Here is a 72,089-nt window from a genome sequence, read left to right on the forward strand (position 1 = left end):
GATGCTTTAGGATTTTAGACTCTACAAAAAAAGTCCTTTTCTAAGCCCCAACATTCTCTTCTCTTCTTCTCTTTGTTTCTATCTCATGTGTTGAGAATTTCCCACTCTAGTCTAGGTGATTCTAAGGATACTGTGGAAGGCTATGAATAAATTTGAAGAACGATTCAGTTTTTTGGTGATACTCTGCGACAGAAAGGATACAAGGGTTAGAGATACTGAAGGAATGACTTATTCATTCTGTTGCATATAATGTAAGTGTTCTTACCATTATCTTTGTTTAAATTAAATTATAGAAACATGTTCTAGGTTTTCTTATATTAATTTGTTTAATATATGATTTACATGAAAATAAATAAGATCTTGTATAAGTAATTTCCCAACATATATTATTGGTAGTACCGGCAAAGATGCTCAACATTCCAGGCATGGGGCACTAACTCCCCACTTAGTTGGGCTAACTTGTATGTTCCTGGACATACGAACATGTTCTAAGTTTTCTTATATTAATTTGTTTAATATATGATTTACATGAAAATAAATAAGATCCTGTATAAGTAATTTCCCAACATATATTATTGGTAGTACCGGCAAAGATGCTCGACATTCCAAGCATGGGGCACTAACTCCTCACTTAGTTGGGCTAACTTGTATGTTCCTGGACATACGAAGCTCTCGACTTGATAAGGACCTTCCCAGTTTGGGCCTAATACCCCAACACCATGATCTCGGGTTGCTAAGAAGACCATTCGCAACACCAAGTCTCCCACACCAAACTTCCTATCTTTTTACTTTGGAATTGAAGTATCTAGCCACCTTTTGCTGGTAGGATGCTACAATAGCTGCGAAGCTTCTCGGAGCTCCTCCATAATGTCTAGAGACTCTCGTAGTAATTCATGATTGGTGGTTGGGTCATATGTATCTCATCGCTGTGTGGAGATAACTACTTCAATTGGTAGCATGGCCTCATAGCCATAGGCCATGGAGAAAGGAGAATGGCCGGTAGAAGTCCTGGCAGTGGTGCGATAACTCCACAATGCCCTAGGCATTTCTTCAGGTCAGGCGACCTTCGCTTGTTCTAACCTCTTCTTTAAAGTGGCCGTAAAGCGTCTTGTTGACCGCTTCCACTTGTCCATTTGCCTGTGGATGGACCACGAAGGAGAGGCTCCTCATTACCCCGTGCTTTTAATAGAAGTCGGTGACCATTCACTGTTGAACTGAAGGTCGTTATCGGACACTATCTTTCTCGGGAGTCCGTAACTGCAAATTATGTTTTTAATGACAAAGTCCAGTGCCTTCTTGGAAGTTATGGTAGAGAGAGGCTCAACCTCGACCCATTTCGTAAAGTAATCGACCACAACGATAACATACTTCACTCCTCCCTTTCCAGTGGGCAAGGACCAGATAAGGTCAATCCCCTAGATAGGAAAGGGCCAAGGATTTGTCATCTGGGTAAGCTAATTTGGAGGAGCTCGGGGTATGTTGGCATAACGTTGGCACTTATCACACCTCTTAACATAGTCCACAAAATCCTTAGTCATGGTAGGCCAAAAGTAGCCTTGTCGAAGAATCATCTTGGCGAGGTTTTGCCACCCAGTGTGGTCCCCGCAGAAGCCCCTGTGCACCTCTCGGAGAATAAGGCTTGCTTCCTGATGGGACACATAGTGCAGTAGGGGTAAAGAATATCCTCACCTGTACAACTTGTTGTTCATGATTATATATTGTGGAGCTTGATACAACTACTTCCGAGCTGTTCTCTTATCTGTTGGCATATCTCTAGAAACAAGATATTTGACTATTGGTTCCATTCAACCATCTTGTTGCTGCACGAACTCTACCTCTTCAGGCGCCCAGATGCTTGGGGCTGACAAGTAATCGACTAGGACCACGTTGATCAATTCAGTATCTTTAGTGGTAGCAAGCTTGGCTAGAGCATCTCCGTTGGAATTTTGCTCTCTAGGGACTTGTCGGATGGTAAACTTAAAGTTGTGCAACATTTCTTGAGTTTTCATCAGATATGTGGCCATTTTCATTCCTCGGGCTTGATACTCCCTGAGCACTTGGTTTACCACAAGTTGGGAGTCGCTAAAGATCCTGAGGCCTTCTGCCTTGAGTTCCAAGGCTACTCGAAGCCCGACAGTAAGTGCTTCATATTTTTCTTCATTGTTTGAGGACAACCTAATTGCTCTCGGATAGCCTAGACTTTCACGTCCTCGGGTGCCGCCTCTTCTACCACCATGACGGGGTGTTTGAGTGACGCAATGTAGCACTAGCAAGCTTCTTTCTGGTCTCTGCGCATGGTGCCTATTCCTACCTTAGTGGGAAACTTTATGCACAAATGGCGTATTGATGTGATGGCTTCGATCTCCACCAAGGCCGGACACCCTAGGATCACGTTGTAGGCGGAAGAGCAGTCTACCACCACAAAAGTGCAGTATTTGAAAGCCCGATGAGGGACTTCCCCGAGGGTCACATGCAACTTAATCTATCCCATCGGAATGAGTCATTCCACTGAGAACCCATATAATGTGGAGGTACATGGGGACAAGTCTCCAATTGTCAACCCAATCTTCTCAAAGGCTGAATTGAACAGGATATTCACTGAACTTCTGTTGTCCACCAAGTTTCGAGCAACCATCTTGTCAGAAATATGGTTCTCTATGACTAAGGGATTGTGGTGGGGGAAGTGCACTCTCCGAGCGTTGTCCTCCATGAAGGAGATGACTTGGTCCATTATTCGCGGCATCTGCGCGGGCAATTGGGACAGTGCTAATACTTTGTCATCATGGTTTAGTGTCCACGCGTAACGATTTTGTGATCCTCTATATGTGACCCCTAGGTGGGGTCCTCCAGAGATGGTCCCCACGCATCCATTAAAATGGGGCGGTCCCTGGGCAACTTGCTGTTGTTGGACACTTGGTACCAGGACTACAGCCTAAGCGGGTATCGCTCGTTGTGGAGGTATCGATGTAGGAGCTTGCGTTGTACGAGCTCTGGCCCTTGCGTATTGGTGGATGTGTCCTAACTTGATGAGATTTTCTATCTCATCCTTAAGCTGTTGACACTCATTAGTGTGTTGCGCCACGTCATTGTGGTAAAGACTAAATTTTGTTGAGTATCTTTGTAACGACCTAAATTTGCTAATAAGGCTTAGAGCCTTGATTAGTGTGCCAGGAGGGCAATAATTGCTTTACTGCATTAATTTATGTGAATTTAATGAATATGTGGTTAGTATGCATGTTTACGTGAAATAAATATGCATGGGGACCCCGTTTGTGTGATAGGGGTAAATTGGTAATTTTAGCCCGCTAAGGGCATATATGTGATAATTGTATTATGTGATTTGTACCACGTGAGTGTGACGTTTTTATTGTGATGCACGTGCCGAGACGGTCCTAGAGAGCAAGTTAACTTAAAAGTCACAACGAGATTTCATACCCGGCTCGGGAGGAGCCTAGGGGTACTTTGGGAATTTTGTGGTTAAGTAGAGAATTAGCGGTTATTGGTTATTGGTGATTTAGTAACCTGGGTAACCATTAGTTACTGCTGAGAGTAACAAGTTTATGTGAAAGAAATGGTAGAATTGCAATATAGGAGAAAGGACAAGAGTGCCCTTGAGGTTTAGTTAGCAAAGGGTTTTGATGAAGGGGTAAAATGGTCATTTGGATGGGAATTAGATATGTTGCAGCTGAGTAATAAGGGGTACACGGTTTGGGGCTTGGTCATATTTTGGTTTTGTTAAAGAATAGAGAGAAGAAAAGCTAGAGGAAAAGCTAGGGCAAGAAGAAGAAGAAGATGAGTGGAGGAGATGAAATTGGAGACTTAGGAGATGAAGGAAGCTTAGGGTTGGATTCTTCATTCAAGGTAAGGGTTCTATGTAATTTAAGGCTTGTTTCTGTTATGGTTTGAGGAATTTAAGCATGGTTTAAGTTTGAGTTTTGGGTTTTTTATTTTCTAAAGTTGAAATCAAAGATGTGGATTTTTTGGGATTTGATTGTGTGTTTGGGTTTCTTTGATGATGTTTCTGAGTTGTTAGATGGTCTATGTGGGGTTTTGATTTGGTTTTGGGGCTTGGGTACCTGCTTGGGATGATTGGTATAAGGAATGTTGTAAAAGAGGGTTTTGGCTGACAGAAAATCTATTGAAGCAATCGAAGGAATTTGACCTTGGAGTAGTCAGAGTGTTATGCAGTGGGGATTGTTAGCATCGTCGGGTTAGAACGAAAAGTACGATATTGGATACAAGATAGGACGATGTCTCCAAGAGTTGATCTATAACCTGGTTATTACCAGTTGGAAACCAAGGATAGAGACATTTCGTGAATTGTCTAGTTTGCACCGGGTAGGGTGTGAGGAGTTGGTAACAAAGATTCTGGAATGGTTCAAGCTACAGCAGCACAGGTAAGTTCTTTAGGTAGAGAATGCATGTATAGTATGGACAAGTCCCCTTCAAGCTCACGAGCAGTGCATGTGGATTACTCCCAGACGGAAATGGTGAGCAAATGACTATGCTGAAGACGTTGGTACCCAGGAGGCAGGGTCACAGGTAAGGTTCTACGGAATGTCAGTTTGGGTGTCGTTAGGAGTACCCAGGGTAGAGCTACAAGAAGAAAGGATAGGTATGAGGAGAATTGATCTGAAGTCACGAAGAAGCTAATGAAGAATATCTGAAGAATGGAAAGCATAATAGGACTGGTAAGCGCGTCATCTATTGCATAAGTATCTCCGGAGACAACTACATCAGAGATGAGGAGAACAGTAAAACTTGAGGATTAGACGGAATGAGTGGTGTCAAATCAGAAAGAAATTCAGAAGACAAGGTAAGAATTGATTGGTAGTTGGCGATGCTGTAATATGTGTGTGTTATGATTAAGTATAGAGTGATGGCATAAAGGACCTGATCTATGGTAAGGATATGGAAATGGGGGAGTGTATTACGATTTGGGCACGCCCAGGAATATATTGACGCGAGGATGGAGCGAACCTTGCGGGAGACGAAAGAATGAACATGGTTGATATACTTGGAGCGTTAAGTTGACAGTAATGGATATCATAAGATGCTTGAGTATTGGGTATTAGTAAGAAAGATAACGTTGAGACCCAAATGTGGTGAAAAGTAACAAACGGATGATCAGTGTTTGAAATCCTCGATTGAGCGAGGGGAAATTTAATTGGAGGCAGAACTCCTAACTGTGAGGCGTGTGTCAGTCAGGGAATAATGCCATAGATTGTAATGGGGTGGACAAAGCAACGACTGAGTTCGGCATAACGTTAGTGGGTAATGATTAGCTGGTGAGTGTCACTGAACTATGGAATCTGAGGTGTTGGCTTGGTTGAAGCAGGGAGGAACCCTGCCAAGGTGGTACAAGTTAAGATACCAGGATTGGATGAAAGATCCAATTAGATTTGCTTTATGAATGAGAATTCTTAATGGATATCATTCCACCTCCTTGGGTACGTCGTACCGGGAGGGTAGAGCGGGTGGCAGAATCTAGTGTTTTCCTTTGGACCCTGAGGGGTTAGGTGATGAGGCAGTGTATCATGGGTATAGCCCACTTTAGACCCTAAGTAAGGTATCCAGACATGAAAAGTTTTAACTCAGTTGATGGAGTTAATGTGGTTGGGTCTAGTGAACTGGTTTCAGGGTAGAACGTCGATGATACTGAATTGAGACCCTATAGTATTTTAAATTTTGGAATGGATTTAGAGAACGAAAAGAATAGAGTGGGAACCTGGAATTATCAGTTGATTGCAAGTGGAATAGCAGTCTAAAAGTTTATCAGATATCTTAAAGGATTGAGCGCTGAGTAGGCGAATACTTGAGGTATTAAGGGAAGTGTAATCCCTGGTGAGTTAGTCGTGGTAGCAGCTGCTGGTGTCTTGTTAATGTAACACGACATAGGACATGGTAAGAGGTGAAGGTTAGTGAATACTACGATTTGGCATTGGTTCAGAGAGAAAGCCAGACAGGTTGTTGGAATTCTTAAGGCAGGAGTGTCTGCCTATTTGAAAGAATAAAAGAACTTGTAAATTGTTAAATTTTGGGAAAATAAAGTTCCGGAAGGAAAGATTTGTAACTCTACGTAATAGCAGACAAGGATTTGTATGGTGTTCAGAGAAAGAAGGGAGAGTTCTGACTCTTGATTCAACATAAAATCCTGAAGTTGTACCAAGGGTTAGGCCAGCGGGGCCTACCAATTGATCCCACCTAGTAGAGGTGATGACTTTTGAGTATCTCTGGAATCAGGAATGAGACAATGAATTGGTCATTGTAATCTAGGCAGACCCTGAGGCTTCAGCAGGGTTGCGGTGTAAACGAGGGGCTATCGAGAGTATGGCTATTAGACAAGATCTAGTGGGTCAAGATTGTTACTCCTGAAAGAGTGTTGTTGGGAACTAAAGTAAGGCGGTGGACCTTGGAATTTATGGTCAGAGTTGCGGGTTACTGACTGATGTGTTTGAGTAAATTTCGAGGACGAAATTCTAATGAGGAGGGGATAGTTGTAACGACCTAAATTTGCTAATAAGGCTTGGAGCCTTGATTAGTGTGCCAGGAGGGCAATAATTGCTTAACTGCATTAATTTATGTGAATTTAATGAATATGTGGTTAGTATGCATGTTTAGGTGAAATAAATATGCATGGGGACCCCGTTTGTGTGATAGGGGTAAATTGGTAATTTTAGCCCGCTGAGGGCATATATGTGATAATTGTATTATGTGATTTGTACCACGTGAGTGTGGCGTTTTTATTGTGATGCACGTGCCGAGACGGTCCTAGAGAGCAAGTTAACTTAAAAGTCACAACGGGATTTCATACCCGGCTCGGGAGGAGCCTAGAGGTACTTTGGGAATTTTGTGGTTAAGTAGAGAATTAGCGGTTATTGGTTATTGGTGATTTAGTAACCTGGGTAACCATTAGTTACTGCTGAGAGTAACAAGTTTAGGTGAAAGAAATGGTAGAATTGCAATATAGGAGAAAGGACTAGAGTGCCCTTGAGGTTTAGTTAGCAAAGGGTTTTGATGAAGGGGTAAAATGGTCATTTGGATGGGAATTAGATATGTTGCAGCTGGGTAATAAGGGGTACACGGTTTGGAGCTTGGTCATATTTTGGTTTTGTTAAAGAATAGAGAGAAGAAAAGCTAGAGGAAAAGCTAGGGCAAGAAGAAGAAGAAGATGAGTGGAGGAGCTGAAATTGGAAACTTAGGAGATGAAGGAAGCTTAGGGTTGGATTCTTCATTCAAGGTAAGGGTTCTATGTAATTTAAGGCTTGTTTCTGTTATGGTTTGAGGAATTTAAGCATGGTTTAAGTTTGAGTTTTGGGTTTTTTATTTTCTAAAGTTGAAATCAAAGATGTGGATTTTTGGGGATTTGATTGTGTGTTTGGGTTTCTTTGATGATGTTTCTGAGTTGTTAGATGGTCTATGTGGGGTTTTGATTTGGTTTTGGGGCTTGGGGTACCTGCTTGGGATGATTTGGAGTGGTGTTAGCTCGGGGAAAATGCAGGGAGAAACCCAGAAATCTGGGTTTCGCGTAGGAGCGTCGCGGCCCTGTTCTTGGGCGTCGCGGCGCGAGGCTATTTCTGGGCAGAGGGAGGCTTGTGACTTGCTGGGCGTCGCGGCCCTCTTGGGTAGCGCCGCGGCGCTAGGCCATTTTTAGGACTTGAAATTTTGCATTTTTGAGCTTTTGCTCCGGGGGTTCGGGGGATGTTTCCAATGATTTGTTTTAGGAATTTGGGAGTCCCGAGAGTGTGGAATTGGTTCCGGGAAGTGATTTTGAATTGATTAGTATTAAAGGATGTTTTATGCGTGTTGTGATTAGGTCTTAGTGAAGCTCGGGTTAGAGGACCGTGCTCGCGGCTTTAGTGCATCAGGAAGCTCGGAATACAGGTAAGAAAATTGTAGCACTCGAGATTAGGGCATGGGCCCATAGTGTTATTACAGGGCATCGCCCTAGATTGTATTATGTGCTAATGTAGAACCTTAAATGAATTATTATATGTGTGATTATAGTGCAATGAATGGCTAAGGCCGAGAGCGGCAAGGCCGAGAACGGCAATGGAGCCGAGAACGGCGAAAGGCCGAGAACGGCAGCGAGGCCGGAAGTAACACTTAGCACATGGGATGCTTATAGTCAGGGTAGGACCCAGTGGATACATGTGATATCCTTACGGTGAGGACCGAGACCCCAGGCTTTGGTAAGACTTCTGGGGCGGCATGGCCGTGTTTGCTTAGTCTAATGGTTGACCTGTTTATTTGTGGACTATCTGATATGATTAACTGTATAATTTGCATATGTTATGAACTGCATGAGTTTTCTTGCTGGACTTCGGCTCACGGGTGCTCTGTGTTGCAGGTAAGGGCATAGATTGGGTCAACCAGCCATGAGTACGAAGAGCGTGAAGCGACGCGTGCATGTTTGGCTTGCCCGACTGCTTTGGTTGGGGGTTTATTCGAGAAATGGCTGTAATAATCTATGATTTTTATAACTAATCACCTGTAAACTTATTTCAAGATGTAAATAGTTTTCAAACCTTATTTTGGGATCCTAAATGTTTAATACTAGAAGTTTTTATTGAAACAACGCATTTTTAAGGATTACAGCCTTATCTTTTAATTAGTCACACTTTCGTTTTAAAAACCTCGGTTAGCGAGTCTTTGCACACTGTTTTGTCTTAAAACTCACTTGGTAACTGCTCTAAGGAAGTAGGGCGTTACAATCTTCTCTCCCAGTCCCTACGAATTGGTTGGGGCCTTCGAAAATGAACCTGCTGCTCCGTGGCCAGAAATATATTCTCCTGATTATCAACTAAGTTTGTGTACTCGGAATATTGAGGAGTATACTTGTCCTTGGAAACTGTCCCAGTTCTCCTGGGCTTCTTTCCTTTTGATTTTCCTCCTCTTTTGCTACCACTCTGGGTGTCACTTGGTGTGGAGGATTGGGCTGGAGCAGCTATCCCAGTACCAAATGCAGGCTGGAATGCAATGTACCCGGTGGGAACTGGTCCATATCCCATCGGTGCAATGCCTAAACTAGGGGTGGACATGGCACTAATGGCAGCGAGTTGAGCGAATTGTTGGGGCCCTGCAAGGCCAACCGGTGGAGGAACGTAAGGCGAATAAGAGTTGGAGACCATCAGAGCTGGGATAGGGACCGGTCCTCTGAATGCCCCAATCTAGGCATCCTCCAAGTTGATATACGCATGAGCCTGACGAATGAAATCGTCTAGCCTATGTCATCCCCTCCATTGGAGGTCATCCCACATAGGAGAACCAACTCAGATATCGACTTGTAGGACCATTAGCTGTTGGCTATCGTTGACCAATTTGGTTCTCGTTGCTTCCTCCTTGAAACATTTGATGTATGCCTTAAGGGTTTCGAGCGACCCTGGTTTTATATTGGTCAACTCGTTGACTTCGAAGCTTACCTCCTGAGAAGATATGAACTATCTTCAGAAAGATGAAGAAAGCTGGTGTCAGGAATGGATTGACCCAGGCTTATATTTCTTGAACCACTCGTCGGCTGGTCCCATTAGAGTTAATGGGAAGACGTGGCACTTGGCATCCTCAGAGACACGATGGACCAACATCAAGCGGTTGAACTTTTAGAGATGGTCAGTGGGATCTGTGTTTCCATCATAGGACGTGATGGCTGGCATTTTAAATCCTCATGGTAGTGAGGCTTCCACGATGTGGGGAACGGATGGCTCCCCATCCTCGTCTTACGCATTCAAGTCATGGCCTTGTCTTCGGGCCATCCTAAGCTTAATCCTTTTTAGGCTTTGGTTGGCGCTTTGCGCTCCTTCGTACAAGCATTAAGACATTCTCAGAGGTATAGCTGAAGCCTTTCTTCGGGATAACCCGTGTGTACGACCTTACCCCTGAAAGCGTTAAGATCATCTCACAAGTCAGGTTGCATCTAGTGGCGATTGCCATCCTCAGGATATCCCACATCAATCTCTCCCTCTGAATCATCATAGACATTACTAACCGAGACATTCAACCCACGTCTTCGATTGGCGGAGATGTTTATGTATGCCCCCTCAAGCATGATTTCTTGGAGGGTATTATGGTGCGGGTGGAACTTTTGCCGGCCATGATCAGCGGCAGCATGCCTAGGCAGCCATCCTCGAGTTCCTCAGGCACTGGTAGCAGGGTGAGGCCTCGACACAGAGCGCCTGAGATTCTTGCCATGTCTTTTTGGGGCATGTATGGGCTTGGATGCAAAGCGGTCCCTATTTTTCCCTTGAGAGGCAAGGGAGGCACGCCAACTGGCTGCCAAAGTGGCCCTCATGGCATTAACCATCTCTTGTAGGGCATTTATGTTCCCATATTGGGTAGCAAGCTTCTACTGTTGGGAAGCAATCTGGTCTTTAAGAGTAGCCACCTCTAGTGTCTCATATGTGTACATGGACTGGGTGTAGTCAATGTCATCATAGTATTCACCATCCTCACCGTCGTACTTGTTGCCATACTCAGCATTATACTCGGCGTTTTCAGGGTATTCTTCTTGAGCTACCTGCAGGTTTGCAGGTGGAGGTGGCCGACTGTTTTCTCCTATTTCATCAACATTGTGAGGAGTGGTGTCATCGTTGGTATTTCTTCTTGTAGTTACCATTGTTGAACTTTTCAATGCTTCCTTCTAACTCTCAACGAAAGCACCAAAATGTTGGCTGCCTTTTGCGCTATCAACTTTAGATAAAGAGAACTTGAAAGAAAAATGAAAATGACACAGAGTTTTATGTGGTTCAGGTTATAAAACAATCCTAATCCACGAGTCTATTATATTGAGATGCTTGAAGCTTGATCTCAAGCTTCAATGGAGGTTTTTGGCAATGTATATGCTGCTTAAATTACACAATCGTCGAACCCTTTACAATGGGCTATCCCCGCCATATTTATAGTGGCTGGGAACAATTAAGGGGGATTTTAATAATTATTATCCCGCATAATGATAGGATCTTAGTCCCAATTATTACAATTCTTGTGATAATAAACAGGAAGGCCTGTACAGATCGCATGGGGCCCACCATTTTTTTGGAGGACACGCCACCGACAATGTCAGAGAGTGGTTGCACATCTTCCTGTGTGAGGTGACACATTAGGACATGTTATTTTTCTCGAGTACCGAAATGACACCACTACCCGCGGGGCATGTCACGTGTCAGGAAGTTGTTGGTGGCCCCAAGATGTTGTGCTTATTAGCTGGCATCATTCTCCGGGGGTGGAGAACCATCATACTATAACTCTTCGGCTAAGCGGCCAAAGAATACCTAGTTGGATCTAAGGAAGCCTTCTTCGGGGCTGGGGCATGCTAAATAACCTCCCGAGTACCATGAACACTCAACGAGTGCCACATATCGAATTGACGAAAACATGGACAACAGTGTAATTTCCTCTTTTTTTTAATGTAGGGAAAAAGACACTTTCGAAATCACATTAAATTAAGGGAAATTTACCCAAAATACCATTTTTTCCCAATTTGTTTCTTAATTACGGTGGATCAAATTTTTTTTTCTTTTTTATGTTTTTCATTTTATTTTTACATTTTTATGGTACACAAATTAAACATTTATGAGATCCATTATGCATATAAAAATGGATCTATATTATTTATTAATTATAGAAAAACTTATATCATTATCATTGTTATTATTAAATTTATGCTTACCAGGTTTTTATTACTTGTGATTCAAGGTATGTTTGTAGTATATATGAATTATATATAGCTAGTACATATCATCTTTGCTATATAGCTAGTCTACCTGGTTAGTTTCTAGTCACATAGATTTATATTTATATGTATACTTTAATTGTTATAACAATGGTCATCCATCCATGTACCATGCCATGCTTTGAAATATTGTTATATTTAGAAGTTTAGCCAATCTTTCCTCTGTTTTTATCGAAAGAAATAGAAAAGTTGAAGCAAAGATCTTTTTTTCCCCTTATTTGATATATAAATTTTTAATAATTATCAATATTATATGGACACGTGATGCATGTTTGTTATTTTCTACAAGAAAATAAAAGGAAGCCTTATGATGATGATGTTTATTAATCTTAGAATTATGAGCACATTAAATTATTTTGAATGACTCATTTTGTGGAGGAGCTCACTAATGGAAAAAGCTAGGCAGAAGAAGTAGAGATTGGGAAGTCTGCTCCATTGTCTAATGTCTAGAGATCAGTTCTTCTCGGAGTTATGTAACATAATATAGTTTTTTTTTTAAAAATTTCAAGTGTTAATACATGTACAACACACACAGAATTATATATATAAATATATATATCAAGATGATTGGATTTGACATATAAAAACTTCATTTCAATTACTCATGCATGAGCATGGAGTTACAGTCTTTCGCCAACTCCATAAAATTTAAGCATGAACACTTCTCTAATATACTTGGCATCACACCATCTTGAGAATGTGAGGAAGCCATGACCGAGAGATAAACTCTTGTACGTGTTTGATCTATGTAATATTAGTAGACATTGGTCCACACAACACAAGAAAACACACAAAGTAAACTCAAAATGGAATAGTATATTGTTGCATGTTAAAGAGCACAACTATGAAAATTTATAATTTAAACAATTGTTAGTTCTAAGTAGTAGATTTATGTATAGTTATTTTCATGTTGTTTAAGTTTATATATAGTTGTTGTGTTGATGTCTAATTATTGTTTAGTTGTTTTCAGATATATTTTGATTTTAAAAAAAACATGTTAGCATGCAATGAGTTGACTTCTAGTTGTCCAATTGTTGTTTTTTAATGCGTTAGAATGTAGTGGATTAATGTTTAGTTATTTTCCAATTGTTGTTTTTTAGTTTATTTTGGATATATGTTTAGTTGTTTTGTGAAATATTTTGAGTTTGTTTTTTACACAATTAAAAATGAAGGGAAAAATTGTTTTGAAGTTGCTTTTTTATTGTTTTTTAGTTTATTTTGAGTTAATGCAATGAATTGATGTCTAATTATTTTTTCAACACTGTATTGTTGTGAGGTTGTTTTCGTGTTGCATTTAAGTTGCTTTTTTGATATTGTATTGCAGCGTGTTGCTTTTGTAAAATATAAGAACGAATTTTTTGATGTTGTTTTTTGTTTTGTAGCTGCAATGGGTTGCACTATGTTATTGTAAGGTTATTATCGTGTTGCTTTCTTGCTGTTGTTTTAACATTATGTTTTGTGGGTTGATATTTACTGCAAATTGTATTTTTGTAATTTTGAAATATTAAAATCGTATCTTTGAAATCTTGAGTTAGTAAAAATGTAAAAAAAAAAATTTGAAGCATCGTAAAAATGTAAAAAAAATCATAAAAAGTCAGTATTTATGAAAAAACCCCTTAAATTAATCAATTATTGGCTGAGTTCCTTTTGCTTAAATCATTCTTCCACTGATTTGTGAAAAAAATTGACTTGAGCTTTAAAGCCACAAACTCTGATATTTTGTTTTGGTTTTCAACGAATAAAAAGGCCATAAGTTTTTCACCTTACTAATTTCGAATGGAATAAGAGAAAATATATTTGTTTTAGTTTTCTTTTGAGTTTATTTGTTAAGTGAACAAAATATTAAAATAAATAATAAAAAAAGTAACAAGAATCAAAACACAAAGAATGTGAAACAATAATATTAATAAAATAATATATCACAATCCTAAAATGTAGCACAACATTCAGTACTTGTTCCTAATTAAAACACAAAGAAGGTAATATAATATACATATTTTACAAGCCAAACATAATAATAAAACGATAAACTCTCTCATTCTTATTCTGCCAAATACATCTATACAATAATGAAGATAGAAATGAAAGTAGTGTTGTTTAGTTTTGTTCTATTATTTCTTCCAATTTCTTCATCTGAATTTGTAAGAGTAACGGTTAGAAGAGAATCATCCATAGCCAAAACAGACGACAATTTTATATGTGCAACACTAGACTGGTGGCCCACTGAAAAATGTGACTACAATCAGTGTCCATGGGGCAGCGCTGGCATTCTCAATCTGGCACTTTCTTTTTTTCACATAGTATTTCATACTTAATAATATAATTATAACTCAATTAAGATTTAAGTAGGATTTATATATATATATATATATATATTTTGCAGGATTTAAAGAACAAGATATTAATTAATGCTATTAAAGGTAAAGTTTAAATATTCTCCCAGTCCTCAGTACGGTAGTGACATATAGAGTTCTCTGCTAACTTGAACTCAAAATACAGCATTCAGTCCTTTGAGGATAAGAGTGGGAGGTTCATTACAAGATTTGGTAGTGTACGAGGTTGGAAATGAAGTCAAAGAATGCCCCCAGTTTAGGCTCCAAAAGAATGGTCTGTTTGGATTCAGCAATGGTTGCCTTCCCCAGAAGAGATGGGATGAACTCAACTACTTGTTTAGCCAAACTAGGTATAAAGACATACTATATCTCTTTTTACTTATGAACTCAATTTACCTAAATAGAAACACCTTTTTTTTGTGTTGTTGTTGTCGTAGAGCTTTGGTGACGTTTAGTTTGAATGCCCTCTATGGAAGAATCGCATCTCGAGAAGACAAACTATGGATAGGTGAATGGAACCCTCAAAATGCTCAACAACTCATGGAGTACACCATGGAAAAAGGGTACAAAATTGACTCGTATGAACTAGGTAAATATATTTTGTCAAGTTATGTCGTTTTAATTTGGATAATCAATTCATTAGGAGGTGGATCAACATTGATCTATTATATATTTGATCATAAAATTGTTATTAATTAGGAAACGAGTTATGTGGGTCTGGTGTAGCTGCGAGAGTAGATAGTGTTCAATATGGGAGAGACATAATTGTGCTAAAAAATATGTTGAAAGAATTGTACCCAAATGCCTCTACAAGGCCAAAAGTATTAGGTCCTGCTGGTTTCTATGATGAAAAATGGTTTAGTACCTTCCTTGAGACCACTGGACCAGGAATAGTAGATGGAGTAACTCACCACATCTACAATCTTGGTGCAGGTAATAATGTAGCACATAATGAAGTTTGATTTTTGTTTGTATTGGAAATTACATTTTAAATATGTATCAAGTACCTGCAATTTGAGAATAAATTTTCTTTTTTGGTTCAAACAAAACCATAATTTTCAGGGGTTGATCCGAGTCTTATCAACCGGATTCAGGACCCAATTTACCTGGACAAGGTTATGCACACATATACAAATGTCTCAAGGATTGTCCAAAAGTATTCTCCTAAAGCCGAAGCATGGGTTGGGGAAGCTGGTGGAGCTTATAACAATGGAGGCCAAAATGTTCAAGATAGATTTGTTGATGGCTTCTGGTTAGAAAACCCCTCTCATTCTTTTGATTTGGATAGTGAATGATTTAGAACTTTGAAATCACACTACTAAGATACTTAAATATCCATTTTAAAAAATGGCAATTGATATTTTTTTTTGGAGAGGAGAGAAACAGGTATTTAGATCAACTAGGCATGGCATCAACCTTAGATCACAAGGTTTATTGCAGACAAGCCTTGATTGGAGGGTTCTATGGTCTTCTAAATACAACAACCTTCGTTCCCAATCCAGACTATTATGGGTTAGAATCTAGATCTTTGAGTGTAAAAACCTTCTATTTAGGTTTCAAATTTATTCCATTTGATGCATTTTTTTAAGCAGTGCACTTTTATGGCACCGACTAATGGGAAAGGAAGTACTTGCCACCAGTCATGATGGATCTCCACATTTACGGGCTTATGCCCATTGCTCAAAGAATCATGTAAACTTTATTTTGTCATTCACCGAATCCAATGTATGATCGTCCTGTGGGCCATTTTTTGTTTATGCTGAAACCAACTCAAACTTTTTTTTTTTTTTTTTGCAGCATGGAATTACTCTTGTTTTGATTAACTTGTCAAATTCTACCTTCTTCGATGTGATAATCGCTGTCTATCCAATCCCAAAGTTATTTGAAAGAAGATTACAAAGAGAAGAGTACCATCTGACAGCAAAAAATGGTTATATTCAGAGTGAAGAGGTTCTTCTGAACGGAATTCCATTACAGCTGACAAATTCATCTGATATTCCTTTAATGGAGCCAATCCTTGCTGATTCTTACTCTCCAGTCTGTGTTGCACCTGATTCGTTTGTCTTTGTAGTTTTCAAGGGCACAAGGGCCTCAGCTTGTGCTTAGAAGATTCTTTAGCTAGGGATCTTTTATTTTGTCCAAGATTTCACCACTTACTATTGATCTTATAGTTGTTAGAAATACGTAAATTGTTTCAATGTAAATATATGAACTATTAAAGCTTTGGACAAAATAGTACAAATAAACAAAGATCTCTATGAACTATCTTACAAGTGAGCAATAGACTTTTATTTATAGAGTTTTGAGACACTTTTTGAATTTCAAATTCCACCAACCCCATGACTATTACCAATGATTAATTGAATGTTTATAGAATTAAAAATAAGATTTGGGTGTTATTTGAGTTGTTAGAGTCGTTCAAGAAAATTGCAAAAACTGAAAAATGGCAGCCAACTCTCCTTGCCGCGACAAGGGCATTTCTGACCGCGACCGTTACCCTTTGTCAGTTTGGCCGCGGCCACAAACCTTTTTCGACACACAATTTTTGTGCATTTTTTCCAACAGTTTCAAACAACTCCCAATTGATTTTGTAACCCCAAACAAATTATTGAGTTTAAAACCAAGTCTCCAACAACCATTTCACTTATGACTTTGAGAGATTCAAATCAAAGTTGTGTAACAACAAATCTACACAATAATGGGCAATATTTGGGAGTTACAAATTTGTTGCTGAAATTGTAACTCTCAAATATGTTACACATGCTCCATAAAATTTAAGCTTTAACACTTCTAATACACTTGACATCACATCATCTTGAGAATGTGAGGAAGCCATGACCGAGAGCTAAACTCTTGTATGTGTTTGATCTGTGTAATACTAGTAGACACTGGTCCACACAACACAAGAAAACACACAAAGTAAACTCAAAATGGAATAGTATATTGTTGTATGTTAAAGAGCACAATTATGAAAGTTTATAATCTAAACAATTGTTAGTTCTAAGTAGTAGATTTATGTATAGTTATTTTCATATTGTTTTTTAGTTGTTTAAGTTTATATATAGTTGTTGTGTTGATGTCTAATTATTGTTTAGTTGTTTTAGATATATTTTGATTTTTTAAAAAAACATGTTAGTGTGCAATGAGTTGACTTCTAGTTGTCCAATTGTTGTTTTTTAATGTGTTAGTATGTAGTGGATTAATGTTTAGTTGTTTTCCAATTGTTGGTTTTAGTTTATTTTGGATATATGTTTAGTTCTTTTGAGAAATATTTTGAGTTTATATTTGACACAATTAAAAATGCAGCGAAAAATTGTTTTGATGTTGCTTTTTTGTTGTTTTTTAGTTTATTTTGATTTAATGCAATGAATTGATGTCTAATTATTTTTTCAACACTGTATTGTTATGAGGTTATTATCGTGTTACATTTGAGCAATTTTTTTGATATTGTATTGCAACGTGTTGCTTTTGTAAAATGTAAGAATGAATTTTTTTGATGTTTTTTTTGTGTTATTTTTTGGTTTTTTTTTGTAGCTGTAATGGGTTGCACTATGTTGTTGTGAGGTTATTGTCGTGTTTCTCTCTTGTTGTTTTTTTTAACGTTATGTTTTGTGGGTTGATGTTTAGTGTAAATCGTATTTTTGTAATTTTGAAATATAAAAATCGTACCTTTGAAAACTTGAGTTAGTAAAAATGTAAAAAAAAAAAATTGAAGCACCGTAAAAATGTAAAGCAATCATAAAAAGTCAGTATTTATGAAAAACCCCCTTAAATTAATCAATTATTGGCTGAGTTCCTTTTGCTTAAATCATTCTTCCACTGAGTTGTGAAAAAATTGACTTGAGCTTTAGAGCCACAAACTCTGATATTTTGTTTTGGTTTTCAACGAATAAAAAGGCCATAAGTTTTTCACCTTACTAATTTCGAATGGAATAAGAGAAAATATATTTGTTTTAGTTTTTTTTTTATTTTATTTGTTAAGAGAAAAAAATATTAAAATAAATAATAAAAAAAGTAACAAGAATCAAAACACAAAGAATGTGAAACAATAATATTAATAAGACAATATATTACAATCCTAAAATGTAGCACAACATTCAGTACTTGTTCCTAATTAAAACACAAAGAAGGTAATATAGTATACATATTTTACAAGCCAAACATAATAATAAAACGATAAACTCTCTCATTCTTATTCTGCCAAATACATCTATACAACAATGAAGATAGAAATGAAAGTAGCGTTGTTTAGTTTTGTTCTATTATTTCTTCCAATTTCTTCATCTGAATTTGTAAGAGTAATGATTAGAGGAGAATCATCCATAGCCAAAACAGACAACAATTTTATATGTGCAACTCTAGACTGGTGGCCCACTAAAAAATGTGACTACAATCAGTGTCCATGGGGCAGCACTGGCATTCTCAATCTGGCACATTCTTTTTTTCTCATAGTTTTTCATACTTAATAATTATATTATATTATATTATAATAAAGGCTGAGACTTGTTTTCCCGCTCTTCCATGGCGAAGAGGAAGAAAGCGGCTCGGAAGCCTGTGACTCACTCGGTTTCTCAGGGCTTGCCTTCAATCCAAGAAGTGACTACTCAGGAAAGATTTGTTGATGATGAAATGCTTGTGGATGGTAAGGAACAAACATCTGGTTTGCCCCAAAATGCTGAAGAGAAGGGTTTGACGGAAGGTGAAACAAACAAGAAAGATGAGCGCACGACTGCTGGATTGGCTGTTCCGTCAAGCTGGGCGGACTCAGTGGAGGCCAGAGACTTTCAGACTTCAGCCCAAACCCATTGGCAGCAATTCAAATCGGGTAATCTCTTATTTTCTAACCAGAATCTTGAATATGATGAGCCTTTGATTAAAGATGGTAAGAAGATTGCTCAAGTTGATATTGATGGAGTAAAGTGTCAATCGGCTAATTAGAGTTCTGCTGTCGTATGTATGGTTCTTGGAGCTAATCCTCCAATGGCTGTTTTTGAGGGGTTTATCAAAAGGGTTGAGGGTCATTTAGTGATTTCTCAAATAGCCAGGATGACAATGGGATTGACTATGGTCAAGTTTAATGATGATGCTACAAGAGATCATGTTTTGGAAACTGGAATACTTCATTTTGATAGAAAGCCAGTGATAATTCGGCCATGGTCCACAGATCTAAGTGCTATTCGAATGATCCGTTCAGTGCCTCTTTGGATTCGGTTACAAGATCTAGGCCTTCAATATTGGGGAAGCAAATGTCTCAGTGCACTCGTTAGTACGATAGGCAAGCCGATAATGGTGGAGAAATTTACTCACGAACGTACAAGAGTTCAGTTTGCTAGGATCATGGTGGAGATGGACATCACAGATAATCCTCCTAGGACAATACAATTTTTGAATGAGCATGGTCAGTTAATAAAACAAGGGGTAGACTATGAATGGTTGCCAGTGAAATGCAAAACTTGTGTAGGTTTTGGCCACTCTATGGCTGACTGCCATAAGGAGATGAAAATTCAGGGGATTAAGAAGGATATTCCTTCAAGGAATCCTTCCAAGGTAGGGAGGGACAAGGATGAGGAAACTGCTGATATTTCCTCTAGGAATCCCTCTTTGGAAAAGAGGAGTATGGATGAGACAGTAGTTGCTGGTATTCCTGGGAATGTTTCTGCGGATCCATCAGCTGCTAATGGCCAGACTGCTCGTGAAAAGGATTGGCAATCACCTAAGAAAGTGGTATATAGACATGGGACAGCAGAGAGTAGAAAACAGAGGTCTGACAAAGTACCAATTGAGCCGGGCCAGAATCAGTCCAACTCTTTTGTGGTTCTCTAAGAACAGATAGAGAGGGAGAAAGGAGGATTAGGTGAAGCTAGCTCTTTTCATGGATAACTGCAACATTTTGAGCTAGAACTTAAGGGGATTGAATGGTCCGAAAAAGCAGGCTACAGTTTTGAATATTTGTAGTAAGAATAAAGTGGGATTTGGTGCTCTTTTGGAAACGAAAATGAGGGGGTCTAAAGTTACTGAGATGATGGTTAATAAATTTTTGAACTGCGATTATTATTCTAGTTCAATTACTGAGGGAAGAATTTTGATAATATGGAGGAGGGTCTTTGTCAAGGTTATAGTGATTGAAGAAACAAGTCAATATGTTCACTGTAATATTAAAATGGATGGTCAGAAATTTCCTTTTAGTGCTACATTTGTTTATGGGCGTAACACTATGGAGGAAAGGAAGATTTTATGGAAAAGTTTACCTAAGAGTTTAGCTGATGCTTGGGTAATATTGGGAGATTTCAATGCAATCATTGCAGCCAAAGATAGGAATGGAGGGAAGCCTGTGTCTAAAGATGAATTACTAGACTCTTCTCAGTGGTTTGCTAGTTCTCATCTGGATGTGCTTAAACAAACTGGTTCTTTCTTTACTTGGACAAATAACCAAGAGGGGCATGCTCGCATATACTCTAAGATAGATCATGTGTTTGCTAATGAGGTCTGGCTGGATATGTTTCCTAATACAACAGTAGCCTTCAAATGGGAAACGATTTCTGATCACTGCTCTTGTACTCTCTCTATTTAGGCCATGGAGCACTTCGGAGTTAAATTGTTTCGGTATTATAATTTTTGGGCAGATCATAAAGACTTTAAAGGGGTGGCTCTAAATAACTGGAGAAAGCCTATTCAGGGGAATGGTTTATAGGCCATATATCTTAAGACTATGCGACTGAAACACAAGCTGGAATTTTTTAATAGGGATCATATAGGAGACATAGGAGTTCAATTTCATAAGGCTAAAGATGATTTTCAAGATGCCCTTTTCCATGCTCAGCAATATCCTAGAGATTTTACTCTCCAAGATAAAGTCAAGGTTGCTGCTGAAGCTTTTATTAGTCAGGAACAAATGTATCATAGCTTCTTGGCTCAAAGAAGTAAGATTAATTGGTTAGGGAAGGGAGACTCGAACACTGCCTATTTCCATGCTTGTCTGAAGAAACGTAAAGAAGAAAATAGGATAGCCTCTTTTGTTACTGAGCAAGGTAGATTGGTGGATAACTTTTCAGAAGTAGTCTCTCATTTTCTGAACCATTTCAGGAGCATAATGGGTATGCCTAGTTCAGCTACTAAGAAATTAAATGTCCATTGTGTAGAGATGGGTCCCAAACTCTCTGTGGACCAGCAGCTATCTCTGTTGAAGCCTTTTTCTCACAAGGAAATTAGAGAAGCTTTATTCAGTATCCCTATAATCAAATCCCCGGGTCCAGATGGGTTTGGTTTAGGTTTTTTTCAAGGTGTTGTGGATGGATATAGGAGATGAAATATGTAGAGCTATATGGAAGTTTTTTGAATCAGGCAGTATCCTTGAGGAGCTTCTTGATACCACTTTGTCTCTGGTCCCTAAATGTGACAACCCTTCTCGGGCTGGAGATTATAGGCATATTGCGTGTTGTTCTACCTTATACAAATGTATCTCTAACCTACTTTGCTCTCATCTAGCTAAGGTCCTTCTTATCTTAGTTCAATCTAATCAGGGAGCTTTTGTTCAAGGTAGATCAATAGCTCATAACATCTTGATTTTTCAAGATCTTATCAAGAATTATGGGAGATCAGCTATTTCACCTAGGTGTGCAATCAAAATTGATATTAGTAAAGCTTATGACACAGTTGATTGGTGGTTTATTGAAGATCTCTTAAAAGCTTTGTGTTTCCCTTTGAGATTTATCAGATGGATAATGACATGCTTGGAAAACACATCTTATTTCTTGCTCATGAATGGAAGAGTTCAAGGAAAATTTAAGGGTGAGAAGGGGCTTCGGCAAGGGGATCCTTTATCGCCTCTTTTATTTGTCCTAATCATGGAATATCTCACTCGGAGGCTTCAACTGGCCGCTCTTGATACTACTTTCAAGTACTATCCTATGTGTAAAAGTCTGAACTTGCTGAGCCTATGTTTTGCAGATGATTTGCTCTTATTTTGTAAAGGAACTCTGGCTGATGTTCAAGTGATCAAGGGTGCTCTTGAGGATTTTAGTGCTGTTACTGGGCTGGAAGTTAATGCTAATAAATCACATGTCTATTTTGGGGGGCTCTCTACTGCAGACAGGAAAAGATTAGCTGCCGAGTTACAACTTACTGAAGGGTCATTTCCCCTCAAGTATCTTGGTATTCCTATGAGACCAACTAAGTGGAAGCATGAAGATTGTGACATCATAATCCAAAAATTTAGAATGCGATTACATACTTGGGCTAGCAGGCACCTATCCTTTGCTGGTAGAATCCAGCTCATTCATTCTGTTCTTTTTGGTCTTCGGAACTACTCGATGGGTATTTTTATACTTCATCAGAGTATTATTAAGGAGATTGAAAAGGTATGTCGTGGCTTTCTTTGGGGAGTAAATGGTAGTAGGAGTAAAATTCATATGGCTTCTTGGTCTAAGGTCTGTCTCCCGAAAGTATATGGTGGCCTTGGGTTCAGGAATGACTCAGCTTGGAATAGAGCTATTCTAGCTAAGTATATCTTGGCTATAACTGAGAAGCATGACTTGCTTTGGGTTAAGTGGATCAATTCTATATACTTAAAAGGTTCAGAGTTTTGGTCTTATAGACTTCCTTCAGACACTAGCTGGTATTGGAGGAAATTGTGTAATCTCAAGGATCACTTCAACTGTGAAGAGCTGAAAGCTGCTGGTTTCTCAGGAAAATTCCACCCTTCAAAACTGTATAACAGCTCTCTCTGTCAACTACAAATTGACTACCATAGAGTTGTTTGGTGCCGACTATCCATTCCTAAACACAGATTTCTTCTTTGGCAAACTGTAAACTCTCAGCTTTTAACCTGTGATAATTTGCTCAGGTTATGTGTGGCTCTTGACTTCTTCTCTGCCCTGTCTGTGGAATCTCTACTGAGACTCATGCCCATTTATATTTTGATTGTTGTCTATCCAGGCAGATATTGATCATCATATTTGGCTGGTTGGGTTTTCAAGCTTGGCCTTATGAATTTTCTAGTTGGCTGGTTTGGCTCTCTAGCAGGAAGCCTGGAACAATTTTTGATATAATCAACTCGGTTTTAGCAGCAGTTGTGTATGGTATTTGGCAAAATCGAAATAGATGTGTTTTTTATAGATATTCTTGGTCAGCTAATAGCATTGCTTCTGAGATTAAGACTAAGATTCAGTACAAAATATTCAATGTAAAAAATAAGAAATTATCTATACAAGAGCAGAGGTTTATAGATAGGATAACAATGTAATCTGGTTTGGGGCCTTTTTGGTTGCCTTTGTTTTGCACGGGTTGGAGGGTGTTTTCCCCTGTGTTTGGTTTGTAAGGTTTGTTTTTATTGTACTCTGTTTGGCATGGCTGGTTGATTAATGAAGTAATTTTCTTCTTGATAAAAAAAATAATATAATTATAACTCAATTAAGATTTAGATAGCATATATATATATATATTTTGCAGGATTTAAAGAACAAGATATTAATTAATGCTATTAAAGGTAAAGTTTAAATATTCTCCTAGTCCTCAGTACGGTAGTGACATATAGAGTTCTCTGCTAACTTGAACTCAAAATACAGCATTCAGTCCTTTGAGGATAAGAGTGGGAGGTTCATTACAAGATTTGGTAGTGTACGAGGTTGGAAATGCAGTCATAGAATGCCCCCTGTTTAGGCTCCAAAAGAATGGTCTGTTTGGATTCAGCAATGGTTGCCTTCCCCAGAGGAGATTGGATGAACTCAGCTACTTATTTTGCCAAACCAAGTATACTGACATACTATATATCTTTTTACTTATGAACTCTATTTACCTAAAAAGAAACACACTTTTGTTTTTTTTTGTTTTTGGATGTTGTTGTAGAGCTTTGGTGACGTTTAGTTTGAATGCCCTCTATGGAAGAATTGCATCTTGAGAAGACAAACTATGGATAGGTGAATGGAACCCTCAAAATACTCAACAACTCATGGAGTACACCCTGGAAAAAGGGTACAAAATTGACTCGTATGAACTAGGTAAATATAGTTTGTCAAGTTATGTCGTTTTAATTTGGATGATCAATTCATTAGGAGGTGGATCAACATTGATCTTTTTTATATTTGATCATAAACTTGTTATTAATTAGGAAATGAGTTATGTGGGTCTGGAGTAGCTGCGAGAGTAGATAGTGTTCAATATGGGAGAGACATAATTGTGCTAAAAAATATGTTGAAAGAATTGTACCCAAATGCCTCTACAAGGCCAAAAGTATTACGCCCTGCTAGTTTTTGTGATGAAAAATGGTTTAGTACCTTCCTTGAGACCACTGGACCATGAATAGTAGATGGAGTAACTCACCACATCTACAATCTTGGTGCAGGTAATAATGTAGCACATAATGAAGTTTGATTTTTATTTTTATTGGCAATTACATTTTAAATATGTATCAAGTATCTGTAATTTGAGAATAAATTTTATTTTTTGGTTCAAACAAAACCATAATTTTTAGGGGTTGATCCGAGTCTTATGAACACAATTCAGGACCTAGTTTACCTGGACAAGGTTGCGCACACATATACAAATGCCTCAAGGATTTTCCAAAAGTATTCTCCTAAAGTCGAAGCTTGGGTTGGGGAAGCTGGTGGAGCTTATAACAGTGGAGGCCAAAATGTTCAAGATAGATTTGTTGATGGCTTCTGGTTAGAAAACCCCTCTCATTCTTTTGATTTGGATAGTGAATGATTTAGAACTTTGAAATCACACTACTAAGATACTTAAATATCCATTTTAAAAAATGGCAATTGACTTTTTTTTTTTGGAGAGGAGAGAAACAGGTATTTAGATCAACTAGGCATGGCATCAACCTTAGATCACAAGGTTTATTGCAGACAAGCCTTGATTGGAGGGTTCTATGGTCTTCTAAATACAACGACCTTCGTTTCCAATCCAGACTATAATGGGTTAGAATCTAGAGCTTTGAGTGTAAAAACCTTCTATTTAGGTTTCAAATTTATTCCATTTGATGCATTTTTTTAAGCAGTGCACTTTTATGGCACCGACTAATGGGAAAGGAAGTACTTGCCACCAGTCATGATGGATCTCCACATTTACGGGCTTATGCCCATTGCTCAAAGAATCATGTAAACTTTATTTTGTCATTCACCAAATCCAACGTATGATCTTCCTGTGGGCCATTTTTGTTTTGTTACTCACCAAAGCCATCAAACCTTTTTTTTTTTTTGCAACATGGAATTACTCTTATTTTGATTAACTTGTCGAATTATACCTTCTTCGATGTGATAATCGATGTCTATCCATTCCCAAAGTTATTAGAAAGAAGATTACAAAGAGAAGAGTACCATCTGACAGCAAAAAATGGTTATATTAAGAGTGAAGAGGTTCTTCTGAACGAACTTCCATTATAGCTGACAAATTCATCTGATATTCCTTTAATGGAGCCAATCCTTGGTGATTCTTACTCGCCAGTCTGTGTTGCACCTGATTCGTTTGTCTTTGTAGTTTTCAAGGACACAAGGGCCTCAGCTTGTGCTTAGAAGATTCTTTAGCTAGGGATCTTTTATTTTGTCCAAGATTTCACCACTTACAATTGATCTTATAGTTGTTAGAAATACATAAATTGTTTCAATGTAAATATATGAACTATTAAAGCTTTGGACAAAATTGTACAAATAAACAAAGAACTCTATGAATTATCTTACAAGTGAGAAATAGACTTTTATTTATAAAGATTTGAGACACTTTTTGAATTTCGAATTCCACCAACCCCATGACTGTTACCAATGATTAATTGAATGTTTATAGAATTAAAAATAAGATTTGGGTGTTATTTGAGTTGTTAGAGTTATTCAAGAAAATTGGAAAAACTGAAAAATGGCTCCCAGCTCTCCTTGCCATGGCAAGGGCATTTCTGGCTGCGGCCGTGACCCTCTATTAGTGTGGCCGCGGCCACAAGCCTTTTTCAGCACACAATTTTAGTGCATATTTCAAACGGTTTCAAACAACTCCCAATCGTTTTTGTAACCCCCAACCACATTATTGAGGTTAAAACCAAGTCTCCAACAACCATTTCACTTATGAATTTGAGAAATTCAAATCAAAATTGTGTAACTACAAATCTACACAATGATGGACAATATTTGGGAGTTACAAATTTGTTACTGAAATTGTAACTCTCAAATATGGTACACATTTGCACTATCCAAATATTATAACTCTCATTTTTCATGTTACAACATGTGACACTCTTTCTCACATTTATTTAATCTAACACATTATATTATAAAGTAATATAACATTCCCCCACTAGATTGAATAGTTATCTATTGTAACACTTATTTAATTAATCAACATTATATTTTAAAATATAACATATCTTGTTGATTTTTATTGATCAAATAAGAGATTATACGCAGCGGAACAACAATCAAATTGTTAGATTAATCCCATAAGATTTCTAGATCTACTTCTTCTCACTCATATGTATATTGAATCAAGGACATGAACAGAAAAATTACCTCAGGTCCTTCCTTGCTGCTATCTTTTCGTATGGCTAAATTCCTTGAGATCTCACACCAAGATCTTCCAAAATATTCTCAGGCACACAAATAACGAGTGTGGGCTCGCTATACAAATAATAGGCAATAAACTGTTTATCAGATGTTCTCAACACATGAGATCTGATAAAGTTTGGACCTAGGTTTTTGTGAAGAACAATGACTTTAGTTTTTGTCACTATTCTCTTTCTCTGAGAGAGATTCCTAGATATTTTTCTATCCCTGAAAAGTTCCGTTCTGTGAAAACTGATATCCTATATTTAATATATCCAATATATTAAAATATTTTTTATTTTAAACAAATTCAAAATAACTGATCAGTTATCATATTTTTATTTAAATAATAATATTTTAATCATATTAAAATATCTCATTATTTATTTAATATTTAAATAACTAAAATTGTGGAATCAAGAGACTGAGTCCATCTCTTATGCGTGTAGCACAGTGCCTGTGCACTGTGCCACACGTGGACCACATGCCTGTGATGGCATGTGATTTTTCCCAATTTTTATTATTATTTAAATACCAAAAATCCCAAAAATAAATTAATTCAAAATTAATTATATTTTTGTTAAATCAAATAATTAATTAATTACACATAATTAAACAATAATTATGTTTGATACATAGAAAAATATTTTACTTATCACATAAGTCCTTTTTGCCCATTTTTTGTATTTGCCTTTGACAGTGTTTGTTTGAGCTATTTCGGGGACCATGGACCTATAACATTAAGCTCCAATAAATTGAAACTAAATAATTAAACTCTTTAATTATAATAGTTAATTTATTAATTCTGATATTACTTCACTATAAATTCAGAATTGCATTCTTTATGTTATAGATATACTTTTACAGAAATCTTTTTCTTAAGTCGTCCATTGATATAACCATCTTACAATAGTTCAACCCTCTAATTAATTAGTTCATAAATTAGAATGGAAGAATTACCATTTAACCTTTCTAATTTACTTCTTATTCCTTACGTACCATTAATTCACTAGTGAATAATTAATCTATAATCTAATTATAGATTTAAGCTCAAAATCATTCAGTTCCAGAATTAACCCTTAAGGGAACTAATATACGATCTGTTAGGAAAGATTAGATTCCGTATTGTTGATACATGTTCCCAGCCATCCATGATATTAAATCTCCAAAACAAAAGTCATTAGCCTCATTCTTTGAAGAGACCTTAACGAATGAATCAAAAGATTTAATAAACATGAACAGGAGTTCATGAATACTCAGGATTTAGGTTGATCTATAAATGATCATCAGTTATGATATGAATTACAAGTCTTTATTATTAAATGGTTTTTGGATAAAGACTTTAATTTATATCGGTCCATGTCATATATAATCATATTATATAAAGCACCTTTACCGAGATGTCTTTCCACATCAATAATCCGAATCTAGATTATTTGTATCATTATGATACTCAGTAAACCGTACTTACAACTCCAATTAAAGAATTCCATAACTTTAATTTGTTGTTGTTGACTATTTTTATTCATTCATGTGATCTTAATTCTCTCGTACTAATACAAGATCACATCCTCAATAATGAATATGGAATTTTTTCTGATATTTACAAAATTATTCAAACAATAATTTAACAATCTAAATATGACAATAATAATAAACCATTGTATTTATTTATTCACAGAAAAACAAATGTCTTTACATGCTTTAGGACACACTCCTAACATATCCTCCACTTGATTAAATAATAACTCTATCTTATAGAAGCCATTGCATTGGTGCATAAAGTAAAATGTTCTTCAACTTGAATTTTACTATAGTGTAATTATAAAAAAAATTGTTGAAAATTTGGTTGGACTAGGCATTGAAGCATCTTTCCATGATAAAAAATCGGTGATAACACATACACCTTTACCATGTTCACTTGAGACCTCTATGTCTCGCTTTGCACCGTTAATGGACATGTACACTTTCCATTCATGGACGTTCTTGAGAATACTCCCAACTCTCATGAGAGGAGGCACCACCCCTAGGTTCATTTAGGTAGAACTCTTACAGTATTTTGTTACCAAAAGTAATTGTCTTCACAAGATCGAATTCTATTATAAAACCTCTCGATTTTAACCCTCTATTTGGTAACTCACAAGTACTCAACATCTCAGATAGGACTATTTTGAGTACAACTAATATTCACTTGATTGACTTGTTATTACCTATTGAACGTAACACTAGTTAAGTAACTAGTGTTGATAGGTTACCATCAATCTTGAATCTCTTTAGAGAGTTTAAGTCCCATCCCTCAAGATGATGTAGCCATTAAATCTCTCGTTAGTGGCTTAGTGAAAGGATCCGCCAAGTTTTTTCTTGTTCTCACTTAGGATATTGAGATCACTCCTCTGTGAATCAATTCTCTTACATATCCATCTCTTAGACTTCCCATTATGCACCCCGTTGTATGCTCTAGCCAATGTTGCTTGGCTATCACAATGTATCGATATAGTGGATACACTCTCTTTGATTAGGGGTATTGCCATCAAAAGATCCCTTAACCATTCGACCTCTTTGCCGGTAGCAGCTAGAGCTATGAACTTTGCTTCCATAGTGGAATGAGATATATAGGTTTGTTTCTTGAAACCCCAAGAAATTGCACCCCCAACAAGTGTAAATACCCAACCAGTGGAAGACAAATTGTCCCCAAGATTGGATATCCAGCTTCCATCTGTATATCCTTCTAAGATTGAAGGAAATTTGGAGTAGTGAAGGCTTAGTCCTTTGGTTTTCTTGAGATAACCTAGGACTCTCCCAATAGCCTTCCAATGATCCACACTTGGATTACTTGTAAACCTACTAAGTTTACTTACCGCAAATGCTATATCAAGTCTAGTACATTGGGCAGTGTAATGCCCTGGATAGCCAAGACCACTACACTGTGTACTTATAAAGTGCAAGACTTGCTAATCAAGTCATTAATTTAAAAATGTGTCATTAATTTAAGTGTTCTAGGGTTAAAAGACATTTTGGTCTCAAAAGATACATTTTATAAGTTATAAACAGTTTACAGTAGGGATCCCCAAAAGATCAGGGTTTAAAAACTGGTTTACGAAACCCAACAGTTAAAAGTAAATATTAGCCATACTAAGGCAAAATACAAGGTTCTGGTCCTCTTGTCTCTGTAATCTCCTCAACCGTGGCGGCTGAGCGGCCTGCCATGTACACTCACCTTGCAGAGCTCGCCAATAAAGGCTAATCAATCTTGCCTTTGCCTTTACCTGCACCACACAGCACCCGTGAGCCAAGGCCCAGCAAGAAAAAAATGTACACAACATATATAGCAATCTCAGACAGACATTCTAGTAAGCATGTTCAGTTATCAAATCCATAGCATATAAGCATATTTCAAGGTACAAGCAACTTCAACCTCACTTAGATTATTCAAAAATCCCATCCACAGCCAAATACAGTATTCAATTTACACAAATACTAGGGCCGACATCTTAGGCCGCACCCTCTGTTTAACCCACTGACTCCGGCCCGCTTAAACCGAGCTCAGTGCATAATAAGCTATCCTCGGATACCAGTGTCTGAGCCGTGCCAATTGCACAAGTTAACCGTGGCTCGCTTAGGCCATTGGTTACAGTTTACATGGCATAATACCATTCTTTCAATAATTTACATTAGGGATCCCTTAGTCTTGTTCAAATATTCAACCGGGTGTAGTTTTCTTACCTTTGGCTTCTAGATGAACTAGTTACGGGCGATACTCCTTAAGCGCGATCCGATCCCAAGCCCTAGCTTAGAACCTAGTCACAACCATGATGAAGGATACCATTAACAATCTTAAATGAGTTTCTAAACCAAGTTCTAGTCCCCGGAACATTGAACTTCACCAAATATGGTAAAAGATTCAATCCTGAGCACCCTAGGTTAAATTCCCAAGCCTAAAATCTCAAAATCCCAAAATCCCTTAAGGGCCCCGGCATAGGCCATCCATGCCGCGGCATGGCCCCAAACAGAGCCCTCCTAAGGCACAAAAACAGGTAAGGGTCGCGACATTGCTTAGACCATGCTGCGGCCCGCCCTCCTTCCTCAGAATGCATCAGCTTCGAAGGGTCACAGCTCACCAAGAACTATGCCGTGGCCCGACCCTTCGAACCCAAAAAAACCCACCATTTCCAACCTCTAAACCTCACTTTTGGCCATCCCAAAGCTCCCAACTCAAAACCAATTAATAACAACATCATTAGAATGATTTAAACAACACAATTCCACCAAAAATCCAGCCTAACACTCACCAAAATCCCAATTCCAATTTATGAGATTTCAAACCTAAAAACTCAAAACCAGCCATGGAAATACCAAAATTCAACCATCAAACTTTGAATTGAAACTTACCTCAGCTGTGGAATCGTTCCTCCAAGAATCCCCTGACCTATCTTCAAAGTTTCAAGCCTCAAACTCCACCTTGAATATCAAAATTACAACTATTAAAAACTCAGCCATTTTTCTTAAAGTTCCTAACCACAGGACGAAAATCAATGCTTACCTTGGCTCTAATTCAACCCTTGATTAGTTCCTTGAGCTAATCCTCTTGTTCAGCCCTTCAATTCCCCCAAGTTTTAGTTAATTCCCCTTGAAAATCAGGGTTTTTCCTTTGCTAAGAGAGAGAAGGAGAGAAAGGTCGGTTAACACTTTCTGTCTAGTATTTTCTAAGTCTTTCCAAGTATATCCTTAGGTGATTAAACTAATCCCAAAGCTCGGGGTACCGGAAACGTCCCCGAGGGCAAAATAGTAAAATTCCCCAGTATTCCCACTTAAACATCCAAACCTCAAATATATCTCCAATTATTTATTTTCATCACCCGATAGTCTAAATCACTACCCGATACCTAAAATACCCCTGACTTGTCCAAAGTCAGTTATAATGCCCCATTGTGACTTTGCCCGCTATCGAGCCCTAGGATCGCCTCTAGTCGCCAGCTACAGAATTATCCACATAATAATGTGGTTCTCACATATATAACATATTTATTTCATATTACCACATACTATCATCAATTATCATTTAATAGCATTTAAGCACTATTAATCACATAATATCATATTCAAACAAGTACTTTTCACTCTAATCCCATTTATGCCCTCCCGGCACACTAATCAAGGCTCCTAAGCCTTATTAGCGAATTTGGGTTGTTAAAGGCAGCGTACATAAGACTCCCTATAGCACTTGCGTACTCCAATTGAGCCACCGCTCTTCCTTCATTCTTTTCTAGTTTTACACTATGGTCGAATGGAGTATTGGCATGTTTAACCTTGAGATGGTTAAATTTGTTCAATACTTTCTCAATATAGTGGGCTTGCCCCAAAGCAAAACCCCCACTATTTTTCTTTACTTTGATACCAAGTGTAACGCCCTACTACCTTAGAGTCGTTACCAAATGATTTATAAATGTGCCATTAGCTCGCTAATCGAGATTTTAGGTTAAAAGTGTGATTAAATCAAAATAAAGACTCATTTAATGAACATTAAATATAAAGAGTTGGTCATTCATTAAAATTCATAAAAATGTTACATTGGGATCCCAAAATACTGTTATGAAATACATTTACAATCCACATGTAAGGTACAGTCGACCTAAGCGACAAAATCGAATGTTTACCACATGTTCCTCAAAACAACCCCAGCCGTGGTGGCCAGGTAGGCCAAACATGTACACACCGCTCCATGCCCTCCAACTCATGGTTGTTAGACCTTTTCCTTGCCCTTACCAGCACCACAGAGCACCTGTGAGCTGAGGCCTAGTAAGAGAACTTCAAGCACAACATACAATAATATATTTCAGCAATTACATACGTAATCAAGACAACAAATAGTTATCAGTTCATATTGGAGTGCACAACAACACAGTAGTATAACAGCACAATAGCACGATGGCATGACAACCTAATAGCACTGTAGCACAGTAGTATAGTAACATAGCAGTACATTAACACAACAGTACAATAACACAGCAGTACAACAACACAATAGCACAGTAATACAATAGCAGCACAATATCATAGTTGCACAGTAACACAATAGCACAGTAGCATAGCTACGACCTTCATCGATCGAGGTGCACTATCAGGCACCAAGTCTGCAGCCTTAACTGAATGGGTGTGTACAACACCCTTAGAGTGTCTTGCCCTGGCGGCCTACATTTAACATGCTTAACGCCGATCCTGGTCCTCTACCGCTCCTGGCTATTGTCACTTCCGGTTCTTGCCGCTCCCAGCTCTTGCCGCTTCCAGCTCTTGCTGCTCCCAGCTCTTGACGCTTCCGGCTCTTGCCGATCAGTCATAATCACAGGTATGAAATAACAGCTATAACCAATACATACAATAATATACTCCACACAGCTCTATGGGTACAAACAATTCTCTTACCTGGTGTCTCGAGCTGACAACCCAAAGCAATCCCGAGCATAATTCCTAATCCCGAGCCTGAGCAGTAAAACCTAGTCACAACGTAATGATAAGTAGACATCCAACAAGTCCTAATCAATTAAGAACTTCAGATTAAAATACTAGTCTTCGGGACCTCGGATTTTACTAAACCTGGTAGTAGAACCCTTCCCGAGCCCTAACATTTGGGTTCCCATGCTTAAAACCCTCATTTAGCCAACATTGCCCATTTGAGCTGCGGCTCAGCCCTAAAGGGCCACGGCGCGCTCAAGTCAAAAAGACTTAGGCTCTCGCCAAGGGAACACAGGTTGCGGTGCACCTCAGCATGTGCCGCAATGCCTGGGCAAAGTCAGAGGCACCCAAGCCTTTTTGTTCTTGCGGGCCGCGGCTTGAGCCTAAGAACCTAGAAATCCCTCATTTTTGAACTTCTAAATCTCCTACAAATCAATCCAAACATATTCTAATGCCCAAATTGAGTCCTAAAACACTTTCACTATACCCATAGCAGTACATAAACCCTAAAAACTAAACCAAAACCTCGTTATAACTTAACTTACTATCTTGAATTCAAAAACTCCTAGAACACTAAAAAGACAGAGAAATTCAACAAAAAGCTTACTCTCAACCTTACCTCTATATTGCTTTCAACCTTGAGCTAACTCCAATCACTTCCAGCTCCAATCCCTTTGAATTCTAAGCCTTCCCCCCTTAAATCCAGCAAAATCCCTCATTAGCCTTGAGAGAGAGAGAGACGCGAGGGAGAGAGAGAGAGAGAGAGAGAGCTGAGAATAGTCTAAGGGATTCCTTTTATCCTTCTAATTGACTCTAGCATTTTGATAAGCTTAAGTCTATCCCGAACAACCTAATGACCAAAATGCCCCAAGTCTATCCTCAATCCTTTAGTGCCACCAAGGGCAATCCAGTCATTTTCCACGTCCTGCTAATTCCTCGAGTGTTCCTATAAATCCTCATTTAATCCCCAACACTCTTAAACAAATATTAAATCACTACCCATTACCCAGTAATTCCTGAGGACGTACTATGTTCACAAAATACTCCTAGGCTCCCCGAGCTGGGTACTCGACCCCGTTGTGACTATTCCACTAATCTGCTCCTTAGGATCGTCTTGGACCACACAACTCAAATATATCCCCATAACATTGGGGTCTCACTCATAATACAACCATAATTACATTTATGCCCTCAACAGGCCAAAATTACAAACATGCTCCTATTCACAGAAATGGGCCCACGTGCACATTTAATACACATAAACATGCATGTCTATTACCATACAATTCATTTATATCACATAATCATGCATATAATCCCAATCAAGCCCTCCAGGAACTATAGTCAAGGCACTCAGCCTTAATATCAAATTCGGGACGTTACTGTTATATTATTTTATAATATAATGTAATATTATATTATTTTATAATATAATGTTTTAGATTAAATAAATGTGACATAGAGTGTCACATATTGTAACATATAATAGAGAGTTACATTATTTGGATATATGTGAAATATCCAAACATGTAACATATTTGGTGTTACAAATTCATCACAAATTTGTAACTCCTAAATATCACCCATTATTGTGTAGATTTGTTGTTACACAATATTGAGATGAATTTCTTAAAGCCATATGAGAAATGGCTGATAGAGATGTGATTTTAACTCCCATATTGTGTATGGAAGTTACAAAATCAAGTGGGAATAAATTGGAACGTTTTGGAAAAAAACTGAAAAATGTGTTGCTGAAATTGACTGAGGGTCGCGGCGCCTGGAACTAGCGCCGCGGCCCTAATGCCTGACAGCTTCTATAATTTCAGTTTTTTATCCAACTTTGAACGATTCCAATAGCTTAGTAACTCCCAATTCTCTATTTTAATTCCATAAAACACCCAATTAATCATTGGTAACAGCCATGGGGTTGGTGGAATTTGAAATTCAAAGGGTGTCTCTAAACTCTATAAATAGGAGCCTGATGCTCACTTGTAAGACACACCATTTCTATCCACTAGAGCACTTGGCTAGAAACACCTTGAGGCTTGATTATTCCAGAAAGCATTTCCAAAATATGAGAGAGATCCCTTAGTGCTTGAGTTAGGGGGAAATAAGCTTTTGGACAAAGGTTTTAAACCTTGTTCAAGTTGGTGATCCCCAATCCTCTTCACTTAGGTTGTGTAAGTGAGAGTTTGTTTGTGGTTTATGTTCTTACTTTTATTCTATTGTTCTTCTTCTTATTCTCTTGTTTTATTTACTTGTATATTTTGTTTAAGAGTTGTAATCTCTTCATTTGGTCCAAACACTTTATTTTATTTGTAACTTTTGTTTTGAGTTGTAGTTTACTATTCTCTTCTTCTTCATCATCTTCTTCATTTCCTTTGTTTTATTTGTATTTTCAGTTATAGAGTTGTAACACTTTATTTAATCAATCTTATCCATTGTAATATTTTGCATAGAGTTGTAACATTATCTTACCATTTCCATTGAGGCAATATTATTTTTCCTAACATTCAAAAGCTTATCCCTTTTTGTTTCAATGTAAGGGGAGACAATCAAAATCATGAACCAAGACCTAGTGAGATTGGATAGGTTTGATGGATCCAATTTTACTAGGTGGCAAGACAAGGTGAGGTTTCTTTTAACCACTCTCAAAATCGCCTACATCCTTGAGTCTTCCTTGGAACCTCTAGCCGAGCCATCCGACAAAGACACTCCCGAGGAGGTGGAGAAGAGAAGGAAGAGGGAGGAGGACAATCTTCTTTGTAGGGGTCATATCCTCAACGCTCTATCCGATAGGCTCTATGACCTCTACACCGAGACCAAATCGGCAAAGGAGATATGGGATGCACTTGAGAAAAAGTTTAAGGCGGAAGAGGAAGGTACCAAAAAGTTTTTGATATCTCTATACTTCGATTTCAAATTTTTTGGTGATAAACCTATTCTTCCTCAAATTCATGAATTGCAAATTATTTTTAATAAATTGAAAGTGTTAAAGATTGAGCTTCCCGAGGCCTTTCAAGTTGGTGCTATAGTGGCTAAATTACCACCAACTTGGAAGAGCTATAGGAAAAGAATCCTTCATAAAAATGAGGATTATTCTTTGGAGGAGATCCAAAAGCATATTCGAATCGAAGAGGAATCGATATGTAGAGATAAACTTGTGGAGGGGTCTAATGGAGAGACTTCCAAAGCAAATGCGGTGTCACAACCAAAACATCCCAAAAACAAAGGGAAAAAGGGTAATGAGAAACCTTTGGGTCCAAAAACCAACCCAAACAATTTTAAGGGCGAGAAAGGTCCTTGCTTTGTGTGTGGGAAAAAGGGTCACTATGCTAGAGAGTGTAGACATAGAAAAGACCAACAAGGACCTAAGGTGAACGCAACTCAAGAGGAAAACATAGTTGCTACCCTTAGTGAGGTGAATGCGGTCCAAGGCAAGGTGAAAGGGTGGTGGTATGACACATGTGCCACCATCCATGTCACCTATGACAAATCATTGTTCAAGACCTTTGAAGAGTCAAAGGGCAACCATGAGATACAAATGGGCAATGAGGGCAAATCCAAGGTACTTGGCAAAGGTACTATTGATGTCTACTTCACCTCCGGCAAGAAAGTTACATTAGTGAATGTACTTTATGTTCCCGAAATGAGTAGAAACTTGGTAAGTGGTGATTTGCTTGGCAAGCCCGGCATTAAAGCCGTTTTTGAGTCCGGTAAACTTATACTTACCAAATCAAATGTATTTTTGGGAAAGGGGTACTCTTGTGAGGGTATGGTTAAATTATGCACCAATGATGTAACTTTCAATGTTATCAATAAAAATGTTAATTCCGCCTATATTGTTGAGTATGATTCTTTATTTTTGTGGCATCTTAGACTATCGCATATAGGTTTTTCAACCATGAAAAGAGTAGTAAAATGTGGTATGATTGCATGCAATATTAAAAACTATGGTAAATGTGAAACATGTGTTAAGGCAAAAATGATTAAGAAACCATTTCCTAGTGTAGAAAGATCATCTAATTTACTAGATTTAATCCATAGTGATCTTTGTGAATTAAATGGTGTTTTAACTAGAGGTGGTAAAAGGTATTTTCTTACTTTTATAGATGATTTTAGTAGATATACCTATGTGTTTCTTTTAAAGCATAAAGATGAGACTTTTGATGCTTTTAAATTGTATAAATTAGAAGTTGAAAACCAACTAAATAAAAAGATTAAGGTGCTAAGAAGTGATAGAGGAGGAGAGTACTTCTCTAATGAATTCAATACATTTTGTGAAGAAAATGGTATAATTCATGAGTGCACTGCACCTTATACACCACAACACAATAGTGTTGCCGAAAGGAAAAATAGGACTTATCTAGAGATTATAAATTCTATGTTGGAGTTTTCTAAGTTGAACTTCAACTTATGGGGTGAAGCGCTTTTAACCGCTTGTCACATTCTTAATTGAATACCGATGAAGAAAAATGAGATATCTCCATATGAGTTATGGAAAGGAAGAAAACCCAACATAGGGTACTTCAAAGTGTGGGGGTGTCTTGCATATTGCAAGAAAACCGAACCTAATAGAACAAAGTTAGGCTCAAGAGCCATAAAGTGTGCTTTTGTTGGTTATGCCAACAATAGTAAAGCTTATAGGCTATTAGACTTAGAGTCTAATATTGTGATTGAATCTAGAGAAGTTGAATTCTTTGAGAATATGTTATGTGACAACAATTCTCAAGCTTCAACATATCTAAAGGAGAATTTGTTATATGAGAATAATTCTCAAGCTTCTACATCCAAAGTTGATTCTCAAGAGGAGAATTCTCAAAAGGATGTAAAGCAACCCTTTGAACCTAGAAGAAGTCAAAGGCTTAAAAATCATAAAAGTCTAGTAGTGGATAAGATAGATTCTCAACGAATTTCAGTCTACATGGTAGAAGGAAATAGAGAGGAAGTCATTAGGAAAATTCATATTATACTTCTCATTGAGGATGATCCTAAGACTTATAGAGAAGCTATGCAATCGAGAGATAGTGCATTTTGGAAAGAAGCCATCAATGATGAGATGGATTCCATTCTTTCCAATAACACTTGGGAATTGGTAGACCTCCCACCGGGGTCTAAGCCAATTGGGTGTAAGTGGGTATTTAGGAGAAAATATCACACTGATGGCACTATCCAAACCTTTAAAGCTAGATTAGTAGCTAAAGGGTTTAGGCAAAAAGAGGGTGTCGATTATTTCGATACCTATGCGCCTGTTGCAAGAACAACTTCTATAAGAATTTTGTTCGCCTTAGCTTCTATACACAACTTGTATGTTCATCAAATGGATGTCAAAATGGCATTCCTTAATGGTGACCTCAATGAGGAGGTCTATATGGAACAACCCGAAGGGTTTGTCCTACCAAAATATGAACATAAAGTTTGTAGACTTGTAAAATCCTTATATGGATTGAAACAAGCTCCTAAGCAATGGCATGAGAAATTTGATCAAGCCATCATGTCTAATGGGTTTAGACATAACAATGGAGACAAGTGTTTGTATTCCAAAACTTGTAAGGGATATGTGAACATTGTTTGCTTATATGTGGATGACATGCTTATTCTAAGTAATAGCATGAAAGGGATAGAAGAAACGAAGAGGTTTCTATCATCAACCTTCATGATGAAAGATCTTGGAGAAGTTGATACCATACTCGGTATCAAAGTAAAGAAACATAGTGGGGGTTTTGCGTTAGGGCAAGCCCACTATGTTGAGAAAGTATTGAACAAATTTAACCATCTCAAGGTTAAAGATGCCAATACTCCATTCGATCATAGTGTAAAACTAGAGAAGAATGAAGGAAGAGTGGTGGCTCAATTGGAGTACACTAGTGCTATAGGGAGTCTAATGTACGCTGCCCAGTGTACTAGACCTGATATAGCATTTGCGGTAAGTAAACTTAGTAGGTTTACAAGTAATCCAAGTGTGGATCACTGGAAGGCAATTGGAAGAGTCCTTGGTTATCTCAAGAAAACCAAAGGACTAAGCCTTCACTACTCCAAATTTCCTTCGATATTAGAAGGATATACAGATGCAAGTTGGATATCCAATATTGGGGACAACTTGTCCACAACTGGTTGGGTATTTACACTTGGTGGAGGTGCAATTTCTTGGGGTTCCAAGAAACAAACCTGTATATCTCATTCCACTATGGAAGCGGAGTTCATAGCTCTAGCTGCTACTGACAAAGAGGCCGAATGGTTAAGGGATCTGTTGATAGAGATTCCCCTAATCAAAGATAATGTATCTACTATATCGATACATTGTGATAGCCAAGCAACATTGGCTAGAGCATACAGCGGAGTGTATAATGGGAAGTCTAGACATATTAGTCTAAGACATGGATATGTAAGAGAATTGATTCAAAGAGGAGTCATCTCAATATCCTATGTGAGAACAAGTGAAAATCTGGCGGATCCTTTTACTAAGCCACTAACGAGGGATTTAGTGGCTGCATCATCTCGAGGGATGGGACTTAAACTCCCTAAAGAGATTCACGATTGATGGAAACCTATCTTAACACTAGTTATTCAACTAGTGTTAGGTTCAATAGGTAATAACAAGTCAATCAAGTGAATATTAGTTGTACTCAAAACAAGTCCCATCTGAGATATTGAGTACTTGTGTGTTACCAAGTGGAGGGTTAAAACCGAAAGGTTTTTTAATAGAATTCAGTCTTGTAAAGACAAGTATTTTTGGTAACAAAATACTGTAAGAATTCTACCTATATGGACCTAGGGGTGGTGTCGCCTTTCATGAGAATTGGGAGTATTCTCAAGAACGTCCATGAATGGAAAGGGCACATGGCCATTAACGGTGCAAAGCAAGACATAGAGGTCTCAAGTGAACATCGCAAAGGTGTGTGTATTGTCACCGATTTGTCATCATGAAAAGATGGTTCAATGCCTAGTGCAACCAAATTTTCGACAAATTTTGTGATAATTACACTATAGTAAAGTTCAAGTTGAAAAACACTTTACTTTATGCATCAATGTAATGACTCCTATAAGAGAGAGTTCTTATTTAATCAAGTGGGGGATATGATATATTTTTAAATATAATGATTGATTAAATAAGTGTTACAATAGATGACTATTTAATCTAGTGGGGGAATGTTATATTATTTTATAATATAATGTAATATTATATTATTTTATAATATAATGTTTTAGATTAAATAAATGTGACATAGAGTGTCACATATTATAACATATAATAGAGAGTTACATTATTTGGATATATGTGAAATATCCAAGCATGTAACATATTTGGTGTTACAAATTCATCACAAATTTGTAACTCCTAAATATCACCCATTATTGTGTAGATTTGTTGTTACACAATATTGAGATGAATTTCTTAAAGCCATATGAGAAATGGCTGATAGAGATGTGATTTTAACTCCCATATTGTGTATGGAAGTTACAAAATCAAGTGGGAATAAATTGGAACGTTTTGGAAAAAAACTGAAAAATGTGTTGCTGAAATTGACTGAGGGCCGCGGCGCCTGGAACTAGCGCCGCGGCCCTAATGCCTGACAGCTTCTATAATTTCAGTTTTTTATCCAACTTTGAACGATTCCAACAGCTTAGTAACTCCCAATTCTCTATTTTAATTCCATAAAACACCCAATTAATCATTGGTAACAGCCATGGGGTTGGTGGAATTTGAAATTCAAAGGGTGTCTCTAAACTCTATAAATAGGAGCCTAATGCTCACTTGTAAGACACACCATTTCTGTCCACTAGAGCACTTGGCTAGAAACACCTTGAGGCTTGATTATTCCAGAAAGCATTTCCAAAATATGAGAGAGATCCCTTAGTGCTTGAGTTAGGGGGAAATAAGCTTTTGGACAAAGGTTTTAAACCTTGTTCAAGTTGGTGATCCCCAATCCTCTTCACTTAGGTTGTGTAAGTAAGAGTTTGTTTGTGGTTTATGTTCTTCCTTTTATTCTATTGTTCTTCTTCTTATTCTCTTGTTTTATTTAGTTGTATATTTTGTTTAAGAGTTGTAATCTCTTCATTTGGTCCAAACACTTTATTTTATTTGTAACTTTTGTTTTGAGTTGTACTTTACTATTCTCTTCTTCTTCATCATCTTCTTCATTTCCTTTGTTTTATTTGTATTTTCAGTTATAGAGTTGTAACACTTTATTTAATCAATCTTGTCCATTGTAATATTTTGCATAGAGTTGTAACATTATCTTACCATTTCCATTGAGGCAATATTATTTTTCCTAACAGTTACAACTATCCCCTCATTAAAATTTCATCCTCGAAATTTGGTCAAACATCTCGGGATACTAATTTCCAAAACCTGAACATATCTCCAAAGTCAGGTCCTTTACCTTGTCACTTCTTTGCAACACTTTCACAAGAACGATAGTCTAACCCGTAAGACTTTATCTCTTTTATCCAGAATTTCCACTGGCTTTTCCCTACACGATAAGGTTCACTGAATTTCCAGGGTCTTCTCACCCAATCAGGGGTCGTACTCGTCACCTCTTTCTTCAACATTGGCACCAGTAACAACTTGTGAGCCCCTACCCACGCTAGGGTAAGGTCAAACTATAGGCCCCTGGCCTAATCCCTATTAGGATCTCACAAATATATATCAAGTCTAGAGTCAAACTCCTCTTTCCTTTCCGAACCATCATATCCTTGTTAGTTCATAATACTCGGAGAGTACAACGTCCTCAATCCTGGAACTCCACGTTCCCATATCTAAACTTGTGAACTCTCATGTCCTTGTAGTAACACAGACACTCATACCCTCAACATTCCTTAATAATTTCACTGGTCCTCTAAGCCATTTCCGAACTAGGATACTTCCTATCCCTAGGTTCATTTTCTGAAATAAGCACTTCTCATTCACTGTCTCACAATATCCTACTCAGAGTCACTCTATGACCCTTTTTTTTAGCCTAGGAGTCCATGGGTCTCAATTTGACACTATCAATCTCGGTGTCCAATGGAGACGTACGGTATCCTTTCATACCCACTTCCTCTTTTGATATCTCACTCACACCAACCATGGTGTGCCAACCCAATAGATCAAATCACAACTTTTGCATCCTCTCATCTCATCTGTAATCCAACGTGGTCTACTCTTAGGGTCCATAATTATATCCCTCTATACTAACTCTAGAAGTCACTAGAGTCATAATAGCCCTCTTGCCTCTGATTATAATCTCTTGTTTACTAAACAATTAGGCCGTGCGCCTCCCGAAATACAAATTGTAGTCTTAACACCCATTCAAACTTCCTGGATACAATAATCATAAGGGGTGATTTAAGGTTCATCCTGCATCTTCCCCTCAATGCTAGCATCCTTTGGATCACTCATCCGACCTACATATCTTAACTCATCTATTCCAAAGTGGTAGGATCCTTACCCATTTCTACAAGATCTACTTTTTGTGTTTCACCATTTATTTGTAGGAATATAATTGCCAATTATCAATCGCAAGTCCAAATCAATTCTGGCCATTATTTTAGTCTAAACATGACTAACCGACATTACTGTCAACTCGACAACCTAGGTAGAACATCCAAGTCCTTATCCCTTCATCCACTTTGAGGTGCAAATGATCACCCTTTCAGTTACACACGGGCACACCCTAACTCATAACATAATGCACCGTAATTCCACACTCTAAGCAAGGAAAATTTCTTTCACATCGTTCTCCTATACCAAGCCATACGTACAAACTCTAATACATGACATGTGAATCAATCTTCAATCTAAATTTTGAAAATCTGGTACGCAACTATCCATTCAGACAAACTTTATGTTCTCATGTTACTTTAATAAAGGTATGGTTGTCCTCGAAGATGCTTCAAGTAGTAGCCAATGTGGCCCACTGGTTTCACCGTGCTTTTCACCCCTAAGGCGTTCCTTTAGTAATTTCCTTACGATTTCCATCTTAATTACCTCATACATGATCCCATTACCTCCTATAGCAAGATCTTGCATGTCTTCTAGAGAAATCAGAACTTGTCCCTCTTGGAACCTTACCTGTAACCGTACTTCCTTAGCCTTGGTAGTAATAATGAAGTTTCTATTCACATTCTGCTTATAACTGGGAGTAGTCTAAAGCATCGTTGATTAATCTGAATATGACTTGTCCACACCATCCTTCTATTCTCTGCTTGTAGAACTTACTTGGGCCGCTGAAGCATTTGTCAGTTTAAAAGCCTTCAATGAAAATCCATCACATCCTACTTAGTGCAAGAAGCAATTCTTGGAATGTCTCTTGCCTTGATCCTTAACTGGTGATAACTGGATCGAGGGTCAATTCTTGACAGCACTATCCTACCCTCGCAACCGGGTAATGAAACCTTTATTCTTGGGAATGGGTACCTATCCTTGACCATTACTTCCTTTACTATCCATATGCGTTACATATCCTTGTAGACTTGGCCCTTTTCTGGACAAACGGTGTTGACGTGTCCCATGATGAGATGCTCCGTCTGATCAACCCTCAAGTCGAACACTTGTTCAACTAAACCACAATTCTTCCTGCTGAGCTAGTGTCATTCTTCATAATGTCCATGATACCGGTTCCATCCCTTCCTTAATCCCATAGCACACTCAATTCCTTAGATGCGGCAACAATCCCAATGAATCCTCGCGAACCCATCTGAAACCTTACCGACTAATCCAGCTTTCATCTGGTCTCACTCAAATAACCCTAATGGTATCTTCCTCAATAGCTAGGCACCCTGTAACTGCAACCGGGTCCTTTCCTTTTAACCTCAGAAGTCACCATCTTAATTTACAATCCATGGTTGTCCCTTATTTGACAGACAAATATACACTTAGGATTACCTCGAAATCCTCATCGAACTAGCTCAACATAAAAGTACCAGAATTGGAGAGCTAACCTGCTGCCTCTGAGGAACTAGCCTCAGGCTTTGACCGCACCAAGACGAACACTCAAGCTGGGGTAGGGTTATCTGCACTCTCTTGTTCTTCCATCTTTGTCTTTGGGCAATTCCTCTTGATGTGCCCTACCATTCCTCATTGAAAACATGCCTTCGCTTGGCATTCTCCCACATGACGTCTCCTGTGCCTAGCGCACACTAAATAACTCATCCAAACCTCATCGCCATCCTAGCGGCCGCCCTGAACACTATGAACTCTCTTGTTAGGAACAGGAGTAATAAAACTACCAGAGGTCTTTCTTTCCTGGTTACTGGGCCCCCACCCCTACCTAATCCCGCAAATGGGGATACCATTGCCTGAGATTTCCGCCCAATGACACTCTTACTCTGTGTCTCATCTCCTGCGTTGTAACGACCCAAAATCACTAATAAGGCTTAAGGGCCTTGATTAGTGTCGCGAGAGGGCACGATTGGTTTATGTGTGAATTTATTGGCTTAATGCATGATTTTGTGATAAGCATGCTTGTGTGATTATATGAATATATATGAAATGCATGTCTACAAGTGTATGCATGTAGATCCCGTTTAGCTTGAAGGGGTATATTTGTAATTTTAGCCTGTTGAGGGCGTAAATATGATTATATGTGATAACTGTGTGGACACATTATTATGTGGGTAAATCTGCAGCATGCGACTTGAGGCGATCCTAGGGAGCTAGTTAGCGGGAAAGTCACAACGAGACCTAATACTTGACTTGGGATAAGTCAAGGGGTATTTTGGGTATTATATGATTATTTGGGTTATCGGGTTATAGAAATAAATAATTGGAGATATATTTGAGGTTAGGAAGCTTAGATGGGAATACTGGGGAATTTTACCATTTTTGCCCTCGGGGACGTTTTGGTACCCCGAGCCTCGGGATTGACTTAATTAACTAAGGTTAGACTAAGTAGAGTTGAGAAAACAATAGAAAAAACTTAAACCGACCCTCTCCTTCTCTCAGTTTTATCTCTCCTCTTTCCTCTCTTTTCTCTCAAAGGAAACCCATTGGAACTTAAGAAATTCAGTTGGGAACTCAGTGAATTGAGCTGAAGTTTTTGAAGATTAGTCTAGTATTCAGCTAATGAGTTCAACCAGGATTGAGGTAAGACTTGAATTACACTTTTGGGTATTTAAAATATGTGGTTTTGATTGAGTTCTAAGAGGTTTTTGGGTTTTGAAATTGAAGACTGAATTGAAGCTAGGATCCTGGGAGTTAGCTCAGAAATTCCTTAGAGAATTGGTGCTTCAGTAAAGGTAAACTCGAATTTGTGATTTAATGTCTGAATCTTGGTGTTTTCTTGACTAGTTTTCATGTTTTTAAGCTTTAGAAGTTCAAAAATTGAGGTGGGATTTTGGTGAGTTTCTAGGCTAAGTTTTTGTTGGATTATGTTGCTGGGAACGTGCTAGAAGTTTGTGACAATTGGGTTATGGAATTAGGATGGTTTTGGGTGGTTTTGAGTGAGGTTTGAGTGTTAAAAATGGTGGTTTTTTTGGGTTCGCGTATGAGCACCATGGCCCTGTTCTTCCATGCTGCGGCGCTAGGTTGAATCAGGAGATGGGGAACCCTCTGGGCACCGCGGCCCCTATAGGGCTGTGTTGCAGCGCTAGGCTAATTTCAGGACAGGGGAAATTTGAGTTTTTAGGGTTTTGGCTCAGGGGGCTCGGGGGATGCTTCCGCTACCTTGTGCGGGGAAACGGGAGGTCCCGAGAGCACGGGATTTGTTCCGGAAGATGATTATGAATTGGTTAGTAATGAGAGTGCAATGTATGTGTTGTGACTAGGTATTCGGCAAGGCTCGGGTTAGAGGTCGCGCTCTGGATTTCTGTGCTCAAGAAGCTCGGTACATAGGTAAGAAAATTGCACCCGGCTGTGAATTTATAATGGGACTAAGAGCTCCCTGTTTTGTATGATTTATGAAGGATGGTATTAACCCATGTGAATAATGAACAAACGGCCTAAGGGTGTCAGAGTTTATATTGGCGCATAGGGCGCGGCTCAGCCACTGGTAGCTGAGGACAGCTTATTATTCACTGAGCTCAGTTTAAGCGGACCGGAGTCAGTGGGGTAAACAGAGGGTGCGACCTAAGGGCGTCGACCCTGATTATCATGTGATTAGATTATTATTATTGATTGATGAATTTGTTATATTAAATAGCTGAGAGTTGGGTTGTTGATTCTCTGGTTATGTCTTTGGACTGTGTGATCAATATGGGATGCTAAATTTATGAACATGCGTTAAGGGTTATTCAATTCTTATCATTGTTTGTGCTATAACGTTATATTTTTCTTGCTGGGCCTTGGCTCACGGGTGCTACGTGGTGTAGGTAAAGGCAATGGCAAGCTTGATCAGCCCTGAATTGGTGAGCTCAGAGGGCATAATGTACGTGATCAGCTGCTCAGCCGCCACGGTTGAGGAGGAGACTGGAACAGGAGGACCATAAAAATATGTTTTGCCTTAGAGTGGCTAGCAGTCGTTGTACTTTGAAAATTTTGTAAATTGACTTTCAAACACTGTTTCTTTTGGGATCCCTTGTATAAAACGTTTAATTATATGAAATGTATATTTTATGACCAAAACCTTTTAACCATAGTTCATTAGTGATGTCAGTGACATGATTTTGACTAAATGACTTGATTAGCAAGTCCCGCACCCTTTATAAATACACAGTGTAACAGTCTTGGCTACCCAGGGCGTTACATTCGTCCTCTATAATAAGGGCCCTCCCTACTACCCAAGCATAGGTAACAATCTCCTACACTAGAGCAATCATTGAACTCTAGGTCATCCCTGGGTTCATTCTTCGAGTGGATCGCTCTTTCTGGGCCACGTCTATTGGTACCAAATCAAACGCGAATTTGGCCGATCTACCAAGCTTACTGACATACTCTGTCATTGTCTTACTATTCTAAACCGAGTTCATAAACTAATCAGTCCTTGCAATTCAAAATGCGTCATTGTAGTGCCTCTTGTTGAACCATTGTCTAAGTTCCTGCCAACCCACCATGAAAACATTCAAGGTTTGGGATACAACTTCTGTAACGCCTTGGATAATAAAAGATCGATACATTGTGTAGTTAAAATAGTGCAGGACTTGCTAATCAAGTCATTTGAATAAAAATGTGATCCTAAGGTCAACAACAAGATTAAGGTTAAAATATTTTGATCATAAATTGTTAGTTTTTTTTTAAAATAGATGTTTGGAACATGGGATCCAGAAAACAGGGTTTAAGAGACAAAGCTATAAAATTCTCAAAAGTTATATACAATTAGTGGCCACTCTTATGGAAAAATTACAAGTTTTAGGCTTTTGTCCTTGTACTTTCCCTCGGCCATGGAGGACGAGCAACTGACAATGTACACCTCGCCCCCAGAGCTCTCCAACTCATTGTTGATCCAGCTTACCCTTGCCTTTACCTGCACCACGTAGCACCCGTGAGCCAAGGCCCAACAAGAAAACCATAACAGTTATACATAATCAGTGATGATATTCATTCAACCATAAAACAACTATTCAAATATTCAACAAGTCATAGACATCAAACTAATATCAGTAAACATATACGTTCAGCAATTTATCTTAATCAATATACAATATCCAGGGTCGGCGCCCTTAGGTCACGCCCTTTATTTACTTCACTGACTCTGGCTTGCTTAGCCCGAGTCCAGTGTTTATCTAGCTGACCTCAGCTCACAGTGACCGAGTCGCGTCCTGTGCGCAAATTATCAGCCCTGACTCTCTTAGGACGTTCATTCTTATATGCCAAGTCAAACATTTAGCCATACAGTAACATGTTCAAGTATTGGGAATCTCAGTCTCATTATAACCACTCCAGGGTGCAGTTTTCTTACCTTGAATTCCGAGCGGAGATAATGAAACGGTCCCGAGTACGATCCTTAGTCCTGAGCCTTGGCGATAAACCTACACTACTACAAAAACACCCTTTAGGACACTTTTTTAGGGCACTCACCTAGATGCGAGTCCTAAAAACAACTCTTGGACTTTTTAGGACTCGCATTCGCGAGCCCTAAAAACTATGTGTGTCCTAAAAGTTTGAATTTTTTTTAAACAACCACCTCCTGGACTTTTTAGGACTCGTGTTGCGAGTCCTAAAAACTTATGTTTGTCCTAAAAGTTTGAATTTTAAAAAAATTCAAATTCCCTCCAATTTTTTTAACTAAAATTTTATTATTTATTAAATCACAAAGAAAAATACAACACAACATCCCATTCTCTCTCTCTCTCTCTCTCTCTCTCTCTCTCTCTCTCCTTGCTCTCTTCCCCCATTTCTCTCTCTATCTCTCTCTCTCACGAACTCCACAACCAAGCCACGGACGGCGGCGCTCCGGCCTCCCCCCTTTTACACGCGTTGGCGCAATGGATGCAGAAGGTCGGCGACCTTCGACCCTCGCGAGCCTAGCCCCTCACGCGCCGCCCTCTGCAGCCTAAAATCGTTCGAAGTCGCGGTGGTGCTATTTTTCCCAAACTCTTCCGAGTTTTTTCCAACCGCCTCGAGCCACCCAGACCCAAACTAACACCACCAGTGCATTCCTTGTGCTTTGGGCATCAAAACCCACTAAAGGGTTGATCATTTTCCCGAACCACCACCGTGGGGTGGTGGCGCCATCGTTAACGTTGGAGCTCCAGTGGGAGCTTTGGCTATCAATTACTTTTTTAAAAATTAAAAATAATACTTTTTAGGACTCGCACATTCTTTTAGAACTCGAAAAAACCTCAGTTTTAAGGCTCTCAAATAGAGGACTCGCGTCCCGCGAGTCCTAAAAAGCATTTTTTGTAGTAGTGCTAGTCACAGTGGCCAATGGGTAATTGTCAATGTCTAATCCAAGTAAATACTTAGGAGATAAAAACTAACCTTTGGAACCTCAATTCCTACTAAATCGGGTAGTAGAAATTGTCCTGAGCGCCTAGGTTCGAGCCCCCGAGCCTTACCAAACCTAGAAACCAATCTAGGGCAAATCCCCTAGGCAGGTCGCGACTTGGCCCAAAAGGTTGCGACTTGCCCCCAAGTCAGAGACCAAGAACCCTAGGCAACAGGGGAGGCGGGCCGTGACTTGCCCCCCTAAGGTCATAGGGCACCCCCAAGTCAGAGAGCAAACCCAGGGCCAAAAGGCCACACGCGCCGCGGCGCCCCAGAGCTGGATTGTGACGCGCCCCTTCGAACCCAGAAATTATGAGTTCTCTTCACACTTCTCCCAGCTAGTTTAGCCAGAATTCAAACTCAAAGAAACCTCACAACCACAAACAAGCCTAGCTACGGGTTAGGACCTTTAATCACATATTTGAACACCAAAACCTTAACATACATTCTAGAATAAATTCCCCAATTCAGAACTAACCAATCACCTATAGTCATATCTAAATCTAACTAGAAACTCAAAGATGAAGAGCTAAAATTTTACCTCAATTATAAATGAATCTTTACAGGCTACAACCTCCAAGCCTTGAGCTTAAGTCCCAACTAAACCTCCTGGTTTCCAAAGCCTCAATTCATCCACTTCCAGCTTCAAGCCTAATCTCCTCAGTCCATCAATTCCTTCAACTGCTCAAACTCAATCACCAAGAGAGAAAGATGGTAGAAATCGTGAGAGAGAGCTTTCCTTTAGTTTTTGGTTATTTCTTAGAGTTACTGAGATTATCCCAAGTGTTTTGTCTAAGTATATCCTTTCTTAACAAAAGAATATTTTGCCCCTCAAGCCTATTAGTCTTCAAATTGTTCCTAGGGGTAAATTGGTCATTCCACTCCCAGTTCCCGCTACTTCCTCAAGTGTTACTAACATTCACCAATTAACCCCGTCATGTCTAACTATTTACCAATCAATTATTCAATATCTAATAATTCTCGATATATTCTCTTATTTCTCAAAAATACCCCTAGGCTCCCCCGAGCCAGGTATTAAACCCTGCTATAATTATTTCGCTAATCCGCTCACTAGGACCGTCTCGAGCCATACATTGCAAATATATCCACATAATAATGTGGTCTCAACAATTTATCACAAATAATCACATTTATGCTTTCAACATGCCAAAATTACAAATATGCCCTTATAAGCTATAGAGGGCCCACATGCATATCTAATACACATAAGCATGCATGTCACATAGTCATATAATCATATTAATCATGCATGCCACATAATCATGCATTTTAACCATTTAATCACACATATACCAATTATGCCCTCCCGACACTCTAATCAAGGTCCTTAAGCCTTATTAGTGATTTTGGGTCGTTAGAACTTCCCACCACATTCGGGCATTCTCCCACAATTTGTTCATGGCACAAGCCACCCTATCATTGTCTTTCGCTGCTATATAGTCAAGGATGGAGCTAACCATGCACGTCCACTATTCAACTCTGAACGAGTCCAAACCTCCCTCAGAAACTGAAGGATGACACTTCTAGAATCTTTCATATAGAAATTCCCATATGTTTCCACTCTCAGGTTAAGTCGTAATTGGTGCCATTGTTTCTAACTCACACAAGGCAGCGTTCCCTGGTAGGACCCATTATCTCAATCACCTAATCTCCTCCTCTTGCCTTTACAATATTGCTTGCATGCCAGCAAACACCTATCGCCAAACTTAAGGTTGATGGATGATTCTGGCCTCAACTGCCACCATTCACACTGCATGATCCAGTTGACTGCCTTGGATACAAAACTTCCAAATCTATCTGCACCCAAAAACCTAGCCTACCAGCCCTGATACTCTTATCCAGCACTAAACCATAGCAAGGCCAGACAACACAATAGCCATATAATACACATACCATAACACACATCCAAAATACTCATGCATCACTCATCAAACCTCAATCCCACAAAACACAAACATATCCATCATGCTCCTCATTCTAGCAGATAAGGCAACTCTGATAAACAGTTAAACAAATATTATATTTAATATCGACAACCCTGAGTCGAGCTTGTCTCTAGGAGCGAGCGTACATGTTTGGTCAATCTCCAGGAACCATAAACCTTGGCACGCTCTGATACCAAGTTGTAACGCCCCACTACCTTAGAGTCGTTACCAAGTGATTTATAAATGTGCCATTAGCTCACTAATTGAGGTTTTAGGTTAAAAAGTGTTATTAAATCAAAATAACAACTCATTTAATGAACATTAAATATAAAGAGTTGGTCATTCATTAAAATTTGTAAAAATGTTACATTGGGATCCCAAAATACTATTTTGAAATACATTTACAATCCAAAGGTATGGTATAGTCGACCTAAGCGACAAAATCGAACGTTTACCACGTGTTTCTCAAAACAACCCCAGTCGTGGCGACCAGGTGGGGCAAACATGTACACACCACTCCATGCCCTCCAACTCATGGTTGTTAGACCTTTTCCTTGCCCATACTTGCACCACAGAACACCCGTGAGTCGAGGCCCAGCAAGAAAACTTCAAGCACAACATACAATAATACATTTAAGCAATTACATACTTACTCAAGACAACAAACAGTTATCAGTTCCTACTGGAGTGCAGAACAACACAGCAGTATAACCACATATAGCACGATGGCATGACAACCTAATAGCACTGTAGCACAGCAGTATAGTAACACAACAGTACACTAACAGAGCAGTACACTAACACAACAGTGCAGTAACACAGCAGTACACTAACACAATAGCACAATAATACAATAGCGTCACAATATCATAGCTGCATAGTAACACATTAGTACAATAGATAGTTGTGGCTTTTGTCGATCGAGGTGCACTGTCAGGCACAAGTCTGTGGCCTTAACCGAACGGGTGTGTACATGTAACGACCCAAATTTTCTAATAAGGCTTAATTTAAGTGGTAAATAATAGGAACACTCAAGGAGCTAATGGGAACTGGGAGTAAAATTTCTAAATTACCCTTTAGGCACTCTTGAAAGATTTAAATAGGTAGAGGGGCAAATGATTCATTTGGTTGTTAAAGGATATGTTCTGAATTAAGTGGAATAAAGCAGAAAGAGGTGGAACCTCCCTGCTCTTTCTTCCTCACGTTCTCCTCTCTCTTTTCTTTCTCTCAATTGGTTCAAAGGTTAGGAAGGGAAAAGAAGGGCAAGAGCTTGGGTATTTGACTGGAATTTCTAAGCTATGGTGAGGGGCTGTAGAATTTTGGCTGGGAACTAGATTGGTTTTGGTTGGGCAAAGCTGAAGGGAAGGCTTGTGGATTTAAGGCTAGCCAACCAGAGAATCTAGTTGAGGAATTTGGAGAACTCAGCCATCTTTGAGGTAAGAATTCAACCCTTTAAGTTTGTTAAGTTTAGTTGAGTTTAATTCTTGAGTTCTTACCCTTGTTTTTATGATGTTCTGGGTTTTGGGAAAATATGTTTGATTTCTGGTGGTTGTTAGAGGGAAAGGAAGAATTGGCGGCTGTTAGGGACAATCCAGAGGCTAGGGTCGGAATCATCCAACTGAGGTAACCATTTTTGGCCCTTATCTGTTTTGAGTTTTCTGGTTTTAGATGGTGTTCTTGAGCTTTAGAGCTCAAGTTTGATCTTTGTGTTTGATGAAGTTGCCAGTCAAGGTTTGGTGTTATGTAGGTGTTTTGGTTGGGCCATAGTGTATTGTAGGTTCAATTGTGAGTTTAGTTGAGGTTTGGAGTGGATTTTTGGAGCTTGGGCTCGGGGAGGTTCGACTTGGGAGCGCTACAACACTAGACTATGTTTTATGGAGCGTTTTGGGTTTCTGTCTATAGCGCTGTAGCGCCCACCTTGTAGCGCTATAGTGTTCCTCAGCCTCCTGAAATTGTATTTGGGTATTTTCTTAGGGTTTTTGCTTGGGGGCTCAGGGGACGGGTTCACCACCTCATTTGGTGGAACTTGGGGTCCCGAGAGCGTGAGTGTGGTCCCGGAATTTTTCTTTGGAATTTTAACAATAAAGTACCATTTATGGATTGTGACTAGGTTTATCGCCAAGGCTCGGAGCTAAGGGTCATGCTCAGAATCAGTTCACCTTCTCCGCTTGAAATCAAAGGTAAGAAAACTGCACCCTTTTATGTGGATAAGTTGGGACTAAAAGTTCCCTATACTTGTATGCAATATTGTATGATGGTATTATGCCATGTGAGTATGAAATAAACAGCCTAAGAGTGTCGGAATTAATATTGGCGCACAAGGAAGCGACTCGACCACTGGCAGCTGAGGTTAATTAAATAATCACTAAGCTTGGCTTAAGCGAGCCAGAGTCAGTGGGTTGAACATTGGGCTCGGCCTAAGTGAGTCGAATACAGTGACTTAATCAGAGGGTGCGGCCTAAGGGCGTCGACCCTAGTTATTGAATGATATGTTTACTGTTGTTAATCTGATGATTATGACATGTTAAATGCTTGGTTAAAAGACTGTTGAATTGTCTATTATTATCGCTGATTATGAGAATGCTGTGGACTGCTGAATATCTGGTTATGCTTTGTGAGTTATTTTATTACTATTATTGATTATACTCTGTTATATGGTTTTCTTGCTGGGCCTCGGCCCACGGGTGCTACGTGGTGCAGGTAAAGGCAAGGATAAGATGAATCAACCATGAGTTGGAGAGCTCTGGGGGCGAGGTGTACATTGTCAGCTGCTCGATCGCCACAGTCGGGGATTGTGGAGGGAAGGAAACCTAAAATGTGTATTTTTCCATTAGAGTGGCTTGGTTTATTTATGACACTTTGGAAATTTTGTAAATACATCTTTTAAACCCTGATTTGGGATCCTGTGTACTAAACATTTATTTTAATAAAAATTATATGTTTATGACCAAAATCTTTTAAACCTAACCTGTTTATGACTTTTGGTTCACATTTTTATTTAAATGACTTGGTTAGCAAGTCTTACACTATTTTAAACACACAATGTAACAGTCTTGGTTATCCAGGGTGTTACGGTACAACACCCTTAGAGGGTCTTGCCCTGGCGGCTTGCATTCAACATGCTTAACGCTGATCCCGGCCATCTGCCGCTCCTGGCTCTTGCCGCTTCTGGCTCTTGCCAATCAATCACAATCACATGTATGACATAAAAAATATAACCAATACATACAACACTATACTCCACATAGCTCTACGGGTACAAACAGTTCTCTTACCTGGTGTCCCGAGATGACAACCCAAAGCGATCCCGAGCATGATTCCTAATCCTGAGCCTGAGCGGTAAAACCTAGTCACAATGTAATGATTGTTATATTATTTCATATAATATAATATTAGATTAAACAATGTGACAAAATGTGATTTGTCACACAAATGTGATTTGTCACACCTTGTAACATATTATTGAGAGTCACAAAATTGGGCACATGTGTGTGTCCAAATGTGACATATTTTGGAGTTACAAAATCAGTTACAAATTTGTAACTCCCAAATATTACCCAATAATGTGTATATTATATGTTACACATTTTGAGATTGGATTTCATAAAGCCATATGAGAAATGGCTGATAGAGATGTGATTTTAACTCCCATATTGTGTATGGAAGTTACAAAATCAAGTGGGAATAAATTGGGACGTTTTGGAAAAACTGAAAAAATTCGTTGCTGAAATTGACTGAGCGCCGCGGCGCCTGGAACGAGCGCCGCGACCCTAGTGGCTGACAGTTTCTTTGAATTTCGATTTTTATCCAATTTTGAACGTTTCCAACAGCCAAGTAACTCCCAAATCTCTATTTTAATTCCATAAAACATCCAATTAAACATTGGTAACAGCCATGGGGGTTGGTGGAATTTGAAATTCAAAGGGGTATCTCAAACTCTATAAATAGGAGCCTAATGCTCACTTGTAAGACACACCATTTTTCATCCACAAAGCACTTGGCTGAAAAATACACCAAAAGGCTTGATAATTCCAGAGAGTTATTTCCTAGAGAGATCCCTTAGTGCTTAGAGAATAGGGGGAAATAAGCTTTTGGACAAAGGTCTTGAACCTTGTTCAAGTTGGTGATCCCCACTACTCTACACTTTGGTTGTGTGAGAGTTTGTTTGTGTTTTTCATTCTTGTGTTCTTCTTATTTACTTGTATTGTTATAGTATTGAGTTTGTAATCTTCCTCTTCTACATCTTTTTATTTACTTGTATTTTGAGCAATTGAGTTGTAATACTTATTTAATCAATATTATCTAGTCCATTGTATTCTTGGCATAGAGTTGTATTTTTGGTTTTTCCATATTTCCATTGAGCAATAATATATATTCTCTAACAATCAAAAGCTTATTCTTCTCTTTGTTTCAATGGAAGGGGAGACCATCAAGATCATGAACCAAGACCTAGTGAGGTTGGATAGGTTTGATGGATCCAATTTCACTAGGTGGCAAGACAAGGTGAAATTTCTTTTGACAACACTCAAGATAGCCTACATCCTTGAGTCAACCTTGGCACCCCTAGCCGAGCCATCCGACAAAGACACTCCCGAGGAGGTGGAGAAAAGAAGGAAGAGAGAAGAGGACAACCTTCTTTGTAGGGGTCATATCCTCAATGCCCTATCCGATAGGCTATATGATCTCTATACCAATACCAAATCCACGAAGGAGATTTGGGATGCCTTGGAGAGTAAGTACAAGGCTGAGGAAGAAGGTACAAGAAAATTCTTAATTTCTCAATATTTTGAATTTTCTTTCATTGATGGGAAAACTCTTTTACCTCAAATTCATGAGTTACAAGTGATTGTGAACAAGTTGAAAGTTCTCAAGATTGAGCTTCCCGAGGCCTTCCAAGTTGGTGCAATAGTGGCAAAATTACCACCAACTTGGAGGAGCTATAGGAAAAGAATCCTCCATAAGAATGAGGATTACACTTTGGAAGAGATCCAAAAACACATTAGAATTGAAGAGGAATCGAGAATAAGAGACAAGGGTGTGAATGAGTCTAAAGATGAGACTTCCAAGGCCAATGCGGTTTCACACAAGCATCCAAAGGGCAACAACAACAACAAAAGGGGTAGTGGGAACCCTTTAGGGCCAAAGAAAGATCATGGACAATTCAAAGACGTGAAAGGTCATTGTTTTGTTTGTGGAAAACCCGGGCACTATGCTAGAGTGTGTAGGTACCGAAAGGACCCACATGAGAATGAGGTAAATGCTATAGAAAAGGAAGAAGAGATCCTAGCATGATTACCATGTTTATGTGCCTTATTGGGAAAATTGTTATTTTGTAATAAGGCTTGTACTCTTGAAAGCTATCAATAAAATTAAAGTATTATTCTATGATGATTCTTTATTTTGCTATGAGACATTTGTGTGAGACATTAACAAAGTTTCAAAATGAACTTGTTAAAATAATAAGTATGTGTGTAGACCTATTATTTCATAATGTGATTATTTGTTTGAGAAATTCTCACATTACACTTGTGTTCACATTTTTTTTTGTGAAATATATAAAAGAAAGCAACTAAGTGAAAGTTACTTTCAAATAAGTGTGCCTTGCTTTAGCAAGTAAAATGAATCAAGATAAACATTGAGGTTTTTTATCTTGATATATTGAGTGTTTATCATGAAGCTTAAGGACTCATGATGAACTTTGAGAATCATAGGCATAGATTTATCTTGGAGGATAAATGACTTATTAGAAATGAAGAGATTTCTAATTTTAAAGTGATATTTTATTATCACTATGTGAAAATGTGGGGGTGATGCTCCAAAGTTAATCAATTTATTATTAATTGATTAATTTGGTCATTCTATCAAATAGGTGATTTGGAATTCCACATTCTAAATCACATTGGCTATATGTGTATAGAATGGATAAATCTAGACATGCTTGGTGTCTAAAGTTATTGATTGTAATATTTTGATTCAAGAAGGAATCAACTTAAAACATAAAGGAGAATTTTAGAAACAAAGAGGTTTCTAGAATTAATATTCAAATGCGTATCTTGGATATTAAACTATAAAATAGTGGAGGTGTTGACTATGGTCAAAATCACTATTTTAAAGGGGTAACTATTTTAATCAAACTATGGCTAGCAACAAAGTTTGAATAAAATAATGAGAGTGTCTAAGTATGCATACATGAGAAAAGAAATTATTCAAATGGAATTATTTCTACATCTCAAGGGGTGGGACTTAGACTCCCTAAAGAGATTCACGGTTGATGGTAACCTATCTTAATACTAGTAACCAAACTAGTATTAGGTTCAATAGGTAATAACAAGTCAATCAAGTGAATAGATAGTAGTACTCAAATTTTGTCCCATCTGAGATATGAGTACTAGTGTGTTACCAAATTGAGGGTTAAAACCGAAATGTTTTTTAATAGAACTCAGTCTTGAAAAGACAAGTATTTTAGGGTAACAAAATACTGTAAGAGTTCTACCTATATAGACCTAGGGGTGGTGCCGCCCCTCATGAGAATTGGGAGTCATTCTCAAGAAAAGTCTATGAATGGAATGTGCACATGGCCATTAACGGTGCAAAAGCGAGACATTGAGGTCTCAAGTGAACACAGCAAAGGTGTGTGTGTTATCACCGGTTTGTTATCAAGGGATAGTGGTTCAATGCTTCGGCAACCAAAATTTCAACAAACTTTGTGATAATTACACTAAGGTAAAATTCAAGTCGAAAGACATTTTACTTTATGCACCAATGCAAAGGTTTCTATAGAGAGTGATTATTTAATCAAGTGGGGGAATATTATATTTTAATATAATGTTTGATTGATTAAATAAGTGTTACAAAAAGTGATTATTTAATCTAGTGGGGGAATGTTATATTATTTCATATAATATAATATTAGATTAAACAATGTGACAAAATGTGATTTGTCACACAAATGTGATTTGTCACACCTTGTAACATATTATTGAGAGTCACAAAATTGGGCACATGTGTGTGTCCAAATGTGACATATTTTGGAGTTACAAAATCAGTTACAAATTTGTAACTCCCAAATATTACCCAATAATGTGTATATTATATGTTACACATTTTGAGATTGGATTTCATAAAGCCATATGAGAAATGGCTGATAGAGATGTGATTTTAACTCCCATATTGTGTATGGAAGTTACAAAATCAAGTGGGAATAAATTGGGACGTTTTGGAAAAACTGAAAAAATTCGTTGCTGAAATTGACTGAGCGCCGCGGCGCCTGGAACGAGCGCCGCGACCCTAGTGGCTGACAGTTTCTTTGAATTTCGATTTTTATCCAATTTTGAACGTTTCCAACAGCCAAGTAACTCCCAAATCTCTATTTTAATTCCATAAAACATCCAATTAAACATTGGTAACAGCCATGGGGGTTGGTGGAATTTGAAATTCAAAGGGGTATCTCAAACTCTATAAATAGGAGCCTAATGCTCACTTGTAAGACACACCATTTTTCATCCACAAAGCACTTGGCTGAAAAATACACCAAAAGGCTTGATAATTCCAGAGAGTTATTTCCTAGAGAGATCCCTTAGTGCTTAGAGAATAGGGGGAAATAAGCTTTTGGACAAAGGTCTTGAACCTTGTTCAAGTTGGTGATCCCCACTACTCTACACTTTGGTTGTGTGAGAGTTTGTTTGTGTTTTTCATTCTTGTGTTCTTCTTATTTACTTGTATTGTTATAGTATTGAGTTTGTAATCTTCCTCTTCTACATCTTTTTATTTACTTGTATTTTGAGCAATTGAGTTGTAATACTTATTTAATCAATATTATCTAGTCCATTGTATTCTTGGCATAGAGTTGTATTTTTGGTTTTTCCATATTTCCATTGAGCAATAATATATATTCTCTAACAATGATAAGTAGACATACAACAAGTCCTAATCAATTAAGAACTTCGGATTAAAATACTAGTCTTCGGGACCTCAGATAATACTAAACCGGGTAGTAGAACCCTTCCTGATCCCTAACATTTGGGCTCCCAAGCTTAAAACCCTAATTTGGCCAGCATTGCCCATTTGAGTCGCAACCCAGCCCTAAAGAGTCGTGGCACGCTCAAGTCAGAAAGCCTTGGGCTCTCGCCAAGGGAACATGAGCCGCAGCGCACCTCAACATGTGCCACGACGCCTAGGCAAAGTTAGAGGCTCCCAAGCTTTTTTGTTCATACGGGCTGTGGCTCAAGCATACGAACCCAGAAATTCCACCATTTTCAGACTTCCAAACCTCATGCAAATCAATCCAAACATATTCTAATGCTCGAATTGAGTCCTAAACACTTTCACTATACCCAGAGCAGTACATAAACCCTAAAAACTGAACCAAAACTTCATTATAACTCAACTTAATCTCTTGAGTTCAAAAACTCCTAGAACACTAAAAAGACAGAAATTCAACAAAAAGCTTGCTCTAAACCTTACCTCTATGTTGATTTCGACCTTGAGCTAACTCCAATCACTTCTAGCTCCAATCCCTTTGAATTCTAAGCCTTCCCCCCTTAAATCCAACAAAATCCCTCCTTAGCCTTGAGAGAGAGAAAGAGAGAGAGCTGAGAATAGTCTAAGGGATTCCTTTTATCCTTCTAATTGACTCTAGCATTTTGATAAGCTTAAGTCTATCCCGAACAACCTAATGACCAAAATGCCCCCAAGTCTATCCTCAGTCCTTTAGTGCCACCAAGGGCAATCCAGTCATTTTCCACCTCCTGCTAATTCCTCGAGTGTTCCTATAAATCCTCATTTAATCCCTAACACTCTTAAACAAACATTAAATCACTACCCGTTACCTAGTAATTCCTGAGGACGTACTATGTTCACAAAATACTCCTAGGCTCCCTCGAGCCGGGTACTCGACCTCGTTGTGACTATTCCACTAATCTGCTCCTTAGGATCGTCTCGGACCACACAACTCAAATATATCCCCATAACATTGGGGTCTCACTCATAATACAACCATAATTACATTTATGCCCTCAACAGGCCAAAATTACAAACATGCTCCTATTCACAGAAATGGGCCCACATGCACATTTAATACACATAAACATGCATGTCTAATCACATTACCACACAATTCATTTATATCACATAATCACGCATATAATCCCAATCAAGCCCTCCAGGCACTCAGCCTTAATATCAAATTCGGGACGTTACAGCTTTGTGACAGTCAAAATCTCGTGATCCTCAGGGGGAAAGACCAGATAAAAAGTTGTGCAATCCCACATCGCCTGGGGAAGGTCAAGTGTGACGATTCTAAGATTGTGTAAGTATGGACTACACAGTTGAAGATGGCTTAAATGGATTGATGGGTACTATCTATGCCAACAAGATGCATTTTCTTTTTGGTAGCCCATCACTTGAGAACTCCAAAGTTAAGCATGGTTGACCTAGCGTAGTCTCATGATAGGTGACCTCCTGGGAAGCTTTCCCAGGAAGCGTGCGAGTGAGGACAAAGCACGCTGGAAAGACTCGTGTTGGTTTGCAGGGTCAGTCGTCATTCTAGGAAGTAGCCATAATGACGTGGGGAATTACACCAAGTATGATATCAACTTCTCCAAGATCTTTCCTCTTGAAGGTTGATGATAGTTACCCCTTTGTTTCTTCTTTTCCTTTCATGCTATCACTTAAAATAAGCATGTCATCCACATATAGGCAAACAATGATCACATATCCCTTACAAATTTTGGAATACAAACACTTGTCTCCATTGTTATGCCTAAACCCATTAGACATGATGACTTGATCAAATTTCTTATGTCATTTCTTAGGAGCTTGTTTCAATCCATATAAGGATTTTACAAGTCTACACACTTTATGTTAAAATCTTGGTAGGACAAACCCTTCGGGTTGTTCCATATAGACCTCCTCATTGAGGTCACCATTAAGGAATGCTACCTTGACATCCATTTGATAAACATACAAGTTGTGTATAGAAGTCAAAGCAAACAAAATTCTTATAGAAGTTGTTCTTGCAACAGGAGCATATGTATCGAAATAATCAATACATTCTTTTTGCCTAAACCCCTTAGCTACTAATCTAGCTTTAAAGGTTTGGATAGTGCCATCAGTGTGATATTTCCTCCAAATACCCACTTACACCCAATTGTCTTAGACCCCCGTGGGAAGTCTACCAATTCCGAAGTGTTGTTGGAAAGAATGGAATCCATCTCATTATTGATGAATTCTTTCCAAAATGCACTATCTCTAGATTGCATGACTTCTCTATAAGTCTTAGGATCATCCTCAATAAGAAGTACAATTGGAATTTTTCCAATGACTTCTTCTATATTTCCTTTTACCATGTAGAATGAAATTCGTTGAGAATTTATCTCATCCAATCCTAGATTTTTTTCCTTTCTAGCCCTTTCACTTCTTCTAAGTTCAATGGGTTGCTCTACTGTAACGCCCTACTTCCTTAGAGCCGTTACTAAGTGATTTTTAAGACAAAACAATGTGCAATGAACTCGCTAACCGAGGTTTTGAAACAAAAGTGTGACTAATTAAAATTTAAGGCTGTAATCTTTGAAAATGCGTCGTTTCATTTAAAACTTCCAGTATTAAACATTTGGGATCCCAAAATAAGGTTTGAAAACTATTTACATCTTGAAATAAGTTTACAGTTGATAAATCATAAAAATCATAGATTATTACAGCCATTTTCGAATAAACCCCCAACCAAAGCAGTCGGGCAGGCCAAACATGTACGCATCGCTTCACGCTCTCCATACTCATGGTTGGTTGACTCAGTCATTGCCCTGACCTGCAACACAGAGCACCCGTGAGCCGAAGCCCAGCAAGAAAACTCATGCAAAACATAACATATGCAGTTTATACAGTTTATCATAACAGATAATCCATAGATAAACAAGTCAACCGTTAGACTAAGCAAACACATGTATCCACCGGGCCCCGCCCTGATTATAGCAAAACACATGTATCCACCGGGCCCCGCCCTGATTATAGCATCCCATGTGCTGTGTGTTACTTTCGGCCCCACGGCCGCCCCGGCCCACGCCGCACTCGGCCCTTGCCGTTCATTTAATCATAATCACACATATAGTACATTCGAAATAATCATTCACACACATCATGATTCATTTAAGGTTAAACATTTGCACATAATACAATCTGGGGCCATGCCCTGCAATCACACAGTGGGGCCATGCCCTATTCTCGGGTGTTACGGTTTTCTTACCTGCTTCCCGAGCTTTCCGATGCACCAAGGCCACAAGCACGGTCCTCTAGCACGAGCCTCCTCGAAATCCTAGTCACAACACACACAAAACACTCTTTAATACTAACCAACCCAAAACCACTTCCCGGGACCAATCCCGCACTCTCGGGACCTCTAAATCCCTAAAACAATACATCGGAACCATCCCCCGAGTCCCCGGGCAAAAGCCCTAAAAACCAGAATTTTTGCCTGCCAAAATGGCCTAGGGCCGCGGCACTCCCCTCAAGGGCCACGGCGCCCAGCAGCCTGACCTCCTCCTGATGCAACCTCGCGCCGCGGCGCCCAAGAACAGGGCCGCGGCGCTCATACGCGAACCCAGATTTTCTGGGTTTTCTCTTGCGTTTTTCCCGAACTAAAACAATCCCAAATCATCCCAAACTCAAACCTAAACCCCAAAACCATATCAAAACCCCAAGTAGACCATACATCAACCCATAAACATCATAACCCAACTCAATAACACAATCACACTCAAAATCACCCATTTGATTTCAAATTTCAGAAAACTCAAACCCAAAGGCCAAAAACACAACCCAAGCTTGAAAATCCTAAACCATGGCTCCAAAATCTTAAACCACAACAGAAAAGAAACCCAAGGATGTTTAAAACTCTTACCTCAATCAAGAATCCACACCAAGCTTCCTTGATCTCCTCCTAGACTCTCACTTCTCCTTCTCCTCCTCTTCTTGCCCTAACCTTCTTTCTCCTTCTCTTTCTTCTCTTCAAATTCTATCAAGCCTCAAGTGACATAAATGCCCAAACCGAACCCCCCTAAATCCCAGCTGAATTTTGTCTATAACCCTTGCCAAAAGACCATTTTGCCCCTCCTTGCCTATCCTTTCCTACTTAAACCTCAAGGGTACTTAAGTCTTTTCATTTCTATTTCATTTCTACCATTTTCTTTCTAAAACTTGTTACTCTCAGCAGTAACTAATGGTTACCCAGGTTACTAAATCTCCAATAACCATTACCCGCTAAATCTCAACTTAACCATAAAATTCCCGAGGTACCCCTAGGCTCCTCCCAAGCCGGGTATAGAAATCCCGCTGTGACTCTGAAGTTAACTAGCTCTCTAGGACCATCTCGGCACGTGCATCACAATAATACAACCACACCCACGTGGTACAATTCACAGAATACAATTATCACATATCAATACAGTTATGCCCAACATGGCCAAAATTACAATTATGCCCTTCTAACACGATCCGGGCCTACATGCATACTAGTAAACATAGCCATGCCTCTCAGTTAAACAAATAGCCAAATAACATGCTTTAAATCATAATCATACAATTAAATTCATAAAATCACACATAAATCCCAACCTGCCCTCCTGGCACACTAATCAAGGCCCTTAAGCCTTAATAGCTAATTTGGGTCGTTACATCTACATTCCTTTGAGAATTATCCTCTTGAGAATCATTTTTGGATGTAGATGCTTGAGAATTGTTCTCATATAATAAATTCTTCTTTAGAGATGTTGAAGCTTGAGATTTGTTGTCACATAACATGTTCTCAAAGAATTTAACTTCTCTGGATTCAATCACAACATTAGACTCTAAGTCTAATAGCCTATAAGTTTAACTATTGTTGGCATAACCAACAAAAACACACTTTATGGCTCTTGAACCCAACTTTGTTCTATTAGGTTAATTTTTCTTGCAATATGCAAGACACCCATACTTTGAAGTACCCAATATTGGGTTTTCTTCCTTTCCATAACTCACATGGAGATATCTCATTTTTCTTCATCGGTATTCAATTAAGAATGTGACAAGCGATTAACAACGCTTCACCCCATAAGTTGAAGTTCAACTTAGAAAACACCAACATAGAATTTATCATCTCTAGATAAGTCTTGTTTTTCCTTTCGGCAACACCATTGTGTTGTGGTGTACGTTGCATTCATGAAATATGTCATTTTCTTCACAAAGTGTATTGAATTCATTAGAGAAGTACTCTCCTCATCTATCACTTCTTAGCACCTTAATCTTTTTATTGAGTTGATTTTCAACTTCTAATTTATATACTTTAAAAGCATTATGCTTTAAAAGAAACACATAGGTATATCTACTAAAATCATCTATAAAAGTAAGAAAATACATTTTTCCACCTCTAGTTAAAACACCATTTAATTCACAAAGATCACTATGGATTAAATATTAGATGATCTTTCTACACTAGGAAATAGTTTCTTAATCATTTTTTCCATAACACATGTTTCACATTTTCCATAGTTTTTAATATTGCATGCAATCATACCACATTTTACTACTCTTTTCATAGTTGAAAAACCTATATGAGATAGTCTAAGATACCACAAAAATAAAGAATCATACTCAACAATATAGGCAGAATTAGCATCTTTATTGATAACATTGAAAGTCACATCATTGGTGCATAACTTAACCATACCCTCACAAGAGTACCCATTTCCCAAAAATACATTGGATTTGGTAAGAATAAGTTTACCAGACTCAAAAATGGCTTTAATGTCGAGCTTGCCAAGCAAATCACCACTTACCAAGTTTCTACTCATTTCGGTAACATAAAGCACATTCACTAATGTGACTTTCTTGCCGGAGGTGAAAAAGACTTCAATGGTACATTTGCCAAGTACCTTGGATTTGCCCTCATTGCCCATTTGAATCTCATGGTTGTCATTTGACTCTTTAAAGAACTTGAACAATGATTTGTCATAGGTGACATGGACGGTGGCACATGTGACATACCATCATCCTTTCACCTTACCTTGGACCGCATTCACCTCACTAAGGGTAGCAACTATATTCTCCTCTTGAGTTGCATTCACCTTAGGTCCTTGTTGGTCTTTTCTATGCCTACACTCTCTAGCATAGTGGCCATTTTTCCCACACACAAAGGAAGGACCTTTCTCGCCTTTAAACTTGTTTGGGTTGGTTTTTGGACCAAAAGATGCCTCATTACCCTTCTTGCATTTCCCTTTATTTTTTGGATGTTTTGGTTATGACACTGCATTTGTTATGAAAGTCTCTCCATTAGACCCCTCCACGAGTTTGTCTCTACATATCGATTCCTCCTCGATTCGAATATGCTTTTGGATTTCCTCCAAAGAATAATCCTCATTTTTATGAAGGGTTCTTTTCCTATAGCTCTCTAAGTTGGTGGTAATTTTGCTACTATAGCACCAACTTGAAAGGCCTCGGGAAGCTCAATTTTTAGCACTTTCAATTTGTTAACAATTATTTGTAACTCATGTATTTGAGGAAGAATAGGTTTATCACCAAAAAATTTGAAATCAATATATTGAGAAATAAAAAACTTTTTGGTACCTTCCTCTTCTGCCTTGAACATTGTCTCAAGTGCTTCCCAAATCTCCTTTGCCGACTTTTGTCTCGGTGTAGAGATCATAGAGCCTATCGGATAGAGCATTGAGGATACCCCTACAAAGGAGATTTTACTCCTCTCGCTTCCTTCTTTTCTCCACCACCTCGGGAGTGTCCTTGTTGGATGGCGTTGGGGTAGGTTCAAGTGTGGACTCGAGGATGTAGGCGATCTTGAGAGTGGTCAAGAGAAACCTCACATTATCTTGCCACCTACTGGAATTAGATCCATCAAACCTATCCAACCTCACTAGGTCTTGGTTCATGATTTTGATAGTCTCACATTCATTTGAAACAAACAAAGGGGTAAGCTTTTTAATGTTAGAAATATGTAAATTGCCTCAATGGAAATATATGAACTATTACAACTCTAGACAAAATAGTACAAATAAACAAAGATTGATTAAATAAGATTACAACTCTATGACTGAAATTACAAATAAAAGAAGATAAGAAGTAAAAGAAGAGAATAGAGAAATACAACTCTAAACAAAAGATACAAATAAAGTAATAGTGTTTGAAACAAAAGAAATAAAAAGATTACAACTCTAAACAAGAAATACAAGTAAATAGGAAATGAAGAATAAGATGAAAAGCAATTGCAGAAAAGAAATAGCAAGAACAAAAAGAAAGAACACCCACTCACACCACCAAAGTGAAGAGCATTGAGGATCACCAACTTGAACAAGATTTGCAACATTTGTCCAAAAGCTTATTTCCCCCTAACTCAAGCATTAAGCGAACTCTCACAATTTGGAAATAGCTCTCTAGAATAATCAAGTCTCTATGTATTTTTCTAGCCAAGTGCTCTAGTGGATAGAAAATGTTGTATCTTACAAGTATGCAATAAGCTCCTATTTATAGAGTTTTGAGACGCCTTTTGAATTTCAAATTCCACCAACCCCATGACTATTACCAATGATTAATTGAATATTATGGAATTAAAAAGGAGATTTGAGAGTTATTTGAGTTGTTAGAGCCGTTCAAGAAAATTAGAAAAACTGAAAAAATGGCTGCCAGCTCTCCTGGCCGCGACAAGGGCATTTCTGGCTGCGACCGTGGGTCTCTATCAGTGTGGCTGTGACCATCAATGCCCTTGTCGCGGCCATAGGCCTTTTACAGCACACAATTTTTGTACATTTTTTCCACAGTTTCAAACAACTCTCTCAAATATGTTACACATTTACACTATCCAAATATTGTAACTCTCATTTGTATGTTACATCATTTAACACTCTTTGTCACATTTATTTAATCTAAAACAATAAATTATAAAATTACTTGCCCATCAAGTTATACCACGTAGTAGATATGACGATCATCTTGTAAGATTTTTCTTCTAATCAACTTGTATAAAACAAAAGATTCCCAGTTAAAGGGCTTAATGGTATAATACGATTTCAATTAAGAACTTAAGTGCTTTCAAATGGAGAATATATTGACTTTCAACGAAGCAACAAATTATATTTTTACCTTTTCGCTGTTAAAGCACTGTAACGGCTGCGTTAATATATTCCGAGAGAACTTCTAATACACATTGTAATAATATGTTAATATATATATATAAAAATCTTTTTATACATGTGTATATATATATATATATATATCTGTGGAAGCTGAGAACAAAGGAAAAGAACGTATACTTTTCTTCACCACAGAAGCCTTTTAAGATGCAAATCAGTACTTACATGCAAAGCATTACCCAAACTTGGCTTTTTCCTTTTCCCGCACTAGGATAATAGCCTATATCAACCTAACCATAGTTCTCATTCAGATAAATATTAAACATCGGCTTATGGGTGCCAACTCCCTCATAAAGAAGCTCCAGACCAAGCTTTGTTTCAACAATGGATAATTTGTTTAGACAAACAAGGTGGTCAAATGTTTCCAACTCTTAAATATGTAAGCTTTTAATCATAAACATTTTATGGCTTACCCGCAATTGTTTTAGGGTGCGATTTTCAGGATTCGGGCAGGAGAAGAAAGAGGAGTCTGGTAGCAGCAGAGACCAAAAAATTTCACCCCAGAAAACTGTAACTTTTAAAGGTACTACTACTCAACTGTTTTTTCTTTCCTGGAAGTATATATATATATATATATATATATATATATAAATGTGTATACTTACCTGTGTTTGGTATACCAAAGAAAATAGAAGAGAAAGAAAACATAAGAAGAATATAAAATTAGGAGAGAATGGAAAATATAGCTTTCTTGATTATTTGGTGGGTAGGAACTATATTATCTTTAAATTATTAATATAAAAATATTTTTTGTAAAAATAATTTAGTAATCACAGTTAATGTGTTTTTATAAAACTAAAGAAAAATATCTATTTTTATCTCGAAGAGGAGTGCTAGGGACAAACCCCAATTACAAACTCTCATTCATGATACCAATATGGAGGGAAAAAAAATTGTGAGCGCCACCCATTATTCTTCTCTCCATACACCCTATTTTTTTCTCTTTTCTTCTGTCACTTTACACCCACCCTATTTGGTGTGTGTCGAACTAAATAAAAAGTTTGTATCTTTGCAGATAGAAAGAAAGATCAGAACTGGTTCAGGAGACAATTCAATAGGCAAATGAGTCAAAATAATGATTCTAACGATATTGACCATGCAACCGCTGTGGCAGCTGCTGCATATGCCATTAGCTCACTCAAAGACTTAGGCATCCAATATCAAAAAGAGGAGCCTGGAACCTCTAAGATAACAAGCAAGAGCAAGAAAGAAGAGGCAACAATTTCGATCCAGGAACCTGGTAGAGCTTCAAAAAGATTTTCCGGTGAGACACACATAACAAGCGTATGGCTATTAAATTCCGTACTGCTGTATGTTCTTTCATGAACTAGTACTAAGAAGATATCCCTGTTCTTCCCAACAGGTCAAGGTACAATGAAAAGTTCAGAATACCCAGCCAGCATGGTGCCAGCAACTTCCGCTACTGATACAAAAAAACCTGAAAAAACCTTGCTTCCAGCCCCATCATTTAGAAAGACTGCATCAGCGCTTGATATGGAACTGAGCGGCGATTCGAAAGTTGGAAGAACAGCATCAAAACCTGAGGTAGGTGCCAAACCGCCAAACGATAGGCAGTTGAGCCGAAGATTTGAAACTGAAACTTCAACATCAAAACCTAATTTGGCCACCACCGAGAAGCCTGCATCCCTGCCTCCTCCACCTCAACCAAAGAGACAGAGTTCAACAGGGCCTGGAATGAGGAAAACTCAAGCGGACGCCTGGGAAGAAGCTGAGATGGCGAGAATTAAAGAAAGGTATTCATCTACAGATGCTATACTGTTTTAACATCAAGCTCTTGAGGTATCAAGAGACACCTTGAAACACAAGCCTTGAGTTTCCACAGTATATAAATTGAAAACTAAACTGAGATATTAATTCAAGATTGCCCAACAGGGGGACAATTAGAATTCCTAACATGCATATTTTCAGGTATGAGAAGCAAATAGCGACTATACTTGACTGGGAGCAGAAAAAGAAGGCAAAAGCCAAACGCCATGCAGAAAAATCAGAGGTTTCAATATTTTCTTTTCAAATCTTTAGTTAACACCAGTGATCAGATACTAATGCTAGACTTACTTGAGTTGCAGAGAAAATTGGAGGAAAAAAGAGCAAAAGACACAAAAAAGAACCGCAACGAGATGCAATATATAGATCAAGTTGCAGGGGGTGCAAGGGCAAAGGCAGAAAAAAAGAAGATGAACGACGAATTAAAGATCAAAGAAAAGGCTAATACAATCAGGAGAACAGGGGTCCTTCCAAAAACATGTTTCTGCTTCTGAATTTTAAATACTATGTAATTTGAGATACTTTCAACTGTGAAAATAAACGAACCAGTTATTTCTTTACAGCACTTTACTCAAAATGAAACAATAGTCAGATGAAATTTGTTGTGTGATTTATCATTCTGCATCAAAAGTTTGTGGTTATACAATTGCTTGCGCACAAAACAATGCTCTCATTATAATCTTAGATATAGTGAAGAAATTTTTTGGACCTGTGAACGAACTTCATTAAGTTTGGAAAAAAAATTCTGTCAACAATAACCAAATAAGTTTCCCAACTCATTCATCATCTCTCCCACATTTCTCCTTTGTAAATCATACCAACAACTACAAGCACAAACATAGAAAAGAGCATGAAATGTCCACAATAGGAAAAATTGCAACCAGAAACAAATCATAGATGACATTTAAACACACGACCATTAAAGAAGGGGAACTGAAATTCAAAGCGCCAAGTGTCACAAATCACCTTGACTACTAATAAGTAAAAATCAACATATTTTATCATAATTATTAAGCTCTTCTAAACATTTTATGCAACATTAATAACATTTCAGCATCATGACCAAAAGCACTTGAGCAGTATCTTGTGCCCACTCAAATTTGTACATGAGGTTCCCACAAGCAATGATAGATACATCAGTAAGTCACTACTACTTCCTCTACATGATGAACCACGTAACAGGATCAGAAGCTTCCAAACATCATTACGTTGATATGTGGATTTGTTATGATCAATATATCAATGCAGTGAGGATTTGAAACAGAAGGCACAAGTCAGATGGTTTCTGAAGTGACTATCCAATGATGTCTCGTGAAGTTATTTCTCTTACCAGCCTCTGTATAGTGGGGTAAGCAAAGTACAATACCAAGAAAGATGGGATTGCAAAAAGAACAGTGAGTACAAAGTAAATGGCCAAGATGACAGCACTCCCAGGTATGACAAAGAATACTATCAAGAGAAATATGATGACTAATGAAAACTTGGATGTAAAGTGAATAAAGAAATCAATAGATTTATGAAGAGAAGAATAGTTCCTATCAGCATGGCTGCTACCATCATTATCATTATATCTTGTAAGTCCACAACAACTAGAAAATGAGGTACTCATGAGGTTAACATTGTGAGCTGGATTTTTCGGGGATTGACTACCGTTGTAAGACAAAACCTGTTGATTTTCCCCAGGAAAGGATGATCCAAACTTAACCCTATCACCATTCAAGCTCTCAACCATCCATAAAAGGAAGAAGTTCTTGCGAGGAAACTTTAAATTTCCCTTATAAATCAACCTTAACGAGAGCAGGTGGCACCAAGGGCAGGAAATGAAAAGGGGAACCTTAAATTGTTGAGTGGGGAATTTAATGACTGCCCATTGAAGCCCTAAAACACAATGTTTGCACAGAGTATGGCCGCACCATAAGACATAGGGTACATTCTCAACAATGTTGAAAGATTCCCAGCATATTGGACACTCTAGTCCTTCTTCTCTGCTACTATTTGAGCAGACATCGTCATCTGAACACTCTGAACAAGCTTGACTCGAAAGGATCAAGCTTTTCTTCAGTCCAATACTTGAAATGGCATTTGAAGCAAAACCCCACATCTCAAATACAATAATTGTACAAGTTTATTCAAATGCTAAAACTGTCCAGATTGAATCATTCTTTTATAGAAACCCCATTAGGCCATGAGCTAAACTGAATGAATTCCTCTTCTTGTTTATGCTATCAACAGCTTTTGCCCCTTGATAGAGCCTAAGAAAGAGTAGTTTCAAAAAATAATCAAGTCAATCAAACGAGCTGGAATCAATAAACATTACACTAGAAACGATTTCAAGTTGGCAAAGAAGAAGGCAAAGAAGAAAGGGAAAGTATATATATATATATAATATTCTCATGGGCAAATTAAATATCCAAGATTCCAATGAGACTATATAAAGAACAAACATAATATCTTCAGATTGGGACATTTTAACAAAAAATCCGCATTGTAGTTTGTTTCAGTTACGGAACAACAAGCTAATACACAAGCATTACTCTATCAACTTCTCCTCGCATTGTTATTTTTGCCAAAATACACACACACACACACACACATATATATATATTACCAATTTTATTTTTATTAAATAATTTTGACAATGAGAAATCCATCTTTCTAAATACCAATACGAACATTAAATCTGAATTAGAGAAATGAAATCAAGATTAACATCGTACTCAATTACTCAAATACAATTCGCAGCGAACCAAGTTCGAGTAAAGCATTAAATCAAAATAAAACAGTGCAATGAATTAATATATATATATATATATGCTAAAAAGAAAATTGCAAATCGTGAAAGAGATTTTGACAATCAGGCAAATGGCGAAGGCAGATTCGAATAATCAATAATTTGAAAAAGAAAGTTAATACCAGAGAGGAAAATATTTTACCTTTATAACATAATTTCAGAAAAAAAATCAAAGATTCAGAAAGAGAAAGAGAGATCGAAGCAGACGAACACACTCGCTCTTCTTCTTCTTCTTCTCTCTCTCTGATGGCTTTCTTCTGCCGATATGAAATTTTATAAGAAATTGGTACACGACGTCGTTTGGGTCTGCTTGTCCGTTTGTTTTGGAGGGTAATTTTCGCTGGGAGTTTCCCGTCCGCCGAAGCAGTGTTGTTGTACAGAATATGAGGGTATATTAGGTAATAATGAGAAATTGTTTAAAATAATATGTACTGCAAATAGAACTGGGATGAGAATAATTTTCGATTAAATAGTGAGATGGCCGAGATGACAATCTAAGTCACCCCATTTAAAATTTTA

The 72,089-nt window shown here is 38.1% G+C and overlaps 3 protein-coding genes and 1 pseudogene across 4 annotated transcripts; 3 read left to right on the forward strand and 1 right to left on the reverse strand.

The window, feature by feature from the left end:
* Positions 1–13,797: 13,797 nt before the first annotated feature.
* Positions 13,798–16,174, forward strand: LOC133824500 (heparanase-like protein 1). Its single transcript, XM_062257391.1, has 9 exons — positions 13,798–14,007; positions 14,112–14,148; positions 14,228–14,411; positions 14,499–14,650; positions 14,761–14,994; positions 15,124–15,313; positions 15,448–15,573; positions 15,654–15,753; positions 15,859–16,174. The coding sequence occupies exons 1-9, from the start codon at positions 13,798–13,800 to the stop codon at positions 16,165–16,167; spliced, it is 1,542 nt and encodes a 513-aa protein (XP_062113375.1). The 3' UTR covers positions 16,168–16,174.
* Positions 16,175–18,281: 2,107 nt separating this feature from the next.
* LOC133824501 (heparanase-like protein 1) lies at positions 18,282–25,574 on the forward strand (annotated as a pseudogene).
* A 41,611-nt stretch (positions 25,575–67,185) lies between these two features.
* LOC133822891 (uncharacterized protein At3g61260-like) lies at positions 67,186–69,389 on the forward strand. Of its 2 annotated transcripts, none has more exons than XM_062255351.1 (6): positions 67,186–67,344; positions 67,423–67,517; positions 68,010–68,258; positions 68,358–68,748; positions 68,924–69,005; positions 69,082–69,389. In XM_062255351.1, exons 1-6 carry the CDS (start codon positions 67,319–67,321, stop codon positions 69,271–69,273), a joined length of 1,035 nt encoding a protein of 344 aa, XP_062111335.1. In that variant the 5' UTR covers positions 67,186–67,318; the 3' UTR covers positions 69,274–69,389. The 2 variants fall into 2 exon arrangements, with proteins under 2 accessions (XP_062111335.1, XP_062111336.1); XM_062255352.1 differs by having other exon boundaries at positions 67,222–67,344; positions 67,437–67,517.
* A 309-nt stretch (positions 69,390–69,698) lies between these two features.
* LOC133822892 (uncharacterized) lies at positions 69,699–72,004 on the reverse strand. Its single transcript, XM_062255353.1, has 2 exons — positions 71,713–72,004; positions 69,699–71,031 (listed from the first exon to the last, which is right to left on the reverse strand). Exon 2 carries the CDS (start codon positions 70,878–70,880, stop codon positions 70,074–70,076), a length of 807 nt encoding a protein of 268 aa, XP_062111337.1. The 5' UTR covers positions 70,881–71,031; positions 71,713–72,004; the 3' UTR covers positions 69,699–70,073.
* Between the last annotated feature and the right edge of the window lie 85 nt (positions 72,005–72,089).

Source organism: Humulus lupulus, chromosome 3, assembly GCF_963169125.1.
Source record: "Humulus lupulus chromosome 3, drHumLupu1.1, whole genome shotgun sequence".
NCBI classification, from domain to species: Eukaryota; Viridiplantae; Streptophyta; class Magnoliopsida; order Rosales; family Cannabaceae; genus Humulus; species Humulus lupulus.

Excerpts from the sequence above, each read along its gene's own strand:
- LOC133824500 (XM_062257391.1), top strand. The coding sequence starts at position 13,798 with ATGAAGATAGAAATGAAAGTAGTGTTGTTTAGTTTTGTTCTATTATTT. Across the intron at positions 14,995-15,123 it reads CATCTACAATCTTGGTGCAG|GGGTTGATCCGAGTCTTATC; the intron begins GTAATAATGTAG and ends CATAATTTTCAG. Across the intron at positions 15,754-15,858 it reads CCCATTGCTCAAAGAATCAT|CATGGAATTACTCTTGTTTT; the intron begins GTAAACTTTATT and ends TTTTTTTTGCAG.
- LOC133822891 (XM_062255351.1), top strand. The coding sequence starts at position 67,319 with ATGGATAATTTGTTTAGACAAACAAG. Across the intron at positions 67,345-67,422 it reads AATTTGTTTAGACAAACAAG|GGTGCGATTTTCAGGATTCG; the intron begins GTGGTCAAATGT and ends CAATTGTTTTAG. Across the intron at positions 69,006-69,081 it reads GCCATGCAGAAAAATCAGAG|AGAAAATTGGAGGAAAAAAG; the intron begins GTTTCAATATTT and ends CTTGAGTTGCAG.
- LOC133822892 (XM_062255353.1), bottom strand. The coding sequence starts at position 70,880 with ATGTGGGGTTTTGCTTCAAATGCCATTTCAAGTATTGGACTGAAGAAA.